At 45.9% G+C, this 68,633-nt stretch overlaps 1 protein-coding gene and 1 long non-coding RNA gene across 6 annotated transcripts; one reads left to right on the top strand and one right to left on the bottom strand.

Moving 5' to 3' along the window:
• Positions 1 to 16,139: 16,139 nt before the first annotated feature.
• Positions 16,140 to 37,508, bottom strand: BCL6 (BCL6 transcription repressor). Of its 5 annotated transcripts, none has more exons than XM_075068327.1 (10): positions 37,388 to 37,508; positions 28,102 to 28,144; positions 26,796 to 26,963; positions 25,033 to 25,239; positions 23,897 to 24,880; positions 23,166 to 23,347; positions 21,718 to 21,885; positions 19,708 to 19,838; positions 18,840 to 18,977; positions 16,140 to 17,429 (listed from the first exon to the last, which is right to left on the bottom strand). In XM_075068327.1, exons 3-10 carry the CDS (start codon positions 26,954 to 26,956, stop codon positions 17,286 to 17,288), a joined length of 2,115 nt encoding a protein of 704 aa, XP_074924428.1. In that variant the 5' UTR covers positions 26,957 to 26,963; positions 28,102 to 28,144; positions 37,388 to 37,508; the 3' UTR covers positions 16,140 to 17,285. The 5 variants fall into 5 exon arrangements, with proteins under 5 accessions (XP_074924428.1, XP_074924426.1, XP_032633196.1 ...); XM_075068325.1 differs by having other exon boundaries at positions 25,018 to 25,239; positions 37,388 to 37,507; XM_032777305.2 differs by having other exon boundaries at positions 25,018 to 25,239; positions 28,106 to 28,144; positions 37,388 to 37,507.
• A 200-nt stretch (positions 37,509 to 37,708) lies between these two features.
• On the top strand, positions 37,709 to 42,160 carry LOC116823022 (uncharacterized). Its single transcript, XR_004373305.2, has 2 exons — positions 37,709 to 38,617; positions 42,053 to 42,160. It is a non-coding gene; the product is annotated as an uncharacterized LOC116823022 (long non-coding RNA).
• The last annotated feature ends 26,473 nt before the right edge of the window (positions 42,161 to 68,633 follow it).

The raw sequence follows: 68,633 nt of genomic DNA, 5'->3' as shown, positions 1-68,633 counted from the left end.
GTCTGGAGTCAGGCCCCGCGCTGGTGAGGCTTTTGAACATCCAGCCGATGGCTTGTTTTCACAGTCGCTTGGCCCATGAATCAATCCAGTGCATCTCACAGGCTCATCGCTTCTCACTGAACTTGTCCAAGGTTTTTCTCTGTGCTCCCTATTGGATTGTTGGACCATCTTGCCAGGGGTCCTGGAACAATTTAGTGTGTGTTGGGGGGGGCGTGTTCAGAGAGCCATTGAACCAAACTGTAAACCCTGTGTGTAATGGAAACCACTTCAAGCCAGGGGCTGCGGCAGCCCCCCTCCTTCCAGCACCGGTGCATCTGGCTACTTCTATCAAAGAAACGCAAACGAGCTCCATGAGACGCGAAAGCCCTGCTGCAAAAGAAGGCTCTTTTGAGCAGAACGGCGCTCATATGAAAGGGAGATGAATTTAAAAGTAAAATATCGCACATATACAGTATAACTCTCAAACCTCTCCACTCACACCGACTCTGTCTGTCAGTCCTTCTCGCTGTTCGCCTGTGCCACGTTTCAGGTGCCTCTGTTTTTCAAAAGGCGCTAAACTTATTTCTACTTTTTAAAACCTACCTTCAATTAATCTGTTCAGCCCCGAAGGTGCTATGAAATATGAGACCCAACTGCAACTAGCTGAGAGAGAAAACTTGGTGAAACCAACAGCACCAGTTTGTTTGAAAAGGCTTTTCGTCCCCAGGGAAATGGTTTTGCCCCTGAGCTTAATGGCTCTATGATAGGAAGAGTCTTCAAAATGCCTCGTATTCCCCATTGTAAAATAGGGGCAGATTTCACCTCTGGGAGCTGCAGCTTTTCTCAGCAGTGAACCTGAGCACGCTTAGAGGAAATACACCGATTTGTTCAGATTTCTGTTTAATGGGCTGAACAGAAACAAAATCTCGCTTTTGTTGTTACAATTGTGCCCACCCGCAGAGCCCACGGGGTGTGAAATATTCACCCCAACTCGCATTAGTGTAAAGAACTGTACCCGGCTGCAATGATTTGGGGTCTTTGTTATGAGAAAACTGCCCCAAATGGGGCACGTCGCAGGAGACAAGGCGCGGCTTGCTCCGCGTTAGAGGAAGAACTAGGCAAAGAAGGAATTGCGGTTTTAATTCCTTTTACTGGCATCAGCTTCCCTAGAGCGACTGTTCGTTCCCCACCTTTGCAGCCTCTGGGTTTCTCCTGGTTCAATGAGCGCTCTCGGCCATGACATTAGTCCTCCCCCCATCGATGTTGCATTAGTGAGTTTCACCAGCCCCGTTCCGCTCGTTTCCAGATCGTTCTGTCTCGCTGTAACATGGGTCGATTGGTACGTGCGTTTCCCTTCCTGGACTTTCAGTACCGCGCAGACTTGGGTCTGTGTATTTATATCTGCTTCGGGACCGGGCTCGGATTTGCATCTTTAATTAAACACGTTGAGATCAGCCTTTAGCAGCCCGTCGGATGCACCGCTTTCCCAAGCGCTACACGAATCGGCGCAGGGTATATACCCAGTGGATGTTTGCTAAACAGGAGACTTCTCATTCCTGAGAGAAGAGCGTCAGCTTCCAGCTCAGACAGACCCAGCACCACGCAACTATAATGCAAATGTCTGGGGCCGAGGGGAGGGGCGCGGATGATGAGCCCACCCAAGGGGTGAAACGCACACACTGAGTTTTCAAAGACACTCTTTGCTCATGGTGCATTGGTCCCATCTCTCCCGATGGAGTTCACATCCCTCCTGGACCTGGACGCGTCTCTCTGAGATTCTTTCTTTGGGGGGGGATACAGGAGGCTTAGCGGTGCAGGATTTGAATTCCCTTACTGGCAACGTTAAACTCGGGGCAGGGGCTCGTGCTGGGTGATACATGCAGGGGAAACTTGGGAGTTTCAGTGCCACGGAGCCGGAGGCCAGCGGTCCTCTTTGCAGAGCCGTCATGGGGCTGTTCCCGTCCCAGCCAGGTGCAACTGCTCTGGATGGGGCCCAGGTCGCCACTGCTCAGACTGTGCATCTGAGGGATTTGCGCGAACGCCCCCGGAGTCCCGCCTTCTCCAGCCTGGATCGTCGGCCAAACCCACCCCCCGCTAGAACCCCACCCCACTGAGTCACAGCAGGGAGGAATCTGACCCGACGTGGAGCCACCTTGGCTCAGACCAGGCTCTCTGCGCTGGCCCGCAGGCAGGTCCCACAAGCGATCCAGCTGGTATCGGTCCAGGGTTGCCAGGTTTGGTTGGCCACAGTCCGGGAGGTTTCATCCCACGGCATTATCGTTCATAGAAGATCATCTTTGATTCCTGGAGACTCCAGGAACACTCCTGGTGGCTTGGCAACCTGATGTAGGTCACTTCCCTGTTGGTAATTAGCTTCAGTGCCAGGCATTTGGTCCTGATGCAGGTGACAGAGTTCTGCCCTGTTCCTTCAACAGCTGGAATATGCAAAAGCGTCTGTTTGGGGGGGGGGGCGCTAATTAGGAGCACTGAAAAAGAGCATTGATGCTTGATTCGTGTTTTGTTTCACTGTTATTCATATTTGTCATAAATCACTTCGCACAATAGAAATTATCCTAGAATCAATAATTACTAATCCTGGGTTAAGGATAACCTCTCACTGAAGTCAATGGTGGATTTCACCTGGGCCAAGGGTATTTAGATTTGACCCAATTATAACATCAGAAGATAAATCTGTCTGTCCATCCATCCCTACATCCTGGTCTGTCTGTCTATCTCCCATCCTATCTTATCCTGATTATCAGGCACCTCAATCACAGAATCATAGAATATCAGGGTTGGAAGGGACCTTAAGAGGTCATCTAGTCCCACACCCTGCTCAAAGCAGGACCAACACCAACTAAATCATCCCCCCAGCCAGGGCTTTGTCAAGCCGGGCCTTAAAAACCGCTAAGGAAGGAGATTCCACCACCTCCCTAGGGAACCCATTCCAGTGCTTCACCACCCTCCTAGTGAACAAGTTTTTCCTAATATCCAACCTAAACCTCCCTCACTGCAACTTGAGACCATTACTTCTTGTTCTGTCATTTGCTACCACTGAGAACAGCCTAGCTCCATCCTCTTTGGAACCCCCCTTCAGGTAGCTGAAGGCGGCTATCAAATCCCCCCTCACGCTTCTCTTCTGCAGACTAAACAATCCCAGTTCCCTCAGCCTCTGCTCGATGTAATAGCAGACTAGTCCCTTTGGCTCAGTTCATTTGATAAGCTGGCACCTATTTCTCATTAAATATTCCCTCTGTCACTTTCAGCATCCCTGATACAATGTCCCTGCTACTTTTGTCTGATGCTCTGATGAGTTTCTGTGGGGCACTAGCCACTGGAAGGCTCTGGGGAAGTTGCCACAGGAGTGATCTGGAATGCTGGAGAAAGTGCCACAAAATGTTTCTAGTCTGTAATTTGTCTGTGATTTGTCTGGCATCACCTCTGACGTGTCCTGACACAGGACCAGATCTTAGTTGGTCTAAACCATCATCATCACTTCATTAGCATCCAAGAAAATCTGGTCCATAGGACTGTGCAGGAGGCTGTCTGATCTGGCCCTGCCTTCCAGCTGGTGAGTTTCAGAGGCTTGATGGGGGCGCAGTTACCAGACAGGAAATGAACCTCTGTTCTGTGCATGAATGGGTGAGCATTGCAGAATGGGTTCTTAGAGATAAAGGCAGTTGTTTAGATAATGATGAAGCTATTTGCATGAATCATTTGTGCTGGGAAAATATGAGGTAATTGTGGATTTCTCAGCTTGCCTCGTCAAAAAGAGCAAAATCTCCATGCATTGTCCAAAGGGTTCCCCCTGCCCCTCTACAGATTTGGAATCCACAACTCAGCATCGTCCTTCTCATGAAGGGGCTGAGCGAGCAAAGCAAAGTAAGTGGGACATTAAACACGCGCCTCATCCCTGGAAGTCAATGTGACTTCTCATGTGCTTAAAGTTACTTGTGCTTAAGTGCTTTGTGGGCTCAGGGCCCATCTACAGTTTCCCAGGGGATGCCTTCCTTCCGTGCAAGTCTGGCCAAAGGAAGGACCGCAGGGTCTATCCCTTCTGTCACTATTGGCACAGAAATAAGATCTACTCAGCCACGGTGAGGGGCAAAGTTCCAAGCAATCTTGTGCCTTGTATTCCTAGGAGCTGCAGCGGGATCAATGATTTGCTTTTAGCTGAAGATCACAGCTGATTTTGATAACATGGATGAATAGCCCCCCCGTGAGATAAGGCTCATGCACCTCATTTTACAGATGGGGAAACTGAGGCACAGGGTGGTGACGTGACTTGCCCAGGGTTACACTGCAGGCCACCCCTGTTTTTCAACTTAAACTTTCTTACATCCTCTTGTCAGTTGCTTTTCTGTCTACATCCGGCTCTATCAGCCATTGTTTTAATCTCTTTGGCTCCCCGGACCATATCTGCTGTGGTGTTTATGGGAATGTAAGCAATAGGTTCATGAATGAATGCGAGTCTAGAGTGCCTAACTGAGTCGAACACCTGGTATAATTTACACATCCAGGTAGGCAGGAGATGTCTGAACTCCCTTATAGTATCCTCTGATTGTTCTTCCTCTGCAGCAGAATCCAATTCCCACTGAAGCCAGTGGGGATCCCTTGTGCCTGGACCCTGTCCTTTGATTTATCCTCTAGAACACATTGCCCCCCTGAATCAGGAATAGGATGCAGAAGTCCTGCCAGCCAGCCTTCTGCTCTAATCACTAGGCCATACTCCTTTGTAGAGCAAGCAATGTAACCCAGGAGTCTGGGCCCCCAGTTTTCCGGACAGTAGGTGATGTTTCCAAGTCCGGACTAGCTGAGTAGCAAAGCAGATGATGTAGCAGGAAGGGGAGGGGCAAGTGTTGTTATTTCATTGTCCTGACTGATGGGAAGCTTTGCAGAGGCCTCCGGACGCTCAATGGAGTCCCTTCCCTCCCACACCCTCCGCCTCTTCCTCACTGATGTTTGGTTCAGGAATCAAAGAGCTGATCACATTGACTTTGAATTTGAAATGCAAGGTAACTTGCCAGCACTGTACAAATGAGTCTTCCAGCTGGAAAACATGAGGGGGGTGAGGGTGGAGAGATGAAAACAAAGGGGTATCTCCTTGGTACCTCAAGTGTCCTTTGTACAAAGGGAACTAAAGCAGCCTTAAAACATTCGCTGAGGGTTCCCCCAGCACAGGAAGCTTTCCAGGGTGGGCTGAGGGCAGGGGCACTCTACTAATTCCGGCTGGTTGCTGTTGCAGCATAACTTACAGCAACCCTGAGGTTGCTCTAACTTGCATTTCAACACCCAGCATGCCCCCAGCATTGGGGAAGGAAGGAAAAGAAGTGTCAAGTGCTTCTGGTGCACCCGGGGCACAGTTCAATATGGAGCTGTTCAACAGATTCCCCCAATCTTCCATGTCGCCTGCCTGCTTAGCACAGGCCCTGATTCTGCTCTCACTTGCACTGGTGGAAATTAGGAGTGGCTCCATTGACATCAGTGGAGTTAAACTGGTGTCAGACTGGTGCAACGTCAAAATCAGGCCCCTTAAAAGTCAGTTCTGCATCTTTCCCTGTGTTCTGTCCAAATGCTGAACACACTGTTGGCACCCGAAAGACAACCCCACATCATCTAGTGGCAATGATCATAAATTCATCCTAGTGCAGGGAGCTGGTGCCTCCCTTACGTCCCACCTAAGCCCTATGTTGAGGGGTTCACCATTGCTTGGGCCTTGTACTGGTGTTTGACCAAGGGTGAATTCCACCCCCAATACATTGTTGCATTCAGTAGCTTAACAGGTGTGTTCCACCTGAACATGGCCTAGAAGTGATTCCCTGCAATCTAGCAGTTAAAAGCCTCATTCCTGGAAAACAATAGAGGCGATTCTTTGTCTTTGTAGAGATTCTGTTCCCAGTCCACATTAGAGCATTACAATGAATGTTTCTGTCAGTCAGGTCTTCCCAGGTTCCCATCCCTCTGCAATCAGAGTTCAGAAGGGGCTTTGATTCTCCTGCTGTTCGTCAGAGAGGGAGTCGATCTATTGCTCCCTTGTTCTCATAATGACGTGCTTGTCCCTCCACTTCCCGAATCGTGCATCAGGCCTTAGTCACACAACTCCCATTAAAGTCAGTGCCTTGAGAATGGGCTCTTAGTGTCTGTTTAAAGGCATGTGCTGAATCTCGGTCCCGTTGCACATGATTCCTGTGCTCACGGTGACCTGAATGACAGCACGACTCCTTATCTTGTCTGTGCAGGGGGCTTGTGGTGTCCAAGGTGGGTACGTCTTCACCACTCAACTCCCAGCACCCTCTGCTACTCCCCATCATTCATAAATTCCCAGGGGGAAGTTCCTGCAGATAATCAGTTGGGGTGTAAAGATAAGTAGCACAGAGACAGGAGTTCACAAATGAATGCAAAACAAACCAGTCCTGATTCTACCCTCAGCCCCTCCCTGTTCCATGCCCAGCTCTGCTGCAGTCAGTGGCTAACCTAGGGAGGAGGGCTTTAAACTAGGTTCACCGGGGGAAGGAGACCAAAGCCCTGAGGTAAGTGGGGAAATGGGATAACGGGAGGAAGCACAAGCAGGAGAGTGCAAAAGGGGAGGGCTCCTGTCTCAGACCGAGAAAGCGGGACAATCAGCGAGTTATCTTAAGTGCCTGTACACAAATGCAAGAAGCCTGGGAAACAAGCAGGGAGAACTGGAAGTTCTGGCACAGTCAAGGAACTATGATGTGATTGGAATAACAGAGACTTGGTGGGATCACTCACATGACTGGAGTGCTGGCATGGATGGATATAAACTGTTCAGGAAGGACAGGCAGGGCAGAAAAGGTGGGGGAGGTGCATTGTATGTCAGGGGAGAGCGGTATGACTGCTCAGAGCTCCAATATGAAACTGCAGAAAAACCTGAGAGTCTCTGGATTAAGTTTAGAAGTGTGAGCAACAGGGTGATGTCGTGGTGGGAGTCTGCTATAGACCACCAGACCAGGGGGATGAGGTGGATGAGGCTTTCTTCCAGCAAATAGCAGAAGTTACTAGATCGCAGGCCCTGGTTCCCCTGGGAGACTTTAATCACCCTGATATCTGCTTGGAGAGCAATGCAGTGGTGCACAAGACAATCCAGAAAGTTTTGGAAAGTGTAGGGGACAATTTCCTGGTGCAAGTGCTGGAGGAACCAGCTAGAGGCAGAGCTCTTCTAGACCTGCTGCTCACAAACGGGAAGAATTGGTAGGAGAAGCAAAGTGGATGGGAACCTGGGAGGCAGTGACCATGAGATGTTGAGTTCAGGATCCTGACACAAGAAGAAAGAAGAGCAGCAGAATACGGACCCTGCACTTCAGAAAAGAGACTTTGATTCCCTCAGGGAACTGATGGGCAGGATCCCCTGGGAGAATAACATGAGGGGAAAGGAGTCCAGGAGAGCTGGCTGTATTTTAAAGAATCCTTACTGAGGTTGCAGAAAAAAGAATCCCGACTGTTGAAAGAATAGTAAATACAGCAGGAGACAGGTTGCTTACCAGTGAAATCCTTGCTGATCTTAAACACAAAAAGAAGCTTACAAGAGTGGAAGATTGACCAGGGAGGAGTATAAAAATATTACTCAGGCATGCAGGAGTGAAGTCAGGAAGGCCAAATCACACTTGGAGTTGCAGCTAGCAAGGGATGTTAAGAGTAACAGAGGATGCTTAGGAAGGCAGAATCCCAGTCACTGTTACAAGACTAGGGACCGAATGGCTAGGAGCAGTTCTGCAGAAAAGGACCGAGGGTTACAGTGGACGAGAGCTGGCTATGAGTCAACAGGGGCCTTGCTGCCAAGAAGGCCAACGCATTTTGGGCTGTATAAGTAGGGCATTGCCAGCAGATTGAGGGATGTGATCATCCCCTCTATTCAACATTGGTGAGGCCTCATCTGGAGTACTGTGTCCAGTTTTGGGGCCACACTACAAGAAGGATGTGGGAAAAATTTGAAAGAGTCCAGCGGAGGGCCACAAAGATGATTAGGGGCTTGGAGCACATGACTTATGAGGAGAGGCTGAGGAACTGGGATTGTTTAGTCTGCAGAAGAGAAGAATGAGGGGGGATTTGATAGCTGTTTCAACTACCTGAAAGGGGTTCCAAAGAGGATGGATCTAGACTGTTCCCAGTGGTAGCAAATGACAGAACAAGGAGTAATGGTCTCAAGTTACAGTGGGAGGTTTAGGTTGGATATTAGGAAAACTTTTTCACTAGGAGGATGGTGAAGCCCTGGAATGGGTTCCCTAGGGGGGTGGTGGAATCTCCATCCTTAGAGGTTTTTAAGGTCAGGCTTGACAGAGCCCTGGCTGGGATGATTTAGTTGGGGTTGGTCCTGCTTTGAGCAGGGGTTGGACTTGATACCTCCTAAGGTCCCTTCCAACCCTGATATTCTATGATTCTTTGACTGTGAAGTCACCATTTAACCATAAAGGTCCGATTCCTACATCCGGCAGAGCTGTGCTTGGCATAAGACCCAATGAATGAGGGTGGGTGGAAGGGGAGAATGACAGAGGTGGCTTTATTCCACATACACAGATTCTATTGTTCTGGGGCAGCAGGACTGGAGTAAGTTAGAGCAGCCTCTGGGAGGTGTAACTTACACCTGGCTTCTCATGCCTCGAATCCACCATTCTCATAGCTGGTAGTAGCTGGAGCAGAGAGGTGCTACCCATTTCTCGTTTCCCTGGATATGCCTGCTAGGCCTCAGCTTGCAGGGGTGGAGTGTAGGAGATGAACGGGAGGATATCCAGCTGGCAAGCTCCACCGGCTTTAGGGACACAGCCTTACACTGTCTGCAAGGTTTGCCCAAGCAAAGCTACAGCTCTTTAAAGGAGTGAAAACTGAGTTACATGAAGGGACATTTCTCATTGGGTTGCTGTTGTTTATTCTGTTATTTCTGCAGCCATTGGGCATGTGGTTTTGGAGACCAATCTAGGTGACAGCATCTTGCTTCTGTTCCCATGGTCACCCCAGGTTTACAGTTATTCCGCTGATCCTTAGTGCAATTAATCATTGGAAACCAGTCAGTCGTGGCCACAAGTGTAGATCTCAGGCTGGGGAAGTTTGCCCTCTGCTGTCACAGCCGGGACATAAACAGCGTTTTTCAGCTGCGTGACCCAGGCTCAATGCCTTGCTTAAACCTGAATGTGCACGAGTCAGTCTGGATCCTGCCTTAATTCAGTTGGGCAGTGTTCACAGAATCATAGAATATTAGGTTGAAAGAGACCTCAGGAGGTCATGTATGTTTTATGTTGAACTGCTGCCATGCTCCACTCCAGAGGTTGCTGCATTTCAGTGCTGTGTGAAGGACAGGATGGCCTGATTGTGCCCTCACCTTGTAAGCAAGCCCCACGACGGCCGAATGAGTGATTAACTTGAGGCTGCTGCATCTTCCCCTCTGGTGCATAGAGTTTGCCAACTTAGGGCCTGGATCTCTACCCAGGAAATTCCATAGATCTCAGGACATCTATGAAGTCCTGGGATGCTCCCACAGTGAGCCAGGTTCTCTCCCTGGTGCCTGAAATTGTGCCAACTTCAAAACTGTGACCAAATTTTGAAGTTGAAATTTCAAAATAAACAAATGAAATAAAGAACGAGAACATTTTCAATTACTCTTTTTTTTTTTTTTTTTTTGGCAAAAATCCCCTTTTGACACACGCTTTTCCCAAACACCACAGAACTGATTGTAACTTTTAAAATGTCAACATTAAAGAAATCCCAAAACATCAGGGGAGAAAAAAAATCTCATATCATTTTTTTTTAACTGGCTCCAGTTGTGACCTCTGATGGAGCAGGGCTATTAGCCAGGCCACTCAGCTTGTGCAAAGTTCACTGCTCTCCCCTCTTGTGTCGGTACATGTGTGCATTTGTTGGGGGGATGTGACAATGATCAGATCTTGAATGTGTTTGTTTTCTTTCATCTCAAATGAAGTGTCACAGACTATCTACTGTAATGAACTCCCTAGGTTGTATCTGCACTGCTGCCCACTAATCAGAACTGTTCAATGGTTTCTCATAGACCCTATACTGCTAGCAGTGAAAGGAGATTCTCCTGCAGCTCAACTGTCAGCAGCTGATGCTTCTGAAGGTGTAAAGTATGAGTGCTGTCACCATGAAATTCCAATTAGGCCCAGTGTGCAGCAAGATGATAACTATGAATTCCTAAGTGGCCACAGATTCGTTACAAAAGCTTTCAACCCCTTTGAAATGCAGCCAGCTCTGGGGAGGAGAGAGGCAGCCAGCTGGAGTACCACATCTCTTGCCTTTAAAACACAACAAGCCTCCTGTTAGCGCAGCTGTGTCTCGGGGGAGACATGCATGCTGGCATTAGAGGAGTGGTTGGTTATACCTGAAGCTAATGAGCAGGCCAAGCTCAAAAAAGAGCTAGAAAACCCATTCTGGCTGATATTTGGTGTATCCCTGGGAGAGGGCTGTTCACAGAATGGACTCTGCGTGAACCCGAGCTGTGTGCCAATGTGTGTAATTACTAGAAGAATGGAAGGGGTTCCCTTTGGGGAGTCTCTGGCTACAGAACCAGCCTGCTCTCAAATGCATGATTTAGACCACATGGGCACTTCTAGCCATTTATTTTTGGTTACCAGAGTGTCATTTGAAATATTCCGGGCAATAACTTCTTATTAATAGGAAATTAACATGTGCCGCCCCCTAGGAAAATGAGAGTCTTAAAGGGATAGTGTCAAGATAAAATTCCTCTGCACGCGGGCTTTACTCTTAGATTGTATTCTCCCTGAGGCAGGACCATTTCTTCACTGATTGTGTGCGCAGGGTGCTTAGTACAATAGAGCCTGATCCTTGACTGGGGCTACTAGTTACAACTACAGTACAAATACTAAACAGAAGTTTTATTCCTCAGGACACAGCACTTTTCCATAGCAGATCTCAAAGCACTTTCTTTATCCCCATTTGGAAAAAACTGGAAACTCGGAGAGGTTAAGTGACTTGTCCAGGGTCACCAAGCAGAAGAGCCTGGACTACAGCCCAAAGCTCCTGAGTCGCAGGCCTATGTGCTGTCCACTAGACAACACTGCCATGCTTTAAAAATTCTCTATTTAGCAATCCCAACGTAATTAAGAAATTAGGAGATAATAAAAATGCAAGTGACTCTCCACTTTTCAAGAAAGGAAACATAAGAACATAAAAACAGCCACACTGGGTCAGACCAAAGGTCCATCTACCCCAGTATCCTGTCTGCTGACAGTGGCCAGTGCCAGGTGCCCCAGAGGGAACAAACAGAACAGATCATCATCAAATGATCCATCCTCTGTCGCCCATTCCCAGCTTCTGGTAAACAGAGGTTAGGGACACCTTCCCTGCCCATCCTGGCTAATAGCCATTGATGGTCCTATGAGTTCAGAGTCTCACAAAATCAATGTTCTATAGTACGCTATTTACAGCGTGTTATTTATCCAATGCATCTTGGCAGGAACAATTCATCTGAGATTCCAAATCCTTTCTAATTAAATTTTTTTCTTGTCTAAAAAGTATAATTCAGAGACTAAAGGGGTGGAAAAAGCCAAACTGTATTACTTGAGTGGAAAAACGGTTCCAAGTGAAGATGGTAACAAGGTTTGGAAATATAGGTTTCCTTGTTCGTGTCACAAAAAAATGGAACGGAAGACTTTTTCCAGCTCATACACTACACTCAGTATGTTAAATCATATTAATCAGGCAATCCCAGCAAACTGTGGAAACATCTGGTGAGATGGACCCTTTAACATCTGGGGTGGCCTTACTTATCCTGCTAGGGGAATGTTTAAATCTTTCCATTGTAAATAATCACTTAAATGTCTCTATTTTCAGTGTTGCCAACTTTCATGATTTCTATCACAAGCCATATGATATTTGGGGGTTTTCTTAAAGGCCTCACCTTTAAGTGATTACGAGAGAAGCTCAGCTTTCATTATTTAAAACAAGTCAGTTGCCAGCCCACATGACTGCAGAAAAAAGTTTGAAACCATGACCTCCTAAAGATTTAGTTGTCAGAAGGTGAAGAAACAGAACCCCTAATTTGTTGTATTAACGTCTAATGATTTTTAAACCAACCTCATTATCGGGGGGCGGGGGTGTGGGGCAAGCTCATGATTTGTGAATACCTGAGCCTGAAAGGTGCAGGCCTCTTTTAGAGTCTGGACCTAATCACACATACAGACAGACACAAAACACATTCAAGCTCTACAGCTGTTGTACAATACATGCCAACTTTGTCCTACACTGTCACCTTGTGGCAATTTGACAGATTACGACAGCATTCCCAAAAATCACACTTCACACTGCATAGTAAAAAAGTTCCTCCATCACTGAAGGCATGTTACACTAAATTGTGTATATGGAATTGTCAGCAGCTGATGTGTATGTTTAAGACTTCCAATTAATTCATGGAAAAATTATTAAAATAAAAATTGGATTATCCCATATGCATCATCATTATTATTCTATGTAATCTGTTTATATAAGGTCTTATATGGTATCCAGAATTATGATATATATTTATCTCTCGCTAACCTCCAGGCAACAGAGACTTTCAAAAATCATTATCAAACAACTTCTGTATATTAAGGCAGTGTTGCCTAGTGGATAGAAACATGGGAGTAGAATATAGGTTACCTGGATACAATTTGTGATAGTCTGGCCTGCTGGAACTTTTGAACTCTCTCTTTTCTTCTGCCTCAAAGCAGAAAAAACTTGCTTAAAACCAGTTTTTACTGAACAAATAGCAGAGTGTAAAGTTTAACAACTACCAATCAAGTGTTAACACGCAAGGGTCTTTGTTTGAATGTATATAAAAAGTTTGTGAAATTTGTGTAAAACAAAGTCTTTTGTACCAAGATACAGGCTCTCCTTTCTTCTGCAGAATAAAGCATTTTTCCTTATCCCTGTCAGGCTGTTATTGGCTCTCAGCTAGGCAGATCCTATATTTTGGTAACATGTGCCTCAATTTACTTATCTATAAAATGGGGAGAATAATACTGACCTCCTTTGTAAAGTGCTTTGAGATCTACTGGTGAAAAGAGATATGTAAAAGCTAGGTATTATTAATTAGAATAGGGATAAATCATAGATGATATTATCAGAGGTCTCAAAGACTCAGAGACAAACTCTGCATCTTAAATCCTGAAGAAGCTATTTTTTATTTGCTAAAATAAATAAAATACAGGTGTTGGAATTATCAAATCTATCAATATATTTAGGTCAATTTCCATGTATTTGGAAAGTTGCAAAGATAATTCTCATGTGTAAACAGTCCTTAAATTTCAAACAAGGTGATTTTTGCTTCTGTTTTATCTTTAAAAGTGTTTGGTGAGTTTATTTCAGCACCACATGCTGAGCCAGATCCTGCTGCACTTACACAAATGTTGGGCGGAGATGTTGAAAATGTGAAAAACAAACACTTTTCAGGTTTGGGGAGTTTTAGATCAAACCTCCTCAAATTTTGACCATATCAGGAATTAACTTCTGAAAATGCCTGCTTTGTCAGAAAGGTATTTTTTGTTAAAAAAAAGTATATAAAAAAAAATCAACTGTTGCTGTGTGAAATTGACATCTGTGGAATTTATGGGTGCTGAACAGTTTCTATTTACGCACCCAGGTTTGGATCCCTGGTCTTAAATTAACCAACAGGAGCCTTGCCCAGTGTTTTATCAACAGAGGACGCGAGTTTCTTTCATCATGTTGCACTACGGTCCAGACTGGTTGGACTGAACCACCTTTGGCCAGCAGCCCAGACAGTGCAAACACGTAACCCATCCCCATACTAGGGATCGTTCATTTCCTGGAGAGGCTACAGACTCAGCTCAGTTTCATTGTTGCACAATGCAGCAGCCACTAGCAGGGCGGCCATCAGCAAAAGCCTGGTGGCCTTTGAGCCTCACTTATAATGCTTAAGCAGCAGCTGGGCTGCTCTCCTTAGTGCAAAATACGTTCCAGGCTTCATCAGCCTGAGTGGAGAGCTGAGAGGCAGGGCAAGCAGAGTGGGGTGTAGCTGATAAAAGCGGAGCTCATAGCAAAACAGTGCAGTGTTTTGGTCTATTACTTGGGCCGCTTGGCATTATTTATAAATGGATGCAATTAGTTTTCCCCCCTACACAAATATTGTCCTTTTCCAGATAGACACTGGACTTTTACCTCCCCAGAGGGCAGTGCTTCCAGCAGAACTGAAATTTAACCTGGCTTTTACTAGCTAGTGCTGCTTGTGCACCAGAGCAAAAATAGCAACCAACGAATCACATGGGGCCAGCAGCTCCTCTGTTAAATTTCTCAGCCCATAGATTCCTGTATATTGTTATCTTGATACAGAGAGCATTTTTATGTCTTTTCTTTCTTTTCATATAAAGCTTTCTTTTTAAGACCTGTTTGAGTTTTCTCTGGGTAGGCTAAGGAATGAAGGGAAGGGAAATTCTCTTTGTGTTAGATCTACGGAGGGTGGATCTGAACAGCCTCAGGGGAAGAAGGAGGGGGGAGGGGAGAGATACTTAATCTCTTGGTGCTTGTGTTTCAAGGACTTGAAGCTGTATCTTCCAGGGGAAGCCTGGGAGGGGGTAAAGAGGAGACAAGGGGAGGAGATTATTTCCCTTTGTGGTAAGACTCAGGGCTTCTGAGTCTCGGGGTCCCCCAGAGAAGGTTTTGGGAGACCAGAGAGGGAGCCAAACCCTGGAATCACTTGGCTGGTGGCAGCGATATCAGATCTAAGCTAGTAATTAAGCTTAGAGGGTTCATGCTAGCTTCTCAGTTTATGAACGCTAAGGTTCAAATCTGAGTAGGAAGCTACGACAGGACCATTGTGCTCATCTCATCTGATCTCCTGCCTAGCACAGGCCAGAGAACGTCCCCAACATCATTCCTAGGGCAGATCTTTAAGAAAAGCTTCCCACTTTGATTTAAAAATGGACAGTGACGGAGAATCCACCACAACCCTTGACAAATTGTTCCAAGGGTTAGTCACTCTCACCGTTAAGAACATACAACTTATTTCCAGTCTGAATTTGTCTCGCTTCAACATCCGGCCATTGGACTGTTACACTTTTCTCTGTTAGACTGAAGAGTCCATGATTAAATATTTATTCCCCCTGTAGATACTCACAGACTGTAAACAAGTTACCCCTTAACCTTCTCTTTGTTAAGCCAAATAGCCTGCTTGGACAACAAAGCGGAGCAGGGGCTCTGGAACTGTGGTCCAGGAACAATTTGTTGGCAGTCTCATGATTATTGGCGTCTCCTCCTTTGCAGCTCCTAAAATACATCCCCAGTCAGACTTCACCAGCCAAATGAGAACTGGTGTTGCCACTGGGGTGTTATGGAGTCATGAATGGAAGAAGGTTGCAGGTGGGAAGGGTGGAGAGTCACAAGAGAATCTGTATGGCTGAGACCACATCTTCAGCTGAGCTCCTGAGCTAGAGATCAGGGACTCTGCAATTGACCATCAATCTAGCCCTTCAGTGCTGAGCATCAGGCCCCCTAAAAAATGGAAAAATGTTGACTTCATAGCTAGGCACGTTAATAACAGTGGTCTGATTTTCAAAGGTGTTGAGCATTCACAAAGGACCCACTGGAGGCAACGGGAACTGCAGGCTACTCGTTGGTCGCCATCTAGCAAAGCACTTGAGACCGTGCTTAACTGTACGCAAGCAGAATAGGCCCTTGAAGTCAACAGAACTACCTGGGTGCATGCTTTGCTGGGTTGATGCCACATGCCTCAACCAGGATTAGGGCACCTTTCCTGTGACTTCAGTGCATTTTGGATCAGAGCCTTAGTGACTAAGTACTGGTCTATACTGGGGTGGGGGAAAATCTATCTAAATTACACAACTTCAGCTACGTGAATAACATAGCTGAAGTTGACGTACTTAGATCGACTTACCGTGGTATCTTCGCTGCAGTGAGTCGACTCCTGCCACTCCCCCGTCAACTCTGCCTGAGCCTCTCGCCGAGCTGGAGTACAGGAGTCAACGAGAGAGCACTTGGGGGTCGATTTATCACATCTAGACCAGACATGATAAAAATCGATCCCCGCTGGATCAATTGCTGTCCGCCAATCCGGTGGGTACTGAATACATACCCTAAGTCTGGACCATTCCAAGTGAGAGAATTTCAGATCAAGACATTTTAAGCCAAACAGACAGAAGAAAATACCCCTTACTCCACTGTACTTTACTTTTCATCGTTTTATTCTTGTATTTGTACAGCTATATTTTACAGAACGCATTAATGCAGTTTAGACACAGCCCAAACCCTGTCTCCCGATATTGTTCATAACACAAGCATGTAAAATAAGACCAAAAAACAAAACAAAACAAAACAAACCCCAAAAAATAAAAAAAAACATTCCCCGATAAACAGTTCTGCCAGAGGACTCCTTTTGTAACATCAGGCTGTACCTTAAAAAGGAAATTGGGCTCATACAGTTCATACATTGAAAACATCCATTGAAAAGAAAGGCACCGTGCGAACCACATTTTACATATATACAGACTTAAAACAAAAACAAAAAAAAATTACACTTTATTATTATTTTCAATTCCTTCTGCAGCTTTGTTGGTTTAATACACACTTTGTTTTGTAAATTGTAAACCTTCACTTGCAAAAAAATACAAATACACTGATGCATTTAGACAAAATATTTTCTTACTTATACAGATGCAATACTTTAAAATATCTTGGTAAGTGCTCTATTACACTAAAGAGTCTCAAATCAGCATCTGCCAGCAGATGCTAAATCAAGCCTTTAATACATTTTATATATTTTTAATATATCTTTAAGGTCTATATATATTTATTTTATATATTTATATTTATATATATATTTACAGCTCTGCCATAGATTCCTTCACCTTTGGTTAAAAAAGTTAAAGCCCTCTCTTCAATAGCACACAATTCTTTTCTTCTCTTTAAAAGAACACACATTTTGCATACAAAGAGAAAGCAAAAAAAAAAAAACCAACACAAAAACGAACAAACAAACAAAAAACCCAACTGTTCCCATAAATGAACATTACATTCCTCATCTTCAGACTGTGAAGGTTAAACACTCCACTGCACAGACATTTTTTATACACATTTAAATCTGAATAAGTTTTTTTTTAGTTTCACATAACTGGGAAAAATAAAAACAAAACCCGTGTATTTTTTAATATTTTTTCCCACCTATCTGCACTACGGGCTTAGAGGCACTCCATCGTGTGATGAAAGTTTTAAAGTGTTACAAGTGTTACAAGTATCCTTTGGATATCTTTCCCCCTCTCCCTCAGACACCTCTTCCTCTCCCCGGCCCCGCAGAGAAATCCACCTGGCTTTCAGCATGCCTTGGGCAGTTCTGGTGGCAGCTCTGTTGTCGAGACACGGTATTGCACCTTGGTGTTGGTGATGGCGCCGTGTTTCTGCCGGAGGTGGAGCCGCAGCTGGCTTTTGTGGCGGAAATGCAGGTTACACTTCTCACACTAAAACCAAAAGGATGAGGGAAGCACTGTTAGCTCGAAAGTTTACAGTCATATGTAATCTAGCCACATATATGCCCCCCAACCCCCGCCCTTGTTGCCTCCCAATCATTCATTAATGTGGCCTCGCAACATGCTGTGGGAGCGTATTTTACTGATGAGCAACTGAGACACAGAGAGGATCAGTAACTTGCCCATCTGTGACAGCGCCAGGATCTGAACCCAGGACCAGCGCCTGAACCACCAGCCCACGCTTCCACCTCAATTTTAAAATATCATCATTGCCGAGACACTAACGAAAACACTGACACCATCTCCCCGTCGGTCACTTCAAACACAGTGAGTATAATTAATATGAAGCACTTGGCACGTCTCTAGTGCCTCTGGCGGGGGACTCTAAATCTTGTCCTAATTAATGATTGCTCAGGACACCCCCTGAACACCCCCTTTCTTCAGAATGGGAAAACAGCACCCTGGACACCCCCTTTCTTCAGAATGGGAAAACAGCATCAGAGAGGTTAAGTGACCTGCTGGAGGCCACGCAGCAAGTCAGTGGCAAAGCTGCGAAGTAGAGCCCAAGGGTCCTAGCTCGCCTGCTTTAGCCTCTAAACCACAGTTCTGCCTTGTGTAAGAGTCAAAGAGGCTTTTTTCTGTCCCCTTCCATCCTAACTATTCCCACTTGCTGATCCTGCTACATAAGATCTCCTGCGCAATTTCCCTGTGGGTCGGATGGGGGCTCCCAAGAAGATGCATGGGAAGAGGGTGCTACATGGTATGGGCCACTCCAAGCCCCAGTCCCTCTGAGTCTTGGTAGCATCTACTCATGGTTAGCTCCAGCTAGTTGGATTTGAGGTTAAGCCGCCCATGTTATGGGCTTCGGGGTTAAAAAAGCATCTTGGGCCAAGCTCATCCCTGGGGTAACGCCACCAACTGCACAGCAGCTTACCCCAACCAGTGAATAGCCCTCACTCAATAGAATTATGCCAAGGATGAGTTGAGCCTGGAGGGGACGTCTCAACAAACCTCTCATCTCTAGCATGTATGATCCTCCGTACAGTAGAGGAGCAACGTCCTTTGTCCTCTACTGCAACGTGAGCCGCGGCCCTTTGAAGGAACATGACCTTCTTTGGTTGGGGAAGAGGAGGAAGAGAAAAGAGGTCGAGGCTGTTCCAAATACAGCTCAACTCATCAAAATGCTGTCTCAGCAGCAGGCCTCTAGTTCACTGTGTGCCGGAGGGTAGATGGAGAGGGGAAATGGAAGTGTCCTTAGGGTGGTCAGGACTGATCCATGCCCGGGCGATGCCAGTGGTCAGTGCCAGACAACTTCTCTCCACCATGGTACATGGCCCTTATGGCTGCTAGGGAGTTCTGGCTCTTGGTCATTAGCGTTGATGACGCCGGGAAGTTACTTACATGGTACGGTTTTTCTCCAGTGTGGATTCGAAGGTGACTTTTGAGCGTCTGCAGGTGCCGGAAGCGTGTGCCACAAATTTCACAGGGGTAGGGTTTTTCGCCAGTGTGGATTAGCACATGAGCTCGGAGATGGGCAACCTGTCGCAGAGGAGACAGTGTCAGAAAACGGGTCCCAGAGGCATGCTTGCCACACGCACTTCACATTCAGACCAAGCTTCCCAAGCCAGTCCTATCAATCTTCATGCTTCAGGGCACGAGCTAGACAACAGCTGGGGTCAGGAAGAAATCCTCCTCCCATCCACTGGCCACGAGAGGAGACACTAGATCGGACTGACCATTCGGTACGGCAGCTCTGAGATTAAAGGCAGCCTCTAAACCTAATGGATTCTGCTAATAAACCAGCTTCACCAAAAGGAGTTTGAAAAGCTGCCATCTCTGTGGACAGAGATTGTAACCATGAGCCCAGTCCTTATTACTCAAGTGACCATCCAGGGAGCTATCTTCCTAGAGTGTGGAATCCTAGATCAGACTCCATGGGCATAAGCTAATGAATGTTTGCAGCAAAACCCTTTGAGAGCCTGAACAGCTGCCAGCACATGGAGAAATGTCAGAAGCACAGATCTGTTTAATTGGAAGACAATGGACTAGCTTCATTGACCTGCCAAGGGTAAAGTTCAAGGGGCCTGCATTTGCTCCGCAACAGCCTGGGACCATCACCAGGCCCTAAGCACGGAACAGTGCCCCCTTCTGGGCATTTCCCATGTCACAGAAAAAACAGCAGAGCCCCAGGCCCCAGAGTCCATGCTCTGGGCAGGAAGATGCATCCTGCTCTCCAGGGGAATTGCAGAGTATGAAGCGGGATCCCCACCTGGACAAATCTGGCCCCACAGGTCTCACACTTGTAGGGCTTCTCTCCGGAGTGGATGCGCGTGTGGGTCTTCAGGTTGGCCGGCCGGTTGAACTGCGCTCCGCAGATAGTGCAACGATATGGCTTCTCACCTGTTGCCCCACCAGAAACAGAGACACGCCAGGTTAGCGCACAGTGTCCTGAGCTTCCCAAAGCTTCCACTACAGTCACTAAATCTCTATATAGTCTACAAGAGAATGGAAAAGACATGGGCCTCCTAGAAACACCCTGCAAGCGCTGCCCCTGCAAAGCCCAGGGCAGACTCCCTGCTGTATTCCAATCCCTTTGCTCGGCTTCGCTCCCCTTAGCTGGGTATCCCCCCGGTGTGTATGTGATGGGAGTACAGCATCGTAGTCTGGTCCTACGCCAACCTCCCCATAGGCACTGGAGGCCAAGGAAGCACAGTATGGCATGCTTCAGCTATCCTCAGCTGGCAGGCAGCCCCTTGGGGGACCAGTGCATGTTAGAGCAGCCCTCAGGCTGCTCCAACCTGCACACAGAGGTGGGTTAAGAGACATGGAACCTACCGCCTAGAACATCTGGGTGCAGCAGAGAATCTGCTCACTGTCTGTGTGACACACCCACTGCACACTGGTATTTATGGCAGGCAACCCTAGCAAGATGTGACCCTCTCCTCCTCCTCCCAGAAAGTTATTTTAAGAACTACTGTCTGGCTCAGATTGTGAAGCACAGCCCTAGAAATTAGGGCTACCAGGCAAGTCTGTCTGCCTTGCCAGACAGGATTAACAATTCAGCCCCTCCGAGTCCAGCAACAGGCAATATCATCCAACTTTATACTGTAGCTGAGTGAGCAAAGCAGAGATACAGCAAGCAGACGAGATCTGCATGGCTCCGTTGGTCTCTGAATGGTTTCAAATACATTTGATTCAATTGTTGGTCATTCCTTTGGCAAAGTGACCAAGGCTGAGAGAGACTGAGGATGGTTCATAGCTATGGAGTCAGTAGTAACTGCACTCCAAACTATTCAGCCTCAATTATTCCCACCTGCCATCTACACAAAGGTAATCATCATTGGATCTTTGCCCTCCATTGTATCCTTGGGATGGATACAGATGGGCTGAAAGGTTCATGGGCAGTTTATTTTTTCCCCCTCCTGCCTTTGTTTTTAAATGAAGAATAGCTTGAACACCAAATCTGCTTTCCCCTGATTTTGCTGGAGGACGTGTTGAGAATCTCAGGGGACATATATTGTGAGCTCTTGCACTTTACGGTCCGATCCTCCACGTAAAGTCAGGCAATGTGCAATTCAGCCCAACTGAAGGGGGAGGGAGGCTGGGTCTTTAATCCAAACTTCCTTTCCCCAAAGTGTTAGTTGGGCATCGATGTTCTGAGCCTTTACAGAAACAAGTCAACCCCCTCAGGATTCTGAGCAGCAGTTAAACCCCTGATCTCTTCCTTTCTCATCTTTCACTGGGCTGGCTCAGACCATTTCAACCATTCGCCAGTCACCAGGGATTTTGCCAGATTAGATGGCACCCAACTTTCTAATGGAAAAAACAACCAGACTATGTATTTTTGGTAAAATAACCTCTCTCAGCCTCTTTATCCATCAGAGAAAGAGCCCACAGGGCCCATCCTCCACCCCAAACACTCGGACTGGGACAGCCAAACACCTCATAGTCGAGGATCCCAAAGTACTTTGCAGATATTAAGCTTCACAGCCCCCCAGGGAGGAAAACAAGTATTCCCCCATTTATAGTTGAAGCACACAGGGATTAAGCCATTTCCAAAGGAGCAGAACCCAGGAGTTCGGGCTCCCAGGAGGCGGCTGAAGATCCATGACCCTCCCTTATCAGGTGCTGGGGTGCTTTGCTGTTCCCTCACAGGGTACGGATTAGGCCTGCACGCAAGGCAGAATGGAGCTGTGCCCTGGATCTGCTGCTCTGGCACTCGCGTGCCTTTCAGGACCGACTGCGACGCACCGCCATGGGCTGGCACCGGGAGCTGTACCTGTGTGAACGGTTTTGTGGCTGGCTAGGTTTCCCTTGTAGCGGAAGGAGGCCTGGCAACGGTCACACTTGTAGGGCTTATCACTGTGCGCCTGCAGGGAGTGTCTCTTGAGGGAAGCCTCTTCAGAGAACCTACAGTCACACTCGTTGCAGAAGAAGGCTCCGTTTTCTGTCGGGGACAGAGAGAGAGAGAGGCGGGGAGAATGAATGAGATCAGCAAGCACATCTCCTGCGTGGACCGGGGCTTTTGACAGGGCCAATGAGCCGGTGGAGAGGTGAAGCCAGCGCATCCAAGCTAAAATCTGTTTCATGAGAGTTCGATGGAGTTGGGGGAAGCAGCCCGGGGGCGTGAAATCAGCAGCACTTCCACAGCATCTGTTACCTGTTCTGTCATATATACACAGCAAAAATCACCCATGGGGCTAGCCAGTAAACAAACCAAGCAGAGGTAGTGTCTTAGTAAATAGGAAGCAGAGGGTGGGAAGGCTGCCTCATGATGGTGGTTTCACTATATATGAATTCAGAGTTCTACTCTTTGGGTGAACTTGGGTTTTGAGCAGTAAATGAAATCTTCCATTTTTCCCCAGTGAGTTGGAGGATAGGGACAAACAGATTTTCACAAAACAGAGTTCTGTAAGCCTCTTAAGAACATAAGAACGGCCACACTGGGTCAGATCAAAGGTCCATCTAGCCCAGTATCCCGTCTTCCGACAGTGGCCAATACCAGGTGCCCCAGAGGGAATGAACAGAACAGGAAATCAGCAAGTGATCCATCCCCTGTCGCCCATTCCCAGCTTCTGGCAAACAGAGCCTAGGGATACCATCCCTGCCCGTCCTGGCTAATAGCCATTGATGGACCTATCCTCTATGAACTTATCTAGTTCTTTTCTGAACCTTTTTACAGTCTAGCCCTCTTAATCCACAACTGCCCCTCCAGACTAGAGACAGCTCCGTGGATTGATGAGTGAGGCAGATAACATAGTCATGGCCATGTCCATGTGTGGATCACTTCTTTCTGCCTACCTCAGTCCCCCTTGGCAATTTTGAGTGGGTGTGGCATTCTTCACTTCCTGTCTTAAGCTGTTGGGAGACACTAATTACTCTCAACTAGCCCAAGCTGCCTTGTTAGAGGCAGAAACCAATTTCCATGTATGCTTCATTCAGCCAATTAGAGGGTTTGGAAAGCACTTTGAGATCCGCTTGGAAAAGAGATGGCCTGAACCACTGAAGTTCAGATTCAGGATTTGGGTTCAGCCCATTGTAGAGACCAACGCCAGCCTGCTAGTCCAGATGCAGGCTCAAACATGCCCAGAGTTCTGGGGGTGCTGCAACCGGGCCCCTCTCTCATGTGGCGGAATGGCATTGTGGGAGCATCATCCCACAGATTCCAGTGGCGCCCCCATCTGCCGGCTGCAAGGGAAAGTGTGGGAGGATAGAATCTGGACTTACCACAACTGGAGTCGGAGTATTCGGAGTGGGTTTCGCCCATTTCCTCTCCAAAGGTCGAGCCAGGGGTGTGAAGGCACATCTCAGAATGCTGGGGGGACTGGGAGCCACAGGAGCTGCATTTTGAGGAATGCAGGTACAGAGGGGACTGCCCCTCACTGCTCCGAGGGGACCCATCCAGAGATCTGAGGAAGAAGAGCAGCGCCCATTGGAAGGCTTTAGTGACACCAGACCACAGCGCCTCCAATCAGCCCAGGCATGAAGAATACACATGCATTTCTAAGCGGACCCTTAAAGATGCCCTAGTTGGGATCAGGGCCCCATCGGGCATTCCCTCTACAGGGCATTCAGCAATCACACTTCATTCTTTTATAGTGCCCATCCCACAAAGATCTCAACGCACTTTATAAATGTCCCACTTGGGTAGGTAACAGAAGAGTAAACCGAGGCACAAGGTTTAGGTGAACTGACCACAGCCACATAGTGAGCCAGGACTCCTAGTCCCTAATGTAACCATCAGCCTATGCTGGGTGTGGTTACACATTTGGGAAACATACATTACTGGCTAAATCCTAAGTATCAACTGGTGAGGCTCCACTGAACTCACTGATTTACACCTGCCAAGAAACTGAGGCAAGAGGTTAGCTCACCAAAGCTGGGCATCTACCCAAAACATGAATAAAACCCAGCAGCACTGCAAGGAGTCCTGTCTCCTCCACGGGGGTCCGCCTTACCTGTTCACAATGTTGTTGAGCCTGCTTGCTTGTGGGATTGTCGAGTCTTCCCCATTCAAGCTCAGCTTGGTTGGGGACTGGACATCTAGATTCTCAGGTTCCATGGACTGCTGGCAAACTGACGTAGACACATAGGAGCGAGGGGAGAGGGTCTCCGCTTCGTTCTGGTCACCACCGTCTTGCTTGGTGCTCTGGTTGAGGTTGTTGAGGACAATGAATTTGTACTTCTTCCAGTTGCAGGCTTTGGGGTCGGTAGGGCTCTTGGTACCCAGAGAGCCAGAGCTTTGAGCAATGCGGGCGTTCTTGCTGCTGCTGGACTCAGTTGGCGAGTTGGGTTGGCAGTCTGATTTCTGGGGGCTCTGGGGGCTGATGAGACCCTTTCGGTTCATTGGTGTGTTGGTTGGTTCGAAGTGTTGGCTTATCTCATCTTCCGAAGAGGTCCGCTCTTCTTCTTTGGCCGCTTTGTCACAGGCGAAGTAGGGATTGTTTCGGACCGAAGGTGCGACGGGCTTAGGACCAGCGGCTATGCTGTAGTGCATGTCACTTCTGGCCTCTTCGGCAGCAGCCTCTTTTGGAGAATAGATGGTGGCATGGCACATGTTGGCTGAAAGATCGGTGACGGCTCTGGTGTAGTCTGCAGGGATTGTCCTGGAGCTGTCACATGGCAGCGTTCTCTCCTTTGGGAAAGAGTTGACCCTCGAGACATCCGGCAGGGGCATCCTTGCCTCTCGCAGCTCGTCGTCTAAGAGGAAACCATTGACTGGAATGGGGTTGTATCCAGTGTAGGAAAGGGGTGATCCAGACAGGCCACTGTACAAAGTGGAGGCAAAGGCCCTCCCATCGCAGAGAGACGTGTTTCGGAGAGGCATGTTGTTCTCCGAGACTTCCCGGCTCCTGTAAGCCATCACCTCCGGATGACTCAGCATCCGGCCCGTCAAGAACTCTTCCCTTGGCGTCTTCATTGCAGAGACCATTTCGGCTTCGCTGCATGGAGACAAAAGGAAGGGCGTTACGCCTTATTCCCAGCCTCTGAAACAAGCGGTCAGATGTGTTGGCAATTCCACCCTCCGCGCCCCCCTCCCTCCAAAACAGGCTCTCCAACTCAGGCACGGGTGTCTCACCTAGACTTGACAAACCTTCGGCAAGTATCGACGACGTGCTCCATCTGCAGGTACAGCGCGGTGGCCATGACGGCCATGATGTTGCTTTCCCTCAGGTTGAGGCGGGAGGTGTACATGAAGTCCAGCAGGATGCAGAATCCCTCAGGGTTGATGTCTGGGGCCAGAGTGATGATGTTCAGATTGCACTTTAGCTGGTCGGTGAATATGCTGTAGAAGAGGCCGCTGCAAAAGGGAGAAGGGATGGGAGGGGAGAGTGAACCCAACGCTGCAAGATTTCGGAAGAAGAGAGGGAACTTATTACAGGAGTTCTCCATAGAGACATCATGAACTCTCAACCTCCGCCCTTCCTACATTGCGACACTGGAAGACGGACGGGAGGCTGGCCCCAGGGAGTTCCTGTTATGGAAAAGGTTGAGAACTCTGACCTACGTTAATTTAAAGACCCTCCATACATTTGCATCACAGAAATCCTCTCACTCCTCCCCCCATGTCTCCTGCCTCCTCTGATCTAGCATTAAATTCTTCCATTGGTCCCCCAAATGACACCGCTGAGTGCAAGCGCCTTCTCCTCTGCAGCTCCTGCCATCCGGAGCAGCCTCCCTGTATCTCAACTGCTCACCAGCTCTTCACCTTCTCCACTTAAATGTCTTTTCTCCCTTGCCTACTTCTCTTAATTCCGCCTCCTGCCTCGCACTGTCTGTTTTTTCTCCCTCTGTGAATTATTGATCTCTGAAGCCGCATGGGAAAACACAGTTTGTGTCAAATGCATACTAAATATAGCACTGTCATAAGATGTTTATGCAAATACAAATTGTCGATACTTTGTCTATGCATTTTTCCATGCCAATGGCCTCTCATTTCCTCCACATTAGCACCCCCTGATAAAACGAGGCCCAGCGACAATGCCAGTAGAGGTGGCGGGTGTTTTATTTACAGGGTACAATAGCGAATGAATCACTCAGTCAGTGGGGAAAGCAGCAAGGGCAAGTTCTGGAAAAGAGGAGATGAAAGAGGGATAGGATTGGGGTCTTCAAATACTTGAAAGGCTGCCATAAAAAAAAAATGTAGAAAAGTTGCTCTCTCTTGCCATAAAGGGCAGGACAAGAGGCAGTGGGTTCAAACTACAGCACAGCAGATTTAGATTAAATCTCAGGAAAAACCTCCTAACAGTAAGAACAGCAGGACAATGGAACAGACGCCCAGGGAGGGTGTGGAAGCTCCTTCACTGGAGGGTTTCAAAAGGAGGCTGGAGCCATCTGCCTTGGATGGTTCATCTTGGCAGGGGATTAGACTAGATGACCCTTGCAGTCCCCTCTAACCCTATAGCTCTATAATTTCAAAGGAGCAATGATACTACACTTCTAAACTTCACTGAGATGTAGCCCTTGACCGCTGAGGAGATAACCAAAGCCACCAGAGCCAGGTGACTCTAGAGATGGGAGCACAGTGTCTCTAGATCTAGAGACTCTTCCCCAAGGTCAGAGAGGGTTTTGGTTTGGATAATACCCTGCAATGCAGCATTGCAAGAAACACACTCATTTAGCTGCACATCAGTACGCAAACCAGCTAGACCGAAGAGCTGGGCACGACGGACTCCAACCCCTGCCAAGCATCTGCTACTCGTGGATGTGATCACAGGGCTCGGAAAGGCAGAGCTGGACCTTGTGATGTCAGACGTGCTGTTTATCTCACGGAATGGCGTGTAAACACAGAGGAAGGGAAGGGGGCTGGGTAGGGGTTGTGGGGAGAAAGCTACTGTGTCATTAGCCCCTCTTCACCTGCAGGCCATGAGGACAGTTTTGTGGGCTCTGAACTGCTCCCGGTTCACGATGATAACGACATCGGTGAGGATATCCCGGCTCCGAAGGCGGTTGAGATTGAGAAGTACATCGCTTGCATGGCGGGTGAACTGGATGCAGCTGTCTGCTGGAGAGGCCATCTTGACTCTGCCCGAAAAAAGGAGAAGAAAGATAGGACCATGAAGTGGCTCAGAAGGCATCATAAAGCAGGGCCCACAGGCTGCTACAGCAGGTTCTACCCTGAAAGGCAGTGTTTGGTCAAGGCAGCACCAGACCCTCAGCTAGAGAAGAAACAATAATAATCGAGGATGCAGCCACATTTCAGCTTCCATCTGCAGTGGCCATGAGCACCAGATTGTTCTGCTGAATGTTCCAAAAAAGGGGGCAAGAACTGGAGGGGATTTAGCACGAGTCCCGTCCTCCCACCCGATGGGTGAACACAATAGGACCTTCCTGGGGAATAGGTGGGGAAGCTATATCATCTCCCCATCATACCCCAGGCCTGCTCCTGCTCCCCCTGTGGCTAAGCCAGCAGGAGCTGTGCTCAGCTTAGCTCAGCTCCATTGGAAGTTGCTTTTTGAGGATCTCAGAGGAATAGCAGCAAAGCAAAGCAAACCCTGGACACTAACCTGCGGTAGTTATTAGATTACACACTTTATGGTTTGGTCTCGCAGCTCTGATACACGTGTCATTCCCACAGATGTCAGGGCAGCCAAACTACAGGATCCAGCCATGGAAATTAGAGCTACTCATAAAGATCCTATACAAAGCTACAGGTGTTCAGCACTTCTGAAAATCCAGACCAAGGGGTCTAAAGTTGGGCATCCAAAAATCAGTGGCTACTTCTGAAAATGATTTGTCCAGCATTACAAATCAGTGGCTGCACCAGGAACAGAAAACCCTGGTCTCTTGATACCCAATTCCCTAGAATCTAGATCACCAGGGACTCCTAATTCCAGAACTCTGTTCCTCTTCCCTCACCCAGTTCTTGATGTGATGTGAAGCCTTCCAAAACACATGTTCTCTTTCATCAAAGCTGGAGGGTCTGCCCCAGGCCTTTCCCAAGAAGCTACCATCCACCACCTGAAATTCCACACTGGAATTTGAATCTTAAATGCCAAATTCCTCAATGACAGGATTAGTTCCAGCCACGGTTCCACTGCTGGCGGTGGGATATGAATGTGTAATTTTGTGCAGAGCAGCCACTCTCCTGAATACAGATTCCAGCTGGGCCTAATGAAACATTTCATTCAATACATTTAAAATAGCATGAAATTAAATTTACATACCCAATGCCTCAATTCACAGCCCAAAAGTTTCTTTCAAACCTACAAAGCAAGCACAAGAAAACAAACACCAGATTAGTTCAGAAATGTAAATAGGTTGTGGTAGGATGCAAGCTTGTTGTTTTGATGTAACATCAGCAGGATGCAAGCTGAAGCTAATAGCACTTCCACTCTCCAATAAAGTTAATTTGTTTCTCCCAGTACAGTATGTTCTTATTGCAACCACAGGCTTTGGGAATCTAATCATAGACTCTTCCACACTCTCTACCCCAAACCATGGGTGTATGCCAAAGAGCCTTTCATATCTATGAGTCAGGGACTCGAGGGTAGCTGGGGAGGATACAGGAGGAGTCAAACAAGAATTCATTTACCACTTCTTTCAGAGATGCCTCTCCCCATTCCCAATATTCCCACTCCTTTCTTATCTCATTGCATCACCCAGGGCTGTAAGACTCTCTCCCCTCCCCTCTTTCATTTCCCCCAGAAACTGAAAGGGGTCAGCAATTGTTCTCCTTAGTTGCCCTCATCCGTCTGAAGATTTCAAAGCACTTTGGAAATATGAAACACTAGAAATTGCTAATGATAGGGAAACTGAGGCACTGAGAGGTTAAGTAACTTGATTGAAGTCACATAGCAACTCAGTGGCAAAGCTAGAAACAGGACTAGTCCTCTTTTCTGAATGCCAGAAGATGCTCATTGTCTCCACCTACTGGCTTTGGGGAGTTAATACAGTTGGGACAGAGATGAAATTCTCCTTTCCATTCTAAGAGAATTTTATTTTTCTTAGAATATCAGGATTAGAAGGGACCTCAGGAGACCATCTAGTCCAACCCCCTGCTCAAAGCAGGACCAATCCCCAGACAGATTTTTGCCCCAGAACCCTTAATGGCCCCCTCAAGGATTGAACTCACAGCCCTGGATTTAGCAGGCCAATGCTCAAACCATGGAGTTATCCCCTCCTTACCTATATGAAGACAAATACTCCCTTCCCACAGTTGGCTTTTACATTTAAAAGAGGGGAAAAGAGTATCATAGCTAGTATTTGGCTTTTCAGATATAAACATAAACCTTTCCATGTCCACAAAGATGTGGCCCCAGAGATTTCTGGGGCATGGGGAGGAAGAGGAATTAGTGTGATTTTTAATATGCTAAGACAAATGCATGACATTAAAATCCATTTCATACACTCCAATGACAGGAGTCTTCAGAGCGCCTCGCAGTCTCCCTATCTTGAAACTCTAAAAAGGTGACTCATTTCCCAAACACTGCAGACTCTGACCTTTCTGCATAGCCCTCTGTGCCAGCCACTTTCAGTCTTCACATGAAAGCCAAGAGATTTACAGATTGTGCTAGCAACTGGCCTAGCTTCAAAGTTCCCACCCCAGTGGAATGTGTAAGGGATGTACAACCAGGTCAGAGTCTGAGCTCAGTCATTTCAGTGTACGAGCTACTGAAGTCACAAGAGTAGTCCCTGAGATCAGAACAAGGCCCCCTTATAGGCTACGACACGGGTCTGAGAATGACAAAGCTCACCATGAACTCCAGCCCGTTCCACGTCATGCAAGAAGCTCCCACAATGGTAGAATTCTTTCACAGGGATGCGGCAGGAGGCCAACGTGCCCTGGGTGCTACCTGGTCCTTTGTACCATCCTGCTGCTGCCCTCCAGCACAGCTACAGCACCCTCAGCCCATCACCCACAGCCTCACCGCCCAGCCCATCTTTGGTCCACACAGGTGCCGCTCTGCAAACCCACTCCTGCCCTGGCACAAGCCCCTCCAGAAAGCAGCCAGATCTGGGCTGCTGACAGCCGAGCAGCCTTTTCCAACAAGGGACCCTGGCATTGCACTTCGCAGCAGGGTCTGCCTTCAGCCTGCTGCTGGGCTTGAGAAAGAGGAAGGCGCTCCTCCCCTCTCCCCAAACACACCCTTGACCCACCCACCTCATATTAATCAAGCCAGATGCACATGAAACCCCCCCCACAGAGTTTGGCCGTTGCAGTTCAGTCACAGTAAAGGGACTGTCAAGATTTGATGGCTAATAGTTGGGGGGTGGGGGAGAAGGAGACAGGAACTCCGAGATGAAAAATACCTCCCCCCGCGCCAATTTCTCACGCTCCAGGGTTCACACCGCCAAAGGCCACCTTTTCTGCGGGCGGGCGGGCAGGAGGTGGGGGGAAGGAGGGGACCCGCTTCCAAACAAACTCTCCCAGGTCACCCTCTAGCCCTGCTGATGTAAGGGAGAGGAAAGGAAAGGAAAAACCCAGCAGCAACTCCCCCCACCCCCCCGGCACAGAGACGCCCCCCTCGGAGCGTCTCTTTCCCACGGTACCTTGCTGCCAGCTGCCGGCCCCAGCCCCGCCGGTGGGTGCGCTGTGAGCGCCGCGTTTACACGGGGAGGAAATGCGCCCCCAGGGCCGGCGAAGGGCACGGCGCTGTCATTCCGGGAACGCGCCGGGCTCCAGCTGCCCCGTTCTGGGAAGCCAGGCAGGAGCCGAGCCCGGGGCATGGCGAGCCCGCCCCCTCTCCCCTTTGCAACGCGCCCCGGGGGGCTGGAGCCCAGAGCCCCGGTGGGAGCGCCCAGGGGCCAGCCCCTCTTTCCGACCCGCCCGGCTCCCCCACGTGGGCGAGGGAGGGGGCTGCAGACACCATTGCTCGGGGGCTGCCGAGCCAGGCGAAGTGCTGGGGCGGGGGGGCGGACGCCGCCTAGGGGTCCGGGCAGCTCAGACCCCCACCCCCCGTGGCACTGCACCCTCCCCGCCCCCGGCAGGAGGATCCCATCCAGTTGCAAACAAACCCACCCACCACCGGCGGAGTGCGGCGGCCCCTCGCCCGGTAGCCAGCGCCAGCCTGCGACTCGCCCCATCTCACCCACGCGGGGAGACGCTCCACCAGCCAAGGCAGGCTGAGCCAGCAGGGCCCCTTTGCCCGCGAGGGGGCGCTCCGCCACCGGGCATGAAAGAGCCACCCGCTGCCCCGCGGTCCGTGAGTAGAGACAGCAGCAGAGGTCCCTGCCACGGGTCTGGGTTTAGTTTCTGGGGGCAGGTGACCCAAAGCAGGAACCTCGGGGTTTGTCACCCCTTTGCACCTGCCGGAGAAGCAGAGCCCAGAGGGCACCGCCGGGGTCCCCAGTAGTAGAGGGCAAGAGGCACCTGTGGTAAGAGGCTGCTCCTGCAACAGGGACCTCCTCGCAAGCTCCCTAGCTCCCAGAGCTTTCATTTCTTACAGAATGGCATGAGAGCAGGGGTTGTAAGAGTCCTTCCGCTGTCACAGCAGGACTTTATTAATTTAGTAGCCTCCTGGGGCCAGGCCAACACCTGTTTTGATTAATAATAAAAAGAGAAAAAAATCTCAAAGACTTAAATACTGTGTCAGCCTAAATCAAAGTGGCTTTAGCTTCTTTTCCCCATCCCTTGTTCCCTCTGGCAACTACATCACTAGCAGCATATTCAGCATTCTGCACTTTCAGGCTGGTCTCATTTCCTGCCAGCAAACAAATGTTTCTAGGAAATGCAGTATATTACAAGAATGGGTTTATTATCAGCATTTGTAACCAGGAAAACTGCACCTGTCCTCTGGCACTGCAAGGTGCTATAGTGAATTTTAATGTCTTCCTTTGAAGAAGATTCTAAGCTGGTTGCACTTGTGAATGCTTGGAAATGGCCCAGTTTCGAGTCTGCGCCTTACTTTACTCTTCATTTAAAAATAAAGGGCGGGGGGGGGGGGGGAATACCATTTCAAAATCCTACCACTATTGCCAAAATCTTGCTTAGCGTTAATGAAGGTGTAAAGCCAATATGCATCCTTGGAAAGTGATGAGTCAGCCTTTTTCCAGGGCTTCCCACTAAATAAGACAGTCCGCACATTAATTTTTAAAGTTCAATACAGAAACGTTATTTCAATTGAAGTCAATGGAGTGACGCCAAGGAAAGGTGGCCCATTATCTCAACTATCATGTACTGTTCAAAGTAGCTTAAAAGAATACATTATCATAACTGCAAGTTTGGACTGTGGACACATATGCAGGTATGCTCCAGCTCAGACGCAGCAAATAAATTTAGCCCACAGAGCTGCTCCTAGAGGCAATTAGCACACACTGCATCTTTTTAAAATAGCACAGCATGGTGTATTTGGGAAGATGCCATGCAAGTTATCCTACAGAATGGCCAGTCCTGTGACTCAGGAAGAAATGTCTTTCCTCTACGAACAGTTCTACAGTGCATTAGTCAATACTCTCCTTCTGCGGTAAGTAAAATTCATGTCCTCATTGTGTCTGACTGATAATAAATGTAATTGGAGGTGAAAGACTAGCCTAGAACACAGGGATGAGGGAGAAAGCCGACCACTATTTCCCTCCCCTCTTAGGAATAAGATTTCCAAATGGAAGTTACACGTTTTGCTGTGGTTCTACCAATCACAAGAATTGTTTAAAAATAAATCTAATACAAAAACATGGAGCTCTTTATAGACGAGATTCTTGTTTAGGCCCCATAAGTCTGGCTGAAAGGTTAAAAAGGAGGGACTCAGTCAAGTCAAATTTTCCCCAAAATTAGTTTTTAAAACAAACTTTTCCAAAATGTAGGAACCCCTCTTTTTTTAAAGTTCCAACTCAAATTGTCAACACCTCCCCAGGCAGTGTTTGCATCCAAATTATTGCAGCACTAGGAGCTGAAACTGACTTTACCTTGATAATTTTTTTTTTTGTCCAAGTGGAGAAATATTAATGTGGCTATTTAAATTATTTTATCTTGCTCATCTAAAGTCCTTGTAGCACATTAAGAAAATGTTGCTTGAAATAGGATTTTTAAAACAAAAACCTTGGCATTATCTTAATTAAGCTTTGCCACCTGCATTTACATTAGTGTTTGTCAATGTGTTATCCAATATAGTATATTTCCTAAGACTTCCTTATAAACGAGTAGGTTGCTGCCATGTGTGGAGATTGAAACCTTTCAGATAAATGCATAATTATGCAATACAAGACAACCTGTATTAGACAATGAGTCAGGAACAGCAGGTGAACACCACAAGCAGAAAATCTTTTAACGTGATTTCATGAAAATTCAGACAAAGCTCTACATGCAAGTATCAATAACATTTTAATATGTACTTGGTTGTTTTCAGTTAGGCTAGTCAATTTCTGTGGCACTAGATGCGTCTCTATTCTTCACTGCTGACTTTCAGCTACTTTTTTTTTTTTTTTTTTTTTTTAAAAGTACTGAATTCAACATGTTCAATTTCCCAAGCTTGAAAGATTAGCTGCAACCAGTCACCACCATTTTAAAAACGTACCACTAGATGGCACCTTTTAGCTTTGTGGTAGAGATCTACTATTTCCCTTGGAAAATAAAACGTCACAGCTGAGACTGGAAAACATAATTTTGTCGATGTAATTCTGTTTCTCTTAAAACACGTCTGAGCAACATTATTTTTTGAGCTTTTTCATCCTTGCTTTTCACAGCTTAAATGTTTCTGCTAGACTTATTTTAGACCCAGGCTGAAGTCTTAAATCCTCACTATCCAGCATTTAGACTAGCTGGGAACACTAGCAATTAAAAAAGGAATAAATACTTGTTTTTGGTGTTCTCTGAGAATCAACTCTGAGTTCTCTCTCTTTAGGACAATAAATAACTAGTGAAATACCATTTCTTCTTCGATTATTGACTCAGACAATCAAAAAGAGGGTGGGAGTGGGGGGAAAATGGATTTGAAATGTATCCCAAGAGATCTTTGCCCCTCAACATGGAGCATTTCCCTAGAAATGCAGTCTATTCTTCCTGGAACAATGAAAGAATCCATTCTTCTGGAAGATCCTTACACAGTCTTTCAATATTTTAATCACTGATTATTTGACAAAGATAGAAAATTTGAGGGCTTTAAAAAAATTTTTGGATTGCTGGTTTAAAACACAGTTGTAATGCAAACTGCAGTTCCTGCCCCATGAGAAAAAGTTTTGCCTGAAAATATTTTTGAAGAAATTTCCTAGCTGTAAAACAAGCCCTTAAGGCCTGCTGGAAGGAAGTCTGTATTTATTCTTAAAGCACTTATCCCATAAGCCTTTAATACAATATTGTGAATAATCATACATTTTAAAACATCAGGACAACAAGCAAGATGGGTCTGATGACAGACTCAGGGCCAGGGCCTGGGCCTGGGCCTGGAGTCAAGTAAAACATCTTCTGGAGTCAATGACAATTTTGCACCAGTTAGAGGCTGCAGGATCCTTTTCTGCTTATCAGTGTAGATCTTCATTCCCAAGCCAGTTTAGTGCTGATCTTGCATCCAGTGAAGTCAATGGCAAAACTCTCATTGATACGGGTTTTTTTTAGTACTTTATTTTCAAATCAGATTTACCTGGTGTATAAACAGAGCCAGATCCTGAGTTGGATGCCTTTAAAAGCCAGATTCAAAGGGAAGAGAAGCCACAAATTAAATAAATAAATAAATAAATAAAAAAAAGTAGGATGTTTTTCTTTCCCTACTCTTCCTTCTAGGCCATCAAGGCTATTTCATAATATTTCAAAATATTGTGACAACAAACCAAACCCCAGATACATTCAAAAGGCGATTCCCTTGCCAACAGAGTGAGGTCGCCGCTACTCCACACACCACTACTTAAACCACTGAGTTTTCACAACAAAGTTTCTCCCCCTTTGTGTGTGTGGGTGGGGGGGAGAAGAGGAAAGTATTTTGACATCAAGTCACATCTGTCATTTACACAACAAACTAACTGGAACTCTTCAATAAAAAGCAATCACACAGACTGTACAGATCACCTTGTCCCCCCATTCCTCCCACCCCAGCAGAAGCAATTTGCTTGGACACATTCCTATGGAGGAGGCACTTGTGCCATTTAAAAAAATCCCTTAAAGAAATTAACAAGGTGTGAGGAAAATGAACCCTTCCCTCTGCTGGCACTGGAGTTTGATTGACTGCTTGTCCTTAGAGAAAAACAGAGGGGTTTTCACCACCCTTCCCTCCTTATAATTTTTAAAAATCTCATCAGCAACCCCTTGACATGATCCCATATGTCAACAGGGATCAGATTTCAACCTTGGCTGGCTGAACTGGAGATTTCTGAAGAGTCACCCCCCCTTCCTTTCTCCCCCCCCCCATAAAGTTTGATACTTTGCACCTTGCATGGGGGTGGGGGGCGTGCACTTTTGCAAAGCTCTGAGATTCCCAATCTCCCCCCCTCCTTCCTTTTTCAAACAAAGCCGCCTGTTCCTCTTTGCTGGTTGCTACCTCCAGGAATAGCGTGTGGAAAGGGGCCAGCTGGGACTGCAGATTTACGAGCGCTTGTCTCCACGCCAAGCGCGCTGTGGTAGTAAACGACGAGGAAAACAAGGGGAATTGTCCCTGGCTACTGATTTATTTTTAATTGTTTAAAATGAAAGAAAAAAGCGCACACACACACTCTGTCTCCAGGAAGAGAGGGGGCAGCCCGTCTCCACTGGTGCTGCAACCAGCAACCCTGCTCCGGAGCCGTCCGCCGCTCCTGTTTACATTCCGCAGCAGCCGTGTCTTGGGCGCGTTGAGGACTTTAGCTGCGCTCGAGGAGACCATAAACTAATTGGAAACCCATTAAAAGATTACACGGGTTTCCTGGCGGACGCTCGCCCTCTTGGACACGAGCCCTGGGAGGTTTCGCTCCCTTTCCACCTGAGCCCAGAATTATTTCGTAAACGCTGGTTTGATGGACTTTCCCCCCCTCAAGCTGGTGATAATCCAAATATTTTACATACATAGTAATTCAGTAGCCAGGTTTTTTTTAAAGTCTCCTTAAAGCACTTATGTCTTGGTCAAAAATGATTTTATTTCTCTAACAACAAGAAAAATATCAAACCCACGATGTGGTCATTAGTCTATGAAATACAAACGTGATTCCTAACACACACACATGGACGTGGCCAGCTCAGGCAGGTAACAGTTAGTCGATCCAAACAACAGTCACTTCGCACAATTACTTTGGGATCCCCCTCAAAATCTCCCGCGAGTCTTATCCAGCAATCCTGACTTGGTATCGCTTGGGTTGGCAGGACTAGACAGCCACAGGTTGCCGAATTCACTAGCCCTTTTGCAAAGTCATCTGTTTGCATTGGAGTGGGGAGGGGGAAAAACACAACACACCGCCACACACGCAACCAAGTTGTGTTGTCAACGCCCCCCTAGCACAGTCTAGAAATAAAGTCAGGAGTGTTTCTGTGCCCCACCGCTCCTGCCCTTTGCAATCATCCTGTCTAGTCTGAGTCCTGGTGCATGTGCCTTTGATTATCAGCCCAAGAGATTTTGCACCGTGGAGGAAAAAAAAACAAAAAAAAAATATACAACAATGCAGCCATTGGGAAACAACGTTAGGTCACGCAGCACCCAAAACACCACAACACGTACTGCCACCCCCTCCCCCCCCGCAAAAAAGCTAACACCCGCTCCCCATCGCCCCGAAGACCCCACATCCAGATGCGGCTGCAGGTGCAGAGCCCTCTGCCCCCGGAAGACGGTTCTTCCCCAACCCCAAACAAGACAGTGGAGACGAACATGTTTCCAACGCAATACCACCACCACCACCACCACGAATCGCCTGTCCACGAGCACACACAATTCAAGCCCAACAGGGGTGTTCAACCAACTACAGGGGGCGAGGCAGTGGGGCCCTTGCAAAGCGGCCGAGTTCGCTCGGAACATTTGTTGTTGCAAATCTCTGCTCGCTGCCCGCTGTCACTGACTCGGCTCGGAGAGGCTGGTGGTGGCCGGGCGCCAGGCGAGGGAAGCCTCAGCCAAAAAAGGCGAGCGGAGCAGCCCAGGCAGCGAGACTCCGCGCCCTGCTCGGAGGCGCAGGGGAAAGGCAGCCCGAGGGAGGGCAGGAGGAGGACGCGCAGCCGGCCCTGAGCTAGACACCAAATCATCATCATCATCATCATCATCATCGCACCAGGGCTCGGCGCAGGAGCCGGCCGAGAGGAAAGCAGCCCCGCGTGCAGAGCAGAGCCCGAGCCTGCGCTCCCCGCCTGTGACCCTCCGGCGAACATTCCGGGCTCGCTCCACAGCTACGCCTCTGCCCTGCCCGCACCTCCCCCCCAAATAAAAGCCACGCGAGGCCCCTCGACAGGCCCCCCGGCCAGCTGGGCGCCCCGAACACCTGCCACGCGCGAGCGGGAGGGAGGGAGGCAGGACACGGGGATGGGGAGAAAGGCGCCTGGCCACCTCCAGCCCCGCAGCACTGCAGGGTAAAAGACCGGCGGCGGCGGCGCTAGAAGCAGCGGCAGCGGCGGCAGCAGCAGCAATCACCTGGTCTCCGGGCTTTCCTAGAAACTCCTTGCATCACCACTTCTAAGAACCCCGGTTCTAAGAATCAACACAGCTCGATTCTCGGAATTTGAGCTGCCGACTCTACCATTGCGCCCAGCCCAGGGGAGGCCACAGGCCACCCCCCTACCTGCCCCCTCGCTCCTCCCCCCTCCGCCCTGCCCGTCCCCTGCCGCCCGCCGCCGGGACGTCCGGGGAGCCTTCCCGGCCGGGCCCCCCACCGGGCAGCGGCGCAACGAGCGGGGGGTCGCCGCCGGGGCCGGGAGGCTCCCCCCGCCGCCAGTGGTAGGCGCCGGTCTCCGGAGTCACGTGGCCGCCTGCCTTCTGTGACGTCGGGGCGGCTTCAGTGTTGCGGAGTTCGGCCCCTGGAATTCTGAGAACTAATTTGCTATTCGGTGACATAAGAGAGATCCGGGGCTGAGGCCACCCCGCTCTCGGTCGTGAAAGCCCCACAAGCACCGCCGGCCTCCTCGCAACACACCAGATCCCCCCCACCCCCCAGCAAAAGGCGTTACAATGTAGGGACCTAGGAAAGGGGGGGGGGGCGTTGAGCTTTCCATAACGCAGGAGGAGAGGGGGAAAAAAGCCGAATAAAAAAATGCAGGAGGAGGAGGCAGACGAAATCTCAGGCAGTCAGTAGGGAGGCGAGACACAGGATCGTTTAACGTTATTTTTGCATCTGCTTGAGCAAGTTTCTCCTTTAAAAAGATCCCGGGATCCTGCTACCTTGGACTCTTTTAAAAAAATAATGATCCGTCTTTTTTATGTATATATATTCTTATCCACTTCTTTTTGGCTCTCATGATCGTACAAGGGATTTACTTTTGACGAAAGAAGCTTTTTTTTCCCCATGCAAGTCTATTTTTTAATTATGTTTTTGGCATTGCTTTTTTAATGTGAGGAATATCCTTGCTTTTGAAAGAAATATACTCAGAGGATTATGTTTTCGTTTGGTCCTTTTTTTCCCTTCCCTTTCCAGGACTCTTAAGTGGTGGGTTTATTCTGCGCAGTTGTTGTCATTGTTGCTGATTCTTGCAAAATAGATCGTAAACAGTATGTCAATAGATAGCTTCCTCTATGTAGATGTCAATGTCTAGCTACGGTAGTGTGCAATTTTTTGGATTATTTTTGTTTTTTAAAGTCGCTTAGACATGAGGGAACTGTAAAGGCCTGCTTTTACCATTGGAGGAGACTTCAACCAGCAGTGAAAATGTAAAGACCTTCCAATCTGTGTTACTGAGAGAGTGGCTGGTGTGTGTGGTGGGTAGTGCGGTGGGGGAGGGAGACGGGGAGGGGGCAGATTGCAAACGTATTATTATATGGACCTTTTGGTTTATATATAAGCAAATGCATTGCATATTTATTTTCACTATGAATCCACTCAGGCCTGGTCTGAGTGTGTAGGTCAGCTGATTTCTATTGCAATTCTTTATTTTTTCCCAGACCATTTTGAGGTAAAAGGAGCCACTGTTTCTGATGGCTACTTTCCACACAACAGAGAAGAAGGGGTGGAGGGCCGTGTGTGTGTCTGAGTGATGGTATTTCATGTTTATAACAATTAATAGAAATGTGTTCACGAGAATACCCATCACAGAGTCACTGTGCCCTAGCTCCAGCTAATGCAATTTGCTTAGAGTAACTTATTAAATTACAAATGAATTCCACAAAGGCTGCAACCCTAAGACAAAGATATTATTGTACATTCTATGCTGCATTTTTTATTTTGCAGCAAAGTTCCTGAACCGAAATGCTGAGATCTGCTTTAAAGTAGAAAAAAGAAGGAGAGCCTTATTACCATTTAAAATAGCCCAGTAGCAAGTCAGGCCTCATAGTAGGACACTTGAGATGACACAGATATGCTTTAAAGACGTCTTCCTTGTAGTTAAAAAGTAATATATAATTCAACATGAACAAGCACAGCTTTACTTAGATTGTAAGAGCTCAGGGACAGGGAAGATGCCTTTATCTGCATTTATCTTGTTTAACTGTGTTTGCAAAGAACAGTGTAAACAAATGGTGCTATATAAATGGACTTAATAACAAATAATATGGTGATGATAATAAGTAGGCTTTTGTTCCCCTACGAGATGGAATTTATGGAGAAAATCTTTGTTCTGTTTGTCCCTCTCTGCAGTCTGATCTTTTGTTCTGCATGTATTGATCGGCTGGCTGAATGCAATGTTTGCAGAAAGTTAGGAAGGAGCTAAAAAAAAGTCCTAAAATAGAAGGTTTATCATGATTGCTGTTCTAACTGGCATTTTGCAGAGTTGAAATCTTGTCATGCATTTATGCTGCCAAATGTAGGGTTGCATCAGAGTTTCCATTATCAGCCCCCTGTTTACAAGGAATTATAAATCAGCTATGAGCATTCCCTTTGGGCTGGGAACTTGGTATATAGGTTCTCAGTCTGGAAGCAAACACTAGATTGTATTATTTTTTCCTGGATGTCCCCTATTCCCTCCCTCCTCTCCATTTCGCCCTTGCCTTCTCCTGGTTTCCCTTCACCCTCACCCAGTTAGTGTACCTTGAACATGCATTCCTTGTGCACTGAACCCCTCCTCCCCATTAAATTTCCATGATGTTTCTTCCCCATACTCTGAAATGGGAGTTTTGAATACGTTAGGGAATGCAATATCCAGCATAGGAAAGGCTACCTAGAATACCCTTCAAATCCCATGGGTGCCACTCCTACATTGGCCAGAGGGGTCGCCGCAGAGCAAGTCCGCCCTTTGCTTTCTTCACAGCACATCTAGCCCCTGCTGGGCCTGGGAGTGAGGTCAGAATTCCAGGCCAGATTTTTAGCCACATCTTGCAAAATGGCAAGGAAGTTTACTAATGTTGACTATATGATGTCATTCCTTTAGCGCAAAATCTGGCTGCATTTTAAGATGAAACTGGCCCTTGAAGGGGGAAGTTAACTGGAAAATAGGCAGGGAGTGGAGTGGATATAAAAACATGTAAACAACTACATTGTTAACATTGATCTGCTATGCACATGCTTTAATTTCTTGGATAATCTGGACCCAGTGCTTCAGATCTGATGCATGCAACCATCCATTCTCTCCCCCTCCCCCCCATATTTCCTTTTCGGTCCTTACACACATATAAGGACTGTAGGAGCAATCCTCATGATATCAGTCTACATATTTTGTCCATACTCCACATCAATACAATTACAATACTAAACATTAGATTTACATGAAGGACCAGGACAGCTCCCTTTGCACTGTGTCAGATCAGTCAGACCTAGGTTTCAAACCAGTGATGAAGACATGGTCACCCATCAGATTGGTAGCACTGCTTCTGATGCAGGCTATAATTTATTATATTAACCCTAGTATTCTAATCAAAATGGCAATGGAAGTAATTCTGCTTACTTAAAAATCCTCCTATGGTTGGGAAAAGTTTATTCTTCACTTTCCCCTCCTGCAGAACTGCTCTGCAGTTCCGCAGGTGTAATACAACTGCTGAGTTACTAGCCACCTGAGAGGCATGTCACAAGTGGCTCGGTTGTTTTCACTTTGGGATGAAAAGTACCACATACATGGAAATGATTATTAATAATAATACTTCCCCCCTACAATTACAATTCTAAATTTAAGACCATAGGAGTTGGGTTTATTGATCAAGGATGGTAGATGGCCCTTAATACGGAATTAGTCAGGCCTACTGGGGTATAGAATATGTTTTTATATGTATTTCATGTTCGCAGGTAGGCAACACATTTAACAAGGAGGGCTTGATCTTTTGATAAATGTATATTTCTAAATAAATCTCAATTTAAAATTATTTTCATTTTTTTTAATTACTCCCTTCAGACAATAAATCCTGCCTACCCAAATATAGACAGAACCACCAGGTCTTTGAAAACAAGGGCCAGAGACAGAAAAGTGACCCTTAAGAAAGGACATTCCGTCTTTGACACTTTTCCTATGGCAGTTACAGTCGGATTGTCAGCTGAGCTGTGGAAATCCAGCCTTTTTATCAGCTTTGTGTCATAACATAACATTATTTAAAGGCAGTTTTGTGCATGTAATTTTATAAAATAAGGGGGGATTGCAAACTGCATAGAGCAGTGTATTCCCTGATTCAATTGCATTATCTTGTTTTCTAATCTAACCTACTTTTCTGTCCGAGGTTGGTGCTTTGCAGGAGCCTGTCTTCGGTGCAATCTGTGAGCCCTTTTGTGGGTGTCTGATTTCTGTAACATGTTTTGGTTTCCAGTATGAATGTAACATTCAAAGAATATCATGACACTACTCTAGGTGTATGCGATCTTATCTACCTGACATTTAGTTTTATAACCGTCCAGTCCCTTGATTTGCATAAAATCACACAGTCATAATTTTTGGCATCATCATAATAAACTACTCGAGATTAGCAGCTTGCTTTTGCTCGCTGCCTCTCAGCATAAATGCATGTTTTCCCCTTTTCTTTGCATCCGGACTAGGAGCTTTCTGGATCTATTAACCTCGCACTTTCAAAAGGATGAGCACTTCCGCTATTATATCTGTGACAACAGCAAAGCTCTTTAATAAGTGTCATTGTTTAACTTCAAAACCAAACAGCCCAACATACCAGGCTCTTGCATCTCATTCTGTTTTAGTTTATTGTTTTAAATATAGATCTCTTTGTTTTTATTTACAGGGAAAACCCAGGGAACACTCTGCCTGATCCCAGAAGACTTGCCCTGGGACTGCTGTGTTAATTACAAAACAATCCTGCAATTAAAATAAACTCCAAGATCTAAACAAACTGCCCTTGTTGCTGATCATTTGTTAATTTCAGCTCTTTATGCCTAAAACAATCCCCCCCCCCCCCCGCAGCACTGGTATCAGAGGAGGCAGCAGCTGGAGTTGTGGAAGGAAGAGGGGGAAACACCCTAATGTTTGTAAACTACAGGAAGGGGAGACTGGGGGGGTATTATTATGTTAAATAGTGTTTTTATTGGAGTATTCATGATCTGGCAGGGTCCTTCCTTCTGGGGAAAGGACTGGAAGTGGAAAAACTTGATTTGCATGGTAGGGCCTGGATTTTTGTACACACCCTCTGTACACCAGACCATACTAAACCAGCTCTGAAGGCTGCTGCAGCTCACTCACAGTCCAAGAATGTGCATGGGGACTACACTGGTACTTTTCCATTCACATGCCCACAGTGGAGTGTCTTGTTTATTTCATTCTTCATGCAGAAACCTTTTGACTTAGATACCAATCATTATTGCACTCTTCCATGAAGTCAACAAAGGGACACACGCTGCAGAAGGGGAGGGAGAGAGATTTTCAGCCTATCTGCCTAAAAACCTCCCTGTACTTTCAATTGGAGAAGTTATTGTTCATTTATCCACCTAAAAAGAAACCGCACAACAGTTGTGTTACTGGTTTCACACATGTTATCACACACACACATACACTCTCTCTCTCTAAATATAACCTCAATTTTCAGATATCCCGGAGACTAAATTTAGATTACCAAGAGTTTGGATAATCAAAGCAATTGTCAACATAATTACAAAACAGTGAGGGCACATGGCCCAGTGTCACACAACAGGACAGTTTAGATAATGAAGCTTGGAGAACCGGATAATCATATTTTATCAGTAAAATTGGCATTCATATCTTATTGAGAAAGTGTCCTGATAATTGACAGATCTACTTTCCCATCATTACTATGAGAGTCATAGTGAAACTTGTCTGTCAGAAATTATTTTTCCTAGGTAAGTATAAGAGTAGAATGTTTGCAGTTTTTCTATCTATCTATCTATCTATCTATCTATCCCTGCAAATACTTGTAGCCAGGAACAGTAATTACACAGTATGTATGTAAGGGTATGTATTGTTCCCATCACCATGTAAGTAAGCATCACAATTCTATGCCACACGTACCTGATCTTTGGTTTAAAAGGTAAATTTCAAACCCAAGTACTAGTGAGCATCCAGCCAATCACAGAAAATTATCCATCTTCCTCTCTGCCCCCAATCAATTTTTAACCAATTACAGACCAAAGTCTGTGGGGCCTGGTTTGTTTTTTTCCTTTTCTGCTGAGTTTGTTGGTGATTAAGTAGAGCAAAATTAAGTGATTCACATGTAGTGAGGGACATTTAGAAAGACCTTGTACCACTGATCTATAACATTTTCAAATACAAACATACATTCCATACTCCCTTGCCCATGCCTTACCCCTGTTTTTGTTCCTGCTGCTTCTTGTTAGAATTTGTCTTATTTGAAAATATTAAGCATGAGACTTCTGGAAATGTAAAACTCACCGTGTATTTTAAGCTGTGCGAGAAATGCCTTTTTTTAGTACCTCTCTTAACAATCAACTAATGAGATTAAAAACAAAACAGACAAAATCCTTGAGATGATTCAAGCCTCCCATTACGTGTTTGGTTTGCCTGAAAAAATTGATCAAGGGCAGTCTTTGATTCCGATTCTTATTCATTTTTACTATCTATTTCTATTACTATGGTGCCTAGAAGGCTCAGCCAAATCCAGTGTAATAAAAGTCAGCCGTGGAAAACATTTTGATTTCATAAGAAGAACTTTGTGAGCTAGGAAGTTTATCTAACAATATTTCCTATAGTGACAAAGGGCCTGATCCAAAAATGGAAAGCCTCTCACCGACTTCAATGGATTTGCATACGACCCTTAATTCTTACTCTAAACCAATACTATTTTGATAGTTATTGTTTTATGAATTGTTTTGTTAGACATCTAGGTGGTTAATGTTATCTGCATTTCATTTTCTTTCTTCAAATAAAAAATTAATGCTTTGTCTGTACAGTTCTTTGAGTGATCAGTACAATTTTGGTTCATGGAATGTTTGTGACTATACTTAAAAACAATTCAGTTAATTAATTGGAAGATATCAATAAATAAAGGGGAAAATGTCAATACATTGTTTAATTGTCTCCTGAAATCCTTTAGTTCTGTGTATCCTTTTTAAAGGATGGATGGTGCTAACAAACTTTATTTGGGAAAGCTTCATTTGTGTCTGTATGTTTACAAAGTATTGCACACATATTCTATTAGTAGATATGGAGTTGAATAATACCAGGTAGACTGAATTACAGACTATATTTAGATACAGTAAATGGATAACAACATTATTTGTCAGGATACTAGTAAGTGGGGAGGGATTTATTTTATTTTATTTTATTTAGAGGGTTGTTTTTTTTAAGTGCATGATAAAGAATTGAATTTTCTCTCCTTTTTCATGATGGAATGTAAAATGGCTGGGGTAATTTAAGCTGATTTTGAGATGAATAATTCCAGTGGGGCTTCTCGGTGTTTTAAATAATTAAAAAATAAATAAAAGCAGCAGCAAGCAATAGTCAGTCGGATCTTACAGTGATGAGGAAGAATTCCATGGGATATTTATCTGCATCAGTATATGGTAAATACATTCTTCCCTGTCTGTGAGCTGTATTGAGTAACCTATAATCCAGGGCATGGTTACAAAGATTATCAATTATATTTTAACTCCATATGTTCTAAAAAAATTATTTCCCTATAGGATTATTTTTAACCAATTATTCCTCTAAAACAGAATTAAAAATCAATCTGTCTCCAAAGAGTAAGAAGCAAAATCTAAGAGTATTTTTTCTACCCTTTGGTCCCTTTTTTCATTCCCTTTCCAAGCCTCCCGTCTATTCCCCCAGATCCTGAGAGTCGAGTAAAGTGATTTCTGCAAGAGAATGTGCCACTTTGGCTTCCAAACTTCTCTGAGAAGCTGCTCCCTCTTGCAAGACTCCAAGGCTGGATCAACAAGTTAACCTTCAAAAAGATTACAAAGGTGCAAGTGGGCTGGTTGGGAGGTGAATCGTTAAACTAGGTGAAGTATATGAGTGCTGGTTTCAGTTAAAGGGACAGTTCACACGCTCTCTCCTGGGCAAGGAAAGCCATCTCTTCCCATATTCCAGTGGTGTAGTGGTAAAAAGAGAGGTGGATAAATGAACCTAACTAAACTTTATATTCTCCAAAAGAGAAGTGGGTAAACTCTTTACCCATGACTGCACTACTTCTGGGTTCCCATTGCTACCCTTATGCACAACAACAGTTCCATGGGCTTCAGAGTCTCCCCCTACCCCACTTGCATGAATACAGAGTGGTCTATATAACTAAGGATCGCAGAATCAGGACAAGATGTGCAGAAAAAACAGTAGGATGGCATTAAATATTCGGCTGTGCTTGGGACTCATTTTATCCTGACCACGCTGGAATAAAGGGGCCTGATTCTGATCTCCCTTAAACCACTATGCTCCACAGACAACACATGAGTTATTCCTGATTTACACCAATGTGAGGGAGAGGAGAACTAGGCCTGGTCCTTTTAATAAATGGCCTCTTTTATTCCCGAGGCAGAGGAAGTAGCTCAAGTGAAGTGCTGCAGTTTGCCTGCCTTCTCCCTGCTTGTTCAGGCTCTGCATGTCACAGCTCCCTCTTTCCTTTCCCTATGGGGAGTTTCCATGGGTGTCTCGATGGTGTTTCCCCCAGGAATATAGAACGCTGCCCATGGAGAGCAATGCATATGCTGGATTAGCCCAATCTATAGGATCACACTGGCAGCTTCGTCTATGAAATCTTCCCCTCTTGGGCTCCAGATGATTCATGAGGGGTGCCAGCAGGCAGCACTGAGTGTTGGCATGTCACTGGCTTCAGGGAGCAGAGGTGATAGCATCATAGACTGATAGAGGTTAGAGATGGGTCAGTTCATCTGGCATATCCTGGGCTGCCAAGCAGGAAGGTTCTGGACAGGATGTTTTCCGGTATTTTTCCCAGTCTAGTTTCAGATATCTCAGGTTTGTACCTGAACTGCTCATACACAACAGAGAAAGATGGTCCAGTGATTAGGGTGTTTAGTATTCAGCAGACCTGGGTTTAATTCCTTGCTGAGCTACACCCCCCTCTAGGTGATCTCAGGCAAGTAATTTTGATCTAGATCCTCAAAAGTATTTAGATACGTAACACCCCTGGGAGTTAGGCACCTAAGTACCTTTAAGGAGCTGGGCCTTGGTCTCTCTGTGCCTCAATTCCCTATCTGTAAAATGGGTTTAGAAGCACAGTCCTACCCCCCAGGGGTGTTGGGAGGAAAACTGCATTAAAGGTTATGAGATGCTCAGACAGTTCCTAATGGGAGTCATATAAGTATGGTAGCTAGATGCCACCTACTACATGTAAAATTATTCGACAGATTAATTTCACTCCTCTTAAACCTCCATGTATCACTCTAAGAAATCCCTCCTGCTCCCGGGTTGTTTACACACCCATCAGCTTTTGGGTGCAATATATGAGTAGAAGGAATCTAAATGCTAAGGAATTGAGTTGTATTCCTCTTTCTGCTCACATCCGCTGAAATCAGCCACCAAACCCCTTAGCCGGCAGTGCATTTTGCATGGTGTATTTTTATTTTGTAGGCAATATTGGTGTCAGGGAGAAGAAAACTTTGGACACAGTCCTACATGACATTCTCATCAACAAGCTAGAAGATTAAATGACTACAAGGTTGGTGCACAACTGGCAGAAACAGTGTTATCAATGTGGTTATCAATGGTTCACTCTCAAAGTGGAAGGTTCCAGTGGGGTCCTGAAGGAGTAAGGCCTGGATCGAGTACTACTCAATAGTTTCATTAATAACTTGGATAATGGCATGGAGATTATGCTTATAAAATATATGGATGATGCCACCAAACTAGATGAGGTTTCAAGCACTTTAGGGGACAGGAATAAATGACCTTGACAAACTGGAGAATTGGTCTGAAACCAACATCATGAAATTCAATAAAGATAAGTGCAAACTTCTATACTGAGGAAGGAAAAATCAAATTCACAACTACAAAGTGGGGAATAACTGGCTAGGCGGTCACACTGCAGAAAAGGATCTGGTGTGTGTGTGGGGGGGGGGGCGTTATAGCAGATCACACATTGAATACGAGTCAACAATATGATGCAGTTGCTAAAAAAGCTAATACTGTATAGTCCTGGGGTATATTAACAGGAGTGTCACAGGAGGTAACTGTCATACTCTGCTCAACACTGGTGAGGGATCAGCTGGCACACTGTGTCCCGTTCAGGGCACCTCGCTTTCAGAAAGATGTGGAGAAATTGCAGAGAGGCCAGAGGAGAGCAATAAAAATGATCAAAGGTTTAGAAAACCTGAGTTCTGGGAAAAGGTTAAAAAACCTGTGCGTGTTTAGTGTTGAGAAAAGAGGACTGAGGGGGGACCTGATACCAGGCTTCAACTATGTCTAGGGCTGTTATAAAGGGAACGGTGATCGATTGTTCTCCACTCCCACTGAAGGTAGGATAAGAAGTAATGAGCTTAATCTACAGCAAGGGAGATTTAGGTTAGATATTAAGAAAAACTTTCTTAACTATAGTAGTTAGCTAAGTAGTTAAGCTCTGGAATAGACTTGCAAAGGAGGCTATGGAATCCCCATCATTGGAGGGTTATAAGAACAGGTTGGACAAACATCTGTCAGGAATGATCTAGAGTCGCTTGGTCCTGACTCAGCAGAGGGGCCTGGATTTGATGACCTCTTGAGCTCCATTCCAGCTCAACATTAAGGAGAGGGTTGATTAAGTTATTCGATGTTGGAGGAAGCTTCTTTTAACATGTAAATACATACATTTAAAATTCCCCACGTACAAAATAATGAAGTCCAGTCCCTGCTGACTGGAGGGTGGTGAGAGATGGCTCTGAGCACCTTTTATCATTTTGGCAGGAGCCCAGATACTGCAATGATAGGCACCCTATGAGACCCCACCTAGACAGAGACAAGTAGTGGATAATGGCAGGCAAGAAAGAACCCAGATCCCAGAGCCTTCCTGAAGCTACTAGGACAGCATTTAATTTGCCAGCTTACAGTCATCAGGCTCTATTTGGGTTTGCTGTTGGTGATTTTGAACCACATGGTGCCTGGGCTATTTTTAAGCCCATTACATTAACTGCTGGATTAGGAGTCCCTTTTTAGACCCAAGTGTCTTTTTTCATTATGTAGGTTTATCAGTGTTATTGCAGGCCATAGCCCTTCTCACCGGAGTGAGATCTTCAGGGAGCTTAAACACAAAAAGGAAGCTTACAAGAAGTAGAAACTTGGACAGATGACTATGGAGGAGTATAAAAATATTGCTTGAGCACTCCGGGGCATAACGAGGAAGGCCAAGGCACAATTGGAGTTGCAGCTAGCAAGGGATGTGAAGGGTAATAAGAAGGGTTTCTAAAGGTATGTTAGCAACCAGAAGAAGGTCAGGGAAAGTGTGGGACCCTTACTGAATGGGGGAGGCAACCTAGTGACAGAGGATGTGGAAAAAGCTGAAGTAGTCAATGCTTTTTTTGCCTCTGTCTTCACAGACAAGGTCAGCTTCCAGACTGCTGCACTGGCAGCACAGTATGGGGTGGAGGTGAGCAGCCCTCAGGGGTGAAAGAACAGGTTAAGGACTATTTAGAAAAGCTGGACATGTACAAGTCCATGGGGATGAATCTAATGCATTTGAGTGTGCTGAAGGTGTTGACTGATGTGATTGCCGAGCCATTATCTTTGAAAATTCATGGCGACCAAAGGAGGTCCCAGACAACTGGAAAAAGGCAAATAGAGTGCCCATCTTTAAAAAAGGGAAGAAGGAGGATCCGGGGAACTACAGGTCAGTCAGCCTCACCTCAGACCCTGGAAAAATCATGGAGCAAGTCCTCAAGGAATCCATTTTGAAGCACTTGAATGAAAGGAAGGTGATCAGAAACAGTCAACATGGAGTCACCAAGGGCAAGTCATGCCTGACCAATCTGATTGCCTTCTATGGTGAGATAACTGGCTCTACGAATATGAGGAAAGCAGTGGACATAATATATCTTGACTTTAGCAAAGTTTTTGATATGGTCTCCCACAGTATTCTTGCCAGCAAGTTAAAAAAGTGTGGATTGGATGAGTGGACTATAAGATGGATAGAAAGCTGGTTAGATCATCAGGTTCGATGGATAGTGAGCAACGACTCAATGTCTAGCTGGCAGCCAGTATCAAGTGGAGTGACTGAGGGGTCAGTCCTGGGGCTGGTTTTGTTCAACATCTTCATTAATGATCTGGAGGGTGGCGTGGATTGTACCCTCAGCAAGTTTGCGGATGACACTAAGCTAGGGGGAGAGGTAGATATTCTGGAGGGTAGGGATAGGGTCCAAGTAAGCTAGATAAATTGGAGGATTGGGCCAAAAAAATCTGATGAGCTTCAAGAAGGAAAAATGCAGAGTCCTGCACTTAGGAAGAAAGAATCCCATGCACTGCTACAGGCTGGGGACTGATTGACTAAGTGTCAGTTCTGCAGAAAAGGACCTTGGGATTACAGTGGATGAGAAGCTGGATATGAGTCAGCAGTGCGCCTCTGTTGCCAAGAAGGTTAACAGCATATTGGGCTTTATTAGTAGGAGCTTTGCCAGCAGATCGAGCGAAGTGATTATTCCCCTCTATTCGGCACTGGTGAGCCCACATCTAGAGTATTGCATCCAGTTTTGGTTCCCCCACTACAGAAGGGATGTGGACATATTGGATAGAGTCCAGCGGAGGGCAACAAAAATGATTAGGGGGCTGGGGCACACGATTTACGAGGAGAGGCTGCGGGAACTGGGATTGTTTGGTCTGCAGAAGAGAAGAGTGAGGGGGGATCTGATAGCAGCCTTCAACTACCTGAAAGGGATTTTCAAAGAGGATGGAGCTAGGCTGTTCTCAGTGGTACCAGATGACAGAAGAAGGAGCAATGGTCTCAAGTTGCAGTGGGGAAGGCCTAGGTTGAATATTAGTAAAAATTATTTCACTAGGAGTGTGGTGAAGCACTGGAATGGGTTACTTATGGATGTGGTTGAATCTCCATCCTTTGATTTTTTTAAGGCCTGGCTTGATAAAGCCCTGGCTGGGATGATTTAGCTGGTGTTGGTCCTGTTTTGAGCAGGAGTATGGACTAGATGACCTCCTGAGGTCTCTTCCAACCCTGATATTCTATGATTCTATGATCTGCATTGCCTAGTGTGTGTAGGTTTCTGCCCTGTTTTAGCTACTTCTAAAATGATCATTGCTACACAATCTAATTGACCTCCCTCTTCCCAAAAACAAGACCTTTATGCATTGCCTTCAAATGTTGACCTCTAGGAAAGAAGTGCAGAACTATGGGAATAGAATCTATTTTCTGTTGAAACATATGAAATGGGTTACATCATATTTCTAAATAAAATACAGGAAGAGACAAGAAAAGACATTCAAAGGGACAGTAATCAGTGGGACACTTCAGCAGAGTAAAGTGAGTCGCATGATTCTGTGTTTGCAGGACTTGACCTTAAGTTTCCAATGTTAGCTGCCCTCAGTATTTGACCTGCATGAACCTGACTTTTTATTAAGCATTGCTAATGACTATTATCATGCTATGCTGACTAACGAGACTCTTCACCCTGTGTAGCAGTGCAGCAGTGAAGATCTGTATTCCTAGATTAACCCAGAGTAGAAACAGTAAGTTAATGTAAGGCCCAGGGCGGCAGGACTTATTCGGGCTAAACTTCCACTGAGGGGCACCAAATCTGGATGCTTTGTGAACTGGAGTTATACAAAAATTAGGGGCCTGATCCGGCATTCTTGACTCACAGATGAGTGGAGAGGAGTGATGGGCCAGCCCCAGCTGTGACTGATTAGTTGCTTCCCAACCAAGGCTCTGGGGTTAGGGCTCAGGTGAGCATCTCGTCCTTGCCAAAGCCAGCTAGAGCTGAGTTGGGCTGGAGATTTGTAGGGTGTAGGAAGGTTTGGGGTTAGGGAAGGAACCGGGAATAGCTGAGAGAAGCAGGGGGAAAAGTCTCTGGGGTTACAGCCTGCTTTAGTTGGGGGAATTGCTTTGTTTTGTTTTACTCCATTGAGGGTGGGAGTGTTTGACCCAAAAATTTGTGTCCTGAAGCAAGGGCACTGAAACATAGCCTTGGAGGGCATCATTCCTCCCTGGGCTGGTCAGACAGCCCTGCAGCTTCTGAGTGCTCTGAGATGTAGTAAATTGTTATTTATCAGGGTGAAAGCCAGACAAATCGACCAAAACACTGGGCCAGATACTCTGCTGATATCAATTGGCCCTGCTCTGATTTTGGTGGAATTACGTCACTTTCTACCGGTTAAAAATCTTGACCTGTGGCCAGGAGGAAGATGAATGTGTCCATGTGTGATTTTAAAAAGAAGAAAACAGAACTGTTATTCTGTTACGAAGATTCATAAATGTACATCACAGCCAGGTTATAAATTTAGATTTAGATGCCTTCCCTCCCCCTTGATATTCCAGCTGTGATATTGACATTGTTACAACCCATTAGATCACTCAATCCCAATACAAGGATTCAGTCTCCTAGATCTGGGGCTCTCAAGCTGGGGGGTTGCGAGGTTACTACATGGGGGTTACCAGCTGTTAGTCACCAGGCGGTGGGGCTGTAGGTAACCGCCTGAGCCCCTCCAGCCCAGCTCAATCCCCAGCCTTACTGCACCTCCAAAGAAAGGGGGCCAAAATAGAAGTTCGCCCAGGGTGCTATGTTCCCTAAGGCCGACCCTGGGACTGAGGCTACATTAAAGGGCTTGATTGTTCAGCAGCTGAAGAACTGCATTAAACCACAGACCAATCTGAACACTGAGATAGGCAAAAAAACAAGTAATTTATAATTTAACAGTCAGACACACAGCTGGGGTGATATGGGGGGGTGCTTGGGGGAGCTATAGATACCCCAAAATTTGCCTTAGCCCCCTCTTCCCCACACCCAACACTCCCAGCGCAAAGGTCAAACAATACACAGAAGTGAGCGTGGCATGATATAGCATTGACACTCTTACTTCTCCAGTTCTGTGCTGCTGCTGGTGGCAGCGCTGCCTTCAGAGCTGGGCACCCAGCCAGCAGCCACCACTCTCCGGCCGCCCAGCTCTGAATTAAGACAGAATTAAGGGTGGCAGTAGGCCACTAAGTCTGCTGTGAAAAGTGATATTGGTAAAGTTTTTTCGCAACCTCTTCCCACTATTAAACAATAACTATTTTAAATTATAACTTTTCTGCTTATAATAATAATTCAATAACAATGTGTTTTAGTCTTAATTTAAAAGTGGTGAGAAAAGGCAAATTCCCTTTAAACAATAGGGTTATACATTTAGCATTTAAAATGGTGTTAAATATAAAAGGTGTGGTTTTAATTTATAAGGTGGGGGTCGCAGTTAGAGGCTTGCTATGTGAAAGTGGTCACCAGTACAAAAAGTTTGAGAACCACTGACCTGGGTATATTTCAGGCTAGCAATTGACCAGATACTCATCTATTGTGCCAAGATCTGTGTGTTTTATTTCACTTCTGTCTCCGATGTCTCAAAGTCAAGCGAATATCGTCAAGAAAATCTCAGGAATAAAATATATTTCCTTCTCCCTGCCACCAAGAGAAAGCAACTTAACTGTTTTTTGATCCACTGTGGATTGGTTAATGCCTCCCTTCTCATGGCCAAGCACAGCTAATAAAGGGGATTTGGCAGTTTAATACAGCAGTTAATTTTGTGCCTACCTTCCTTGCCAAAAAATATTTTCACTTTTGGGTGATGCCAGAATATCAGAGCTGAGAAATTAGCCTTCTCCCAGGCAGGAAGAATTCAGCTAATGAAGCACATGGGCACCTATTTTCCCATGCCATGCCCAGCCCCAATACTAGGCCATGCACTGGGTATCTCCATGGATGGGTGGGGCGAATGGGTAGGGAATCTTCCTCCAGCAAGCTGCAGATCTACTCTGTAGATTCTACCGCAGATTTACCCTGCCCTTGCCATGGGGAGAATGGACAGGAGGAAAAAATATGCAATGGATCCTTGCCCTATGCCATCCCTAAATGATGTCATGAATGGGTTATTTGGACTTTATGGGCGGGGGTGCAACCCCCCTTAATAGCCCCTGCATATCATGCCTCTCTGACTAGCACAGTGACACCATAGTCTTTACGATGCCCAGGGCATCAGTGGGTTGGAGGATGAGACAGGATTTGTCCAGGGTGCAGGCGGATTGGAGGAGTCATCAGGCTGACACTGCGGTTTATGTTGCATGATTCAGATGTTATCTTCAGATCAACGTCAGGTCTGCTGCTATTAGAACACTGGTTCAAAACCAACTCTAGTCCGTAGTGACTGGGAGGCTTTAAAAATAACTGGCAGCTGTAAGGTTGCCCAGGTACGGTAAGTTTGGTGGTTCTCAGCCTATTTCCTAGTGGGCAAGTGCATATCTCTCTAACCACCATGACCCAAATGCAGGAGAAAGGCTTCACACTGGGGGCACCCAAAAATATTCAGGCAGGAAACTCAGAACACAGTGGGGCTCAGCCTTGGCCCTCTTTGTGACCTGAGCTCTGGGAGTCGGCATTTTGGATGCAAATAATTTCCAGCAGGAGAAGCATGGGGAAAACCAAATGTGCACGGAGCGTTAAGAAGACAATGAGGGTTGTCCCTGGAAATATAGGCCACTGCAGAGGTCTGGGCAATGGACGTCACAGCAGAACATCCACCCCACAATAAGCCACCGCCCACCACGCCTGGCATGAAATGAAACCCTTTGAAAGCAGCCTCAGCGGAGATGCAGCTGCAGCTGGAATCCAAAGTAACCTCTCCCTGGTAGGGATGCAGGAGATCAGTTGGCATTGCCTTGCGTTGGGTAATTTTCTTTGCTGGGCAGTGGTGGTGGCAGGGAGAGGAAGGTAGAAGAGGAAGGGTTGAGTCGGCTAGTAGGTGTTTGGGGGAAGTTTATTATAAAACATAAATAGATACATACAATGAAAAAATCCCCACAGATAAAATAATGACGTCCAGTCCCTGCTGGCTGTGCTTCTACCTCTGGTAGTCAGAGCCCACCTGGTTGGTGGGCACAGTGTGACTGACCCCTCTCACTGACTCAGGAGTGGAAATGTCTGGCTCCCAAAGTGGAATTTGCCCCAGCACAAGGCCTACACACCATCCCCTGGAGCCTTCAAGACTGGGCCTTTGCTGGCCTTTGGCACAGGGATCTATTTCCGACCTAGGCCTCAACTCAGCATGCAGCATACACTGAATTCCATCCTTACCCAGCAAAGCGTGTAAACAGAAGCTTAACTTTAAGCATATGCTCAAGTCCCATTCAAGTCAAGAGGCTTTAAGAATGTGTATAAACTGAACAGGGATGGAGAGATGAACTGAGGCTTTCAAGTAGAGGGTCTATTCTGCATGATTGTTGCCATGGGGTGCCCAGCAGCAAGGTGGCTAAGCAAGAGTGCCCGTGCACTCCCTGTGTACTGCAGAATGGAGGACAGAAGAGGAATGTGTGCTGCACAATTGGCCTGATGAGGGTAGATCACGGGTCTCATCTAGCACAGCAGCTCTATGTTCCTATGTAAGAAGAACACATGGGTCTAATGGGCAGCAAAGTTGCTGATACCTCTGTATAAGGTAGAAAGTTGGCCCAGGAGAGGAATCATAGAATCATAGAAGATTAGGGTTGGAAGAGACCTCAGGAGGTCGTCTAGTCCAACCCCCTGCTCAAAGCAGGACCAACCCCCCAGCCAGGGCTTTGTCAAGCTGGGCCTTAAAAACCTCTAAGGATGGAGATTCCACCACCTCCCTAGGTAACCCATTCCAATGCTTCACCACCTGCCTAGTGAAATAGATGTGATGGGTTCGGTCAGAGATCCTCTTGAGACTTTCACATGACAGACTGAAACTACCTCTGAACCTGTTTTCTCTGATGGCTTGGGACTCCAGAACCCTGTTGTGTTGAGTCAAACATGCTAGCCTACTGCAGCACAGACCCAGGGTCTGAACCATGCCCCAAAAGCTGCAGACTTAATTGAAAACAGCCCAGCAAGTACTCCTATCTCCAGCATCCAGACACCCAGCTCCCAATAAAATCCAAACCCCAAATAAATTTGTTTTACTCTGTCTAAACTTATACAGGGTAAACTCATAAATTGTCCACCCTCTATAACACTGATAGAGTGATATGCACAGCTGTTTGCTCCCCCAGGTATTAATCACTTACTCTGGGTTAATTAATAAACAAAAGTGATTTTACTAAGTATAAAAAGTAGGATTTAAGTGGTTTCAAGTAATAGCAGACAGAATAAAGTAAGTTACCAAGCAAAATAAAACAAAACATGCAAGTCTAACCCTAATACATTTAAGAAACTGAATACAGGTAAATCTCACCCTCAGAGATGCTCCAATAAGCTTCTTTCATAGACTAGACTCCTTCCTAGTCTGGGGCCAGTTCTTTCCCCTGGTACAGTCCTTGTTAGTTCCAGCTCAGGTGGTAACTAGGGGATTTTTCATGACTGGCAGCCCCCTTTGTTCTGTTCCACCCAATTTATAGTTTTGGCACAAGGCAGGAATCTTTTGTCTCTCTGGGTCCCCACCCCTCCTTCTAAATGGAAAAGCACCAGGTTTAAGATGGATTTCAGTACCAGATGACATGGTCACATGTCCTGTGAGATCCCAAGCCTCTATTCTTCTGGGCCTGAGTCACAGGAACACAGGAAGGCTTACAAGTAAACAAACCCATTCACAGTTCATTGATTCTGAAGCACCCTTAATGGCTTCCACTTAACATGTTTACCTCAGTAATACAAGTTTATATCATATTCTCCTAACTCCAGACATAGATATAATACATTCAAATAAATAGGATGACCACACTCAGTAGATCATAAGCTTTGTAATGATACCTTACAAGAGACCTTTTGCATAAAGCATATTCCAGTTACATTATATTCACACTCATTAGTATATTTCCATAAAACATATAGAGTGCAACATCACAATAGTTTTGCCTAATATCCAACCTAGACCTCCCCCACTGCAACTTGAGACCATTGCTCCTTCTTCTATCATCTGCCACCACTAAGAACTGCCAAGCTCCATGCTCTTTGGAACCCCCTTCAGGTAGCTGAAGGCTGCTATCAAATCCCCCCTCACTCATCTTTTCTGCAGACTAAACAATCTCAGTACCCTCAGCCTCTTCTTGTAAGTCATGTGCCCCAGCCTCCTAATCATTTTTGTTGCCCGCCACTGGACTCTCTCCAATTTGTCCACATCCTTTCTGTAGTGGGGCCCCTAAAAATGGATGCAATACTCTAGATGTGGCCTCACCAGCACCGAATAGAGGGAAATAATCACTTCCCTCAATCTGCTGGCAATGCTCCTACTAATAAAGCCCAATATGCCATTAGCCTTCTTGGCAACAAGGGCACAGTGTTGACTAATATCCAGCTTCTCATTCACTGTAAGCCTCTGGTCCTTTTCTGCAGAACTGCTGCTTAGCCAGTCAGTCCCCAGCCTGTAGCAGTGCACTTGTCCTTGTTGAAGCTCATCAGGTTTCTTTTGGCCCAATCCTCCAATTTGTCTATGTCACTTGGACCCTATCCCTACCCTCCAGCATATCTACCTCTCCCCCCAGCTTAGTGTCATCTGCGAACTTGCTGAGGGTGCAATTCATCCCATTATCCAGATCATTAATGAAACGTACAAAGCTATACACCTTAGAACATATAATACAGATTTATCTGTAAACTCTTCTCCAGGGGCTTTATCTTGCTATCTTTGATGATATCGTGAAGAGGCTGAATCCCATTGTTCTGGCCACATCTCCTAGATGAAAGATATCTTGTACATCTTTCAGAGGGAGTTTAGCCATAGGGAGTAGTTCAGCGTGTAGCAGGGATTGATCGTGAATTGTCTGGCTGCAAGAGAACACACTCTCCTGCTAATGGTTGTCATGGGATAGAGATCTGGTTTTAGTTTCAAAGAAGTAGTTATAGATTTCAAAAGCAACAACTCTGGCCTTTGTGACTAAGAGCACCTGTGATCATTGGAATGGAAAGAATGTTTACATTTTCTAAATCAATATTCACTATTAATGCTGTGTGCTGTTGCTGTCTGTCTTTTGACTTACATGGTATTTTGCGCCATCCACTTCTGTGGTATTCACCATCATAGGATTTGAACGTTTAACCTTTCACTGTATCATGTTGTGCTCCTTAGATGGGATTGTGATAATGCCTGATTCCTGTATGCTGTACAGCTTTCACTGTTGCTATGCTGGGATGCTACACTGATGGAGAATAAGCACAACTGGTCAAATAGCAACGCTGATTTCCATATCTTTTTGCACCAGATTAAAGGTCCAAGTCTGTAAAGACTTGGGCACCTGCTTGACTTTAAAACCACAAATAATCCCATTGAACAGAATGTGTTGCCTTTGTTATTTATTTATACTCCTTTCATAGAATATCAGGGTTGGAAGGGACCTCAGCAGGTCATCCAGTCCAACCCCCTGCTCAAAGCAGGACCAACCCCCAGATAGATTTTTGCCCCAGATCCCTACATAGTCTCCTCAAGGATTGAACTCACAGTCCCGGGGTTAGCAGGCCAATGCTCAAACCACCAAGCTATCCCTCCCCCTAATAGCCCCCTTCCCTTTCTCTGGTGCTCATTACTGTGTTATCCAAGTGGCATATAAATATTAATGACTAGGTCTCTGGCCCTAGCCCATGGCGGCAGGGTTTGTTGTGAAAATGGTTGACATCAAAGAAAAGACTGTTTTTGTTGATTTAGTAAAAAAAATTCTATTAGTTTCTTTTTATTATTGTTTAAAAAAATGAATTGAAGGGTGTGTCTATGCTACAAGGAGCACGGCAGCTAAGCTACCCCAGTGTAGACACTTGCTACAGCCACAGATGGGATTTTTCTGTTTTTGAAAGGAGTTAGCTAGGTCAATGGAAGAAACCAAGCAGTATCTATAGCAGTGCTTAGGTCAACTCAGTTATGGATCTTGTGAGGGAGTTTTTCACCCTTCCTGAGCGATGTAAAAATGAACCTAAATTTTTGGTATAGAGCAGGCCTAAACTACCCTAATGTTGCCTCATTAACTCAGATATGACATTATGTGTCATCTACAAAGCTGCTCTCTTCCAAAGGATTAACAGAAACCATCAAAGGCACCACAAAACCTTTCAACTCCTAAAGGGTTAATACAAGCAGCTATTGAATTGGCTTTGAAGTTATTTCGAATGGAAAACTATTTCCTCTTGGTTAAACAAATGACCTCCAGAGAACAATCATACTTCTAACCTTGACCTTTTGGCTTTATAAACCATTGTTGACTCCTTTGTTTAAACTTCAAGACAATTCATTTTGATTGAAACATCAAGAACCAGTCAATATTTGAATAAGATATGCCACAGCCATATTCCACATGAGATATTTATATCCTGACTATCCACCATCTCCATTTAATATTCTATTCTTCACTTCCTGTCCTAAACTTTTGTGCAGTATTGCTGGAGGGCTGGAAAACAACTGCTATGTTCTACACCAGAGGCAGCTGCATTTTGGTGGTAGACAACGTAATCCTTGTATACATAGATTCAGATATGGAACCAGATTCTCTGCTCCTGTAAATCCAATGAAGTCATGCCAGCAGCTAATTTGTCTCACTGTCTCTGAGAGTTGTGAGAGGAGGGGATCCGGGGTGTTGGAGATTGGAATGTGTTGGGATGGATCCCCGATTTCATCTCTTTAAGGGGTGGGAAGAGGTCCTATCTGGCCAATGAGAGGGAGAGATGGTAGGTGCAATCTGGTGGATGTCAAAAGGGCAAACCCTACAGAAGTGTGGATGGTGGGCAAATGATCCTGGATCTCTGGGCTAGTTATTAGACAATGATTTCTTATGAATCTGAATCATGGACTGGCTGATAGAAGTGAAGCTGAATACCTTCAATCTGGAGCCAGGACTGTTCCAATCTCAGTGTCTTGAAAATTGGTATGTTGCACTTGGAGGCTGGAAATACACATTTTATCCTCCTTGATAGTAGCACAGTTACGCTGATCAACGTAACTAGTACCAACATGGAGCGTATTTTCGTGTGCCCATCTGCACAGGGATGTCCGTATGTGTGAGTGTGTGCCTGTGGGATGTATGTACACAAATTAAGCAGAATTGCCCAAACCAGATACATTTAGGCTGATTTTGAGAAGTGGCTTCTGATTTTGTGATTGCAAAATCTAAGCACTGTGGTGAATCAGCTGGTAGGATATTTAAATGCTATAAAGTATTCCCACAAAATTGGAAACTGGATAGAGGCCTTTTTATGAGTCAGAACCATTAGATTCAGTGGACAAAAAACAAATCAGCGTGCTAGTGTCCAACACATAAGTGAAACCAGGAGCAATCGGTGTTTTAAGACTGCAAATACTATGATACTTTCTCACCAGAAAACTGATCTTTGTAATAAAGATTCATCATTATCTCCTCATTCTAGCTCAGCCTCAACCATGGCTCCCTTTGGAACACCAAGGATTACTAGCATACTGAATTTTTTTTTTAAATGACAGTGATAGGTGCCAGATCCACAACACAGGAGGCTGAAGGTCTTTGTAGATTGTCCCAGACCCATCTCCTATCCCCTTCTCCCCAGGAACCTTCTTTCTGCCAGTGACCCCAGACTTATGGTACCTTCATTTCTTTCTCCAAATGCCTGTGTCTTCCATGCTGCCCCTTCTTATGCCCCTGTTCTCTGCAACACCTTCTCTTCCTCACACAAATCCAACCTACAAATGGAGCTGGTCGTCATTTTTTGTTTGAAATGTTTTTTCTGGTGAAAAATGTGCTTTTTTGGTCAAAACAAAATTTTCTCTGGGAAATATCCATTTGGAATACCACTTTTGGGGTTTTTCTCAAAAAAAACCCAACACCTCCAAACTGATTTTTTTCTGTTTTCAGCAACTGAAAACTCAAGAATATCCACCCGTTGGGTTAAAGAATTTGTTTTTCCTAAAAAATGTTCACCCCGCTGAATGGAATTTTTCGGTTGTCAAAAATTAAAAACATTTCAAGAAGTTTTGGTTTTTCAACAACACTCCAACCCCTATCCCCTCAAGAGTGTTGAAAACTTTTTATGGAAAAAACCCAATTGCTTTGTTACATTTTTTTAGGTGGGAAAAAAAACTCCATTTCCCAACCAGTCCTACGCACAAGTCCATTTCTGCCATGCCATATGGAAGAAGTGAATTAATAAACGGAGCAGCACCACACTGGGTAAGGAAGTGCTCTGAGCACTGGAATGCTCCTTTGCTCACTTCCTGTTTGTTTATACTCTCACTTTTTCCTTTTACCTACATCCCTTTTGATTGTCACACGCGCTTGTGGCATCTTGCCTTGACTTAGACTGTAGGTATTTCGGGGCCCAGTTCACCTTTTACTGCACAGTTATGCAGTAGCTAGAACATTGGGGCTCTGATCTAGATTGGCATCTCTATGCACTATCAAAATACTACCAATAAATTATAACTTCTTGTGTCATGTCTAAAATCCAGATTGGAATCCCTTCAGGGCAAAGAGCACATGCCAGGTTCTCAGCTGGTATAAATCGGTGCAGCTCCATTCAGCTTGGCCAGCAATGGCTGCAGTTCAGAGGATTGAGCGCTGGGCTGAGAATTGGGTGGCTTTTATTCTAAACCTGATTCTGCCACTGTGTGACCCTCCCCACCGAGCTGCTACATTTTATTAGTCTTGAAAGTGCCAGAGCGGACCCCGAAGAGGGGGGCAACCAGTTTTAGAGAGGCTGGCGGCACTTGGTAACTCCAGCGGGTAAAGAGAGAGCATGCCAATTGTCCTGATGGGTGGGTGCATTTTTCATCACTGCAAGGACACCAACAAGATTCATGCTCCTCCTTCCTTGCCAGTGTAGTGTCCAGCCCTGCCATTCTCCAGTGTGAGTCAGTGAGGACTTTTTCTCCTGAGAAGTGGAAACGATCATGCCCTATCCGCAGGGGGATGAGCAGACTGACTCCAGAAGCTGTGCATGTGCCCAGGAACTGGCCTCTGGCACAAGGCGTAGCTAGCTATCTATGCCAGCTGCACTGAGTTGGAACAAAGGCAAAATTAATAAATAAATAGATAAAGGGGAGAGACCGCTGTAACATTTACAGCGTTTGGGAAACAGCCCAGTTTGTACCTGAGCATGAATGAATATGAACACAAATCAAAATGTGTTGACTCCTGTCCAAAAAGCAGCCTGTGAAAGAAACAGAGCAGTTAAGATCGGCGTACCAATGGAGACCCAATGTCTGGTAATTCTAGTTATCAGAGCCTTGGTCTGAAAACACTATAAGCTTTCATTATTGTGCCATGAAAGAGCATTGCTGTGGGGGGTTGGAGTCACCCAGCCTCCTGAGTGTCGACATTCTCTTTTCTTGCCAGCTAATGTCCTGTTCCCATCCAAGGAGGAATATGTCATTTCCCTGCTGAGCTGGAGCTAAGGTCTGTGCTCTGCTCAGAAGAATTCTTACAGGCAGGGGAAGTCATGAAGGAAAATTCAAGGGACCTTTTGGGCACATTAGATGGTTTGAAAAGTTCCCTTGTTGCTTGTTTTTTTGACCCTAGAGACATGAGGAACATCAAGTCTAATCTTCCTGTTTGTGCTGGAGAACTTCTTGGATGGCTCAGAGATGTGGAATGGAATGTTTCTGAAGTTTTAATGACCGGAGCAGTGGTCTGAATAGTATGTGTCTGAGTCCAGTAGGCCTTCTTAACCAAAACAACCAAACCCAAAGAGTTTTAAACAGTCTGAATGAAAATTACTTCCCCCTTCCATTGAATAGGTTCCATTGCCTGTGTATAGTTGGTGGCGTAAACTCGCTAGTTCTCCAGCTGACCATAGATGCTTTCTGGATGGGAAAATCTGGCATAGCCTTAATTTTCCAAAGCCAATTGCCATCTGAAGTTTTAAAGCCATTGGTCATATCAGCTGGATGTTTCTGCTAAAATGCTCGGCAGTGAAATAGTTAAGTACATTGCCATTTTGACTGTCACTATGGTGACTCCAGTATACTGGCATCTATACCTAGAGAAATTGCTATTTTTTGTCTGTATTTCTCTCCCTCAACCTTTGTAAAAGCAAACTCACTGGGGAAACCTTGGTGATATTAATCTGGGTGGGGTTGCTATCAAACAAATTCTAAATGATGATGAAGCATGAAACTTAGATAGCACCATTGCTTTATCTATCTTGTATATCTTAGGGTTTTATATACTACTGCCTGTGGCCATGGTATCGGAACACCTGCCATGTGAAAGCTATAGCAATGGCAAAGTCCCTAATGGATTTCCTGGAGTCTCTGGCATTATTCCCTTTACAGGTCAGTAGTGTGTTTGGGGTACGTTTTGGGGGTAGGTTAGGGGTTTTTAGTAGGTTGGGAACACAAGGGGTATTTGAATTGCAAGTATCAATGGAAAGAATCTTTCAAGGAGGAAGGCCTTGCAACATTTCCTGAAGCTGGTCAGACTCTGGATTCAACTGATCTCCCCTGGAAGATCGTACCACAATCAGAGCTTCTCAGCAGAGAATGCTTTGTCCCCAGCTCTCACATGGTCTCTTTATTTCATAGATTTGTAGATTCGAAGGCCAGAAGGTCTAGTGCGACCTCCTGTATAAGAGAGGCCATTGAATTTCATCCAGTGAGTCCTGCGTCAAGCATCAGCTTTAGGTTGGGCTACAGTAGATCTAGTTCAAATCTTTACAAAAGATTTTTAGAAAATGTTTCCTATTCCTACTTTGGAAGATCAGACTGACTTTCTAGAAGATACTACCATGGGGGGGGGGGAGGGAAACAGTACCCAGCATCCTGCATAAATGGCCTTTGCCTCTCACTCCAAGTCCTTGTGTTTGAGTTACAAAGAGACAGAGTAGATACTTTGAAGGTTCTCAGATTTCATTGCTCTAATAAATGTTAGCCCTAATCCCAAACTCCCTGAATACTTTATGGCATCATCCACGTTTTGACATTCCAAAGTCAGGTATTTGTTAAAGAATCATTTGAATCTTTTATAATTAAAAAGTTGGGTTTTAAAAATATATCTATTAGTTCTGTTAATTCCCCTCTGTTCCCCTCCCTGTCTTTCAAACACACGTATAAAGTTAGGAAAACAGTCGAAATGGGAAACAGCCCTGGAAATCCCCCTGCTAAGTAACACTGTCTGGCAATGGGAGTTTTTGGATTTCAGCTGGAGGACATGGTGACATCAAATGATATTGTGTTATGGTTGGTACTAACTGGGTACAAAGTGCTGTAGATGACAGCTCAATTCCACACTCACCTTTTCTATGCAAGACGTTGAAAAGAAACCGCTTGTCACATCAGCCAAATGTGTTTTAGATGCTGAGTGAGAGAGACACACATCTGATATTACAGTTGTATCCGTCAGTCCTGTTGAACGACTCACTGGATCTGAACTGGCTTTCAGAGTAGCCACATGCAAGGCATTACTGAGGAGTCTGTTTGATCCTTGACTAGAGAGAAACACACGCGAGGCATGTCCACTCTCTGGTCCAGTCAATCTTCAGTCTGCCAAGAATTGTAGTACAGATCTGGAATACGTACTCCTCCTGTACTCTAGAGAGCATAATGGGAATGGCAGGTAGTTCTTGTTTATTCACTCACTATGGGCCCTATCGAGTTTGCCGAGTGTTGCCAACAGTCCCATATGACGAGGGACGTCCCTTATTGAAATAGAAAATTTCCTGTCCTGGGCTTCATCTCAGTACAATAAGACGGAGGGGTTTTGAGTACTGCAAAAAGCAGCAAGAAATACCCCTGGCAAATGTAGGTGACTACTAATTATTATAACTAATTATTATTATTGTGATAACAACCCTAATAATAATACCAAGAGGAGAGGTGAGGCGGGGGTGGTAAGAAAGCAGTCCATTATTTTTCAAATACAGTGTTGGCCACTTTAAGTCTGCCCCACATAAAAACCTCCCAGAAAGTGAGGTGTTCCCTGAGAATCTGTGTGGGCCATCTCAGTGGGAGCTGTGGGTGCTGCACAGCTTTGGAGGAGTTGTCATGGTAGGATCTTGTTCCTGCGGTGGGGCAGGCACGAGCTAAAGACATGACCAGGAGAACAGGGTCATGGGCCAGAGAATGAGGCCCCCCCAGTAGGTCTCTGCACTCCTTCCGGCCCTCCCAGGGGTGCAGCAGGAGTGTTCACATGGCACGGAGGAGGGATACCTCTGAGAGGCAGTGACTGATGGTACCTACAGCATCATACGTTACCTCACTTGGAGAGAGTTATCCCTGGAGAATGGTCGTTCCTGATCCCTCCCTCCTCCTGCAGCATACACACTCCTGTTAGATTGCCAGTCAGCTCAGAGGAGGGACTGTGTGAAGAGAGATGCACAGCCTCCAGCGGTACGTCCCCTCACAAATGCCTCCCACACCTGTTGCTCTCCCAAGAAACCAGTAAAAGTGAGCTAGACTCAGGATGGGCAGACTTCGCCAATGTCTGAATCTGGCTACAATTTGGGTAAGGAGTCGAAAGTCTAGGGGAAGTCAACACAGCTTTTGAGGTTTTCCTGCTCAAAAGCAGCACAACCCTCGCTCCCTCCCTAATTCTCACACAACTCTTTTTCACAACAGCCCTTGACACCCTGCCCTCCAGTTGCGAGGTTCTCCTCAGCACACCCAGAACTGTAACATCGTATCCAAACAGTTGATTCAATTGCTTATTTCCTCTATAGACCACAGCTTCCTCTTCCTAGTTTGCAAGTTTTCCTGGGGGGGTCCCATCTAATGCCTCCAGCATTCTATTCTAGGGAAACCCAGCAGCCATTTTTCCCTCCCAGCCCCCACACAAGTAGGCCCACTATCCCTATCCACCATCTGGGGGTGAATGGCCCTCTCCCCCTTCTAAGGTCCATTGCTCCCAAATTCACCTCTGGTAGTGGTTGTCTTCTAGGAAGAGGTAGAAACGGCACTAGAACAGCATTTCTTGCTGTGTTTTGCCAATTCCAGGTTTCAGCCAGAAATGGGGAGTAAAAACCAACCACCATTTATTTGAAGGCTTCAAAACCTTAAAAACTGATTCTGTTCAAGTCTGATTCTTGCAATGGGTGACGGTACAGGCAGAGTTCAATTTGTAATGACAGAGGTGCCAGGGCATAAGCAATTAGGTGCCGGGACTCAAACAATTGTTTAACTTTTTTCATTGATGTGGCAAGCACAGAGGTGCCAGGGCTCTGAACTGCCAAGCCTAGAGGGACTGAGGCTCAGCCCTGGCAAGCCCTGGATAAGTAAGCACTGGGTTCAGGGCTGGGGAAGATTCTTATTTTGTCAGAAGCAGTTTGCCAATTCCCTACTCCATCATGGATTTCTTTGGTTATTATCTATTTACTCATTTAAATTTCTTTAGATTGGTAAAAGTGATAAAGAGATGGCATCTGTCCAAGAGCTCTGGGTGTCCTGCCATTGCCTAGATGTACAGATTGTGCTTTTTATTGAACCTGGCCATAAATTAGCTCCTGACACATGCTCTGATTCCCATTAGACTCACATGGCTGATTCGATTCAACTGGAATCTTTGTGTACCATAAAGTCAAGCACTCATATGTAAGTCTCCGCAGCACCAGAGCCATCACAGGCCAAATTCTGACCATTTGAAAAGCAGTATTGCTTAGTTGCAGTTTGTCCAATAGGTCACATGGGACTGTTGCTGTTCTCTGACTGGATGACTACACAAGTAGTTCCAATACAAAGACTTCTGCACGTGTATCAATTTCCAGTTGAGATTCCATGAAGAGAAGAATGGATTCCAAGGTCAGAAGGGAAATCTGTGATCATCTAGTTCTACCTTCCGTATAACATAGGACATAGAACTTCCCCACAATGATTCCTGTTTGAACAAACTGCATTAATGGGCTTTCAAAACATGGGGTGAGGGACAGCCCATACCCTCTAGAGCTGAGAACCATTCCAGGCCCAGCTCCGCACCTGGGCATGAAGTAGGAAGAAATCAACCCATACTGTGTTATTCCATGTGTCCACGTGACCTTGCGCAGGGGTGATTTTAACTGAAAACAAATTTCTGAGGATCAGCAGAAGGTATCCTTTAAGTCCCACTCAGACCCATTATTTGATTCCACTTACGTGATGCCTACAGTCCTTTAATGGCCTTCTGCAGAGGGGCAAATTTCACCCTTTTGAGTGAACACTGGTGGCAGTGGTACTTAGCAGAAAGAGGATGCAAAATGGGCATAACAACCTGGCTGGAGCAAATGCACTGAAAATGTGCGCCAATATTTGCACAAATATTTTTTCACCCAGCTCTAATCAGTATCAGTAAAATCTGCTTCAGACCTTTGCAATCAAAAAATGTATGCAATCTACTCTGCTTCTGACATAACACTGCATAAGATGCCACTCCCAGCTACTTCTGGAAGATGAAATTAATGTGTTATGAGAACTCAAGGCTCACCTACTGCCTTGTTGGAGTGGTTAAGGAAGATGTGGAATGTTCTCATCAAGCTGACATGCAATAATAACCTATATAGAGTAAGTTCCAGGCCTCTCACCACTCTAATGGATCTGGCTGCTGAATGGACCTGTACCAAAAGTGGGGCAACATTTTGTTTCTTCTTGGGAGGTACCAGGCTGGGTTCCCCTTTCCCAGCTCAGGAAGCGGGGACACATCCACACTCCAGGGGTATCATTCCTGGAAGGGGCTCAATCCCGTAGTCTTTCAAGTATGTCTGAGGGGATCTCTGCAATTCCAAACCACCACCAGGTGTTTGCAGCAAGATGGCCAATCTGTGTTCAGTTCCCAGTGCCTGCTCATTGTCCAGGGATCTGAGCACCAGGAAATTCACTCTTACCTGGAGCAAACAAAGCTGAAGGGTCAGCTGCTGTTCCCACTTTATAGATAGAGGATCTTTAAAGTTTGATGGTCCATGGGAATGTCAGAAACTCCCTCCAAACACAGACCCTGTTGCCCCAATGATCCTGCCTTAACCTACCAATGGAGAATGTATTCACTCTGCATTTGTATCCGGAGCTGCCTCTGAACTGCTTGGCTCTGGAGTGCAAGAGGGCTAGAACTCTCCTGAGAATGAGCTCTCTTATAACATTGAAGTCCTGGTACCACCTGGGCTTGAGAGACAAGAAGAATAGTCTTATTCTGGGCATTTCCTCTTCCAATCCAATTTAGGACAGCACGAAGGAGGTTACATGGATGTATGGGTGAACATTATGGAGTCAAAGGATAAAACAAAAATGATAAGATGAATTTCTATCAACATTTTTAAATGTTTAAACAAGGATTTAGAGTCCAATTTGGTTCAGATTGCAATTGGGGTTCTGATTTCTTGACCAAAGACGTTCTGAATGCCTAAGCAAACTGAATCCCTGACTTTTAATGACTGTCACCATTACCAGGCCGTTCATATTCTGAGTTTATTCCCTTTCTCCTGTGTGCCACACACAGTGTCCATCCTGGCACATAGCGAGGTGTAGGCAGTGTGGAGCAGAACCAGCATCGCAGTCAGGAGGCAAGTCAATGGTCAGAGCCAGGAATCAGGAGTTCAGAGGCAGGCAAGGAGTGGAGCAGGCAAATGGCAGTGCATGGGCTGGACAGGAAGCTGGAAGCGGGCTTGGCGCAGCTGCAGGGAGTAGAAAGCATTGATCAGCCACTGGGCTGCTGTTGCTACTAGGCCGTAATAGGGATCTGTTGGGCCTTCAGTCCAATCAAGGAGCACAGTCACTTAGTGAGGGTGTACTGGGCCCAGCCGAGCTCATTGGGGAAGTTGCATGGTTCCTAACACTTCAGCCTTGATGTTAGGCACTGGTGTGATGGGCAGGTTTTTATAGCATGAACCGTGCAACTTAAATATTATTGGATGGCAGCAGCTCCCTTACATCTGTCCCTAAAGGAATATCAGGTAATAGAGGAGAGTTTGCTGCTGACCTGCAGCTGGTGTGTACTCATGCAGGAGTCTATGCAAGCCTTGCGTTTAACACTTAGCAATTCCAGATGCCATCATAAAATTGGATAAGCTAAGTGGGGGCAGTGGCTGAATGGGAGATATCCAAGGAAAATCCAAAAGTACTGCAGGAAGTTGAGTTTGTTATTCAGTAGATGGCACTCATCTCTCTGAGACAGCGCTGAACCCAAAGCCTTGGCCGGGGGTGAGTGTGGGTTGCAGGAAATGCCAACTTTTGGATAAGGTCCTCTCAGTTTCCATTCATTAAAACAAATGCCATTTTTTTCTCTAGAGCTCAGATGTTAGCCCAACTGTCCAGGCCCAACTGCCAATGGGTTGGAAGCTCAAGGGCCACTGAACAGGTTGCAAAGAATGGGCAAACATTTGGATCGTTTCCCGTTTAATCCAAAATGAGTCTGCTCTCCCTAAACT

The sequence above is a fragment of the Chelonoidis abingdonii genome, chromosome 8 (assembly GCF_003597395.2).
Source record: "Chelonoidis abingdonii isolate Lonesome George chromosome 8, CheloAbing_2.0, whole genome shotgun sequence".
Taxonomy (NCBI): domain Eukaryota; kingdom Metazoa; phylum Chordata; order Testudines; family Testudinidae; genus Chelonoidis; species Chelonoidis abingdonii.
The sequence above is the reverse complement of the archived record's forward strand: the minus strand, read 5'-3'. Positions and strand labels throughout refer to the sequence as shown.

Excerpts from the sequence above, each read along its gene's own strand:
- BCL6 (XM_075068325.1), bottom strand. The coding sequence starts at position 26,956 with ATGGCCTCTCCAGCAGACAGCTGCATCCAGTTCACCCGCCATGCAAGC. Across the intron at positions 21,886-23,165 it reads ATACTCCGACTCCAGTTGTG|AAAACGGAGCCTTCTTCTGC; the intron begins GTAAGTCCAGAT and ends TGTCCCCGACAG. Across the intron at positions 17,430-18,839 it reads CTGGAGAAAAACCGTACCAT|TGTGAGAAGTGTAACCTGCA; the intron begins GTAAGTAACTTC and ends TTTTGGTTTTAG.